Raw genomic sequence first — 72,089 nt, 5'->3', positions numbered from 1 at the left:
GCCGTATTTTACCCACCTCTCGGCCATAATGCATCAACACTTGCTAGTTTCCCCACTTCATTCGCGAAGAGTTCGCGGCCTATCCATTTCTTCTGTTGAAACATTTAACAAAATGGCTAAAAGCCGTACTTTGACGACGGAAGATATTTGAGCACAACTCAAAGACATATAAAGAGTTAGTCTGTTACATCTGATAGAGAAAGCGGATGCGGAGATCAAAATTTTTCCACCAATCACCGCTGACGATACCCATTCCGATGCGAGGAATGTGAGCTGTAACTTATTCTACATCTACATGGTGCCCTGCACGCCACCGTTGGGGTTTGTAGCCGGAGGAGATTCAACAACAGGCATTCAACATAAAAAAATACGTTTTTCTTAATTTTTAGTCATGCGTGTAAGTTAAATATTTTTGATAATGTAAATCATGATGGCTACACAAAGACTGAATGGATACACACATCACGATTTTTCTAAGTTAGATACGTGCATACTTCACTACCAATAATGCTGCTGGTAATAAAAAGGAAAGATAAACTAAGATGAGATGAAACAGTGGCAACATAATAAGTTACCAAGAATGGAAAAGAAAAACACTTTCGTTGGCGGGGAAAATAAAATTTTAAATCGTTCGGTTTTAAACTTGCACTATCTTATCTTACTGTCATAATCCCTTCTATCACTGTAATGACTGGGGCTAATTATACATGGCTGCGTAGGTTTTCGCGGCGGTGGTTTGAAGTACTCTGCATTGTCGGGTTTCACCGCGTCGTTGTTTGATTCAGACAACAGTTTCGCCGAAGTCAACTTCGGCGAAACTGTTGTCTGAATCAAACAACGACGCGGTGAAACCCGACAATGCAGAGTACTGCTAATTATACATTTTTAGCATAATTTCTTGACGGAATTGCATTGAATTCATACATGAAAGAGATATAATCTGTAATTTAAACTTGAGTGATTCCCAGCCTAGTTCTTCTAAAAATCTTAATATACTCCTCAGTTTATCATGATAACGTTTTACAAATCTTGCTCCTCTATGCTGCACGTGTTCTGATGTGGAAATCAATCCACCTTCATGGGGGTCTTAATAATGGATTGAAATTAAACTTCAATATTCTCATCAAATTTCCCCAAAACTCTTCTACCAAATCCTAATGCTTAGCTAGCGTATCCACACATTTCCTGAATGTTTCACCCAGGAGAGGCTGTAAGTACGGGTAATGCCTATAATTTAATTGGGTATAAACTCTCTAAATCGCTATTTTTGACGAAGTAGACGTTCTGAAGGAAACTACTTCTTTTCCAAAAATCCATCACTGCACACTAAGAATTTAATGTCTCTTCCCTGGGTAGCAACAAAGTTGTTCAGCATTAAGGTTATCTGCTATTGTTACTTTATCATCAGGACTACGGATTTCTCTGTAAACCACCGCGTCGTCATAAAATAACCGTATCTTACTAATAACTGCGGAAACAATTTCGTTAATATAAAGAAGGGCTTAAAAAAGGTACTATTGATTTATCTCCGGGGAACACATGTAATGACTTCAACTGCATTGGAGCTATCGCCATCTATGGCTACCCTTTGTACGCAATCGTTCAAAGAGTCTTTAATCCAGCTCAGAATATTGTTACATATGCATCTAGATTTTGTAGCATCTTGCAATAGATGCTTGGTCGAAAACTTGTTTAAGGTCCAGAAAAACGAAATACTGGGACGTTCTCCCGGACCCCGTATCTCCCGGACACAAATTATCATGATCAAAAAGCATAAGTTTTGTTTCGGAGGATCTACTCTTATGAAAACCGAGCTGGTTTTTCATCAATAACTCTTGGCTATCGAGATGTTTCACCATGGAACTAGCAATCATGTGTTCCATGACCCAACGTGATAGGGATGTGAGGGAGGTTGGTTTGTAATCACTCGGTTCCGCCTTGCCGCTGCTTTTAAATATAGGTGCTAGATTAAATATTTCCAATCATTGAGGACCTTGTGACATAATAAGGACTTCTTAAATGTGATTTATAGGTACGGCACAACTTCCGATTCTAGTTCCTAGAATATGTTGGCTGGCATTTAATCGGGCACAGAAGATTTGTATTTAGGCTAACGTTTTTCAGCAAATATTCTATTCCACTATATGAAATTTCAATTTTGGACATCGGTTGGGCAAAAAGAACTGGAAAGCTTTCGGAGACACTCGTTGAAAAATGCTTTGAAAGAAGGAATTCAATAAGTTGACCTTTTCTAAAATGCTGGTTACTCTTTCATCTCCGTCGTTTTTGAGTGAGTAAACTGTTATCTTATTTCCGAAACCTCCCAGTCTCCGCATTAAAATACCTTTAAATTTTCTTTTAAATGTTGTAGCATTTTGTTTCATTTTTGACTTCGCAAGATTCTGTAAATTCTCAAAACTTAAAAATCGACGGAGAACTCTAAAACTCCTTCATTCATGAGGCGGCAAAGGGAAATCTTCCCTTAATATATGGATTTCGCTTCCCTTGAGGGCTTGCCAAAAGTGTTAGAGTAGATCGAATTCTCACCTATCAAACCAATAAGTATTCCGATTGATTACTGAGGTGATTTGACTTGGCAGGGATATCGAGAAGAGAAAGGTGGACATTTCAGCGGGAAGTACAGAATATATATATATATATATATATATATATATATATATATATATATATATATATATACATATACGAGGGTCATCCGGAAAGTAGTACCCGTTCGTGCCGCATGAAGTGCTGACGACGCGAGTAGCCGCTGGACGAGGTCAGATAGCTTCAGTGGCTTGTCTGCCTTCTCTGAGCCAAGTTGCGTGACGCTAGCATTGCCTGTGTTGTTTCTGTGATTGTTTACAATGTTTAAAAGAATTGAGAACGCCGCCAGTTGTGAAGTGAGGGCAGTGATTAAATTCCTCAATGCAAGAAACGTTCGCCCATGTGATATTCATCGCCAATTAAAGGAGGTGTATGGAGACAATGTAATGGACGAGTCGTCTGTTCGGCGGTGGTGTCGCAACTTCAACATGGGGAGGGGGAACACACACGACGATGAGCGTTCGGAGAGACCGTCTGTCATTACAGACCAACTGGTGAGCTCAGTTGACGAATTCGTGAGGAACGATCGGCGCGTCACAATTGATGACATCTGTGAGCATTTTCCCAATGTTTCTCGAACAATTGTTCATGAAATTGTTAAACACCATCTGCATTATGCAAAAATTTGTGCAGGATGGGTCCCTCGCGTATCTCAATGAGCTGGCGGCGAAGGACTATGCAGCAGGAATACAGAAACTTGTCACACGTTATGACAAATGCCTTAATTTGCTTGGAGATTATGTTGAGAAGTAGTTTAAAGTATCCTCTTTCAAATAAAATTTTTTATGTTTGTTAATATTTACTTTTGTGTCTTTATTTCACGAACGGGTACTACTTTCCGGATGACCCTCGTGTGTGTGTGTGTGTATATATATATATATATATATATATATATATATATATATATATATATATATATATATATATATATATATATATATATATATATATTTATTTATTTATTTATTTATTTATATCTTCACCTATGGCTTTTAACTAAAAATTCTAATTCCTCATTGCGACCACAGACGCACAGTTATGGTACAAACGAAACATACGATACATGGGATAGATAATTCTTGAAACATATTTCCTTATATCCCCTGCATCGTTAACCCCATCCTATTTCATAAATATTGGTTTCCTTGTACATAGGACGTTTGCTTTTTGACTACAAAGCACTCGTAATTAAGCTCTAGTTGTTCATTGTTTTCCTGAGTAACACAAGAATTGAGGCTTTTCTTATTTTTTACCCCCTCAGGACGTGCTTGGTTGTCCATATGTCCAACTCTTGGGATTCCGACAGGACACTCATGGCTTCTCATCAGGTGTCTCAGGGGTCGAAACACCAGATTTGGCATGGCCCCCATACCCAAGAAGGGGCTCGAACCCGCGGCCTCGGGTTAATGCCCATCGGAATAACCCAGCAATCTTATTCACAGGGAAAAGATAATATATTTACCAATATTTGAATTGCTGGAAGCGACAGTAGCTTTATGTATGACGCATGCTTTGGATTTATCAATAAATGGGATCAATAACGGAGGTATCCGCCTGAGTGACCTTGAATTTTGATAACTTTGCTTTCGATTTATCTATCCAAGAATATTTCTGACAAGGACGGTCAGCTGTTAGTTCTAGATATTGCGCTGCGCAGCGTGAATATTTCATTGAAACATTTGAAGCTAAGTATAATTGATTTTCGCATAAATTAAATATTACACTCAATGAATTCTTTCACAAATGTAATATTAATCTCAATAAATATAATGTAATAAATGCTGTTATAGAAGGATTGCAATAGTTTACTTTGATCTACTTTTTTTAAGTTTAAGCAAACATTGGTCAGGTTAGAATGAGTCGGTGCTTATTTACTAGAAATTTTGTTAATTCAAGTGTATGATTGAGAGCAATCAGGAATTCTGAGTGCTTGCATGTTTTCTATTTGCGCCAATATCGTGGCAAATTATGTGTGGACCAATTTAGAAGGAAGTCTGCCCACACAAGGATGCTTTTTTTATTGAGAATTCTTGCCAAATAAAGAAGAACTACGTTATTTGTTGGATTGATTGGCGGATTGGGTGAGTGTGGAGCTCAATTATTACTAAGCCCATGGGTGTGAGAAAGTCACACACTACTCTAAGCAACGACATTAGTGGAAAACATAATTATTCTATAAATTTCAATCACTCATTAAATATTGCCATGAATTTATGTGATGGCTTTTTCGCTTAAATTCATGCCTAATAATAGGTGAGTTTTGGGAGACATCCGCATAGCAACAGCGAAAAATTATCCATCTGGTGTCATATCAACATCAAAAATAAGTGATGCCGACGCGGTTTATAGCTGGAATTCTTTCCAATGGCCTTCTGGATTGGAATGTCTCCCTCCGCATCCTCAAGTCCATGATGCAATTGTCCCTGATTACTGAATTTCACTTAGCGTTAACTCGAAGGTAGTCCCGGAAGTGGAAGTGGGTAATTTGGTTCGGCCTAGGAAATGTTGTTTTGGGGAATGAGCTTTAAGGACCATCATACCTGTAGTTCAGCAAACAACAAACGATTCAGTGAACTTCATGGGAAAAGTCCACGTTTTCCGCGATAGTGGTGCAAAATATCCTTAGAATATATTCTCCCGCTTTGAAACTTACTTAGTATGAAATCTCCGTGAAGTTGGGTTTCAATGACGTGTTTTGAGTCTCCCTCCGAAGTATTGTGATATGATGTAATAATGATGAGGATTCGATACCACCTTATAACATTCTTGCCCCGAGCAGAATTCGAACCGTGACCTTTGACTTGAATTTCCATTATCCATCCAAACCAATCCGCATCCTAAAGGTCGCTCGAATTACGAAGCAAAATATCTTTTATGGTGAAACGATTTTCTCAGCGGGAGTATTTTTTCGAGACAGCATTTATAGTCCAAGCCGGGAGGAGTTCTGAGGAATGATTACCTCCCGAGGTTAGAATTTTAAGACCAGTGCAGTAGAGAGATTGGATAGTTGAATAGCATAGCTCCAGCATATTGAGTGCCTATTCAAGTACTTGTTCGAAAATTCCGTTGCCATTAGAATCCCAAATACAATTGAAAAGTCATTTCGGAGCGATTGGCGATCGGCTTTCATCAGACTTGAGGCTGCAAAGCACACGCCAGAGCATCAGGCTGGGAAGGTACTTGCGCTGCTGAAACGGTGAGGATATATTTAGTACGGAATTATTGCAGCATTTCGCACGCTGAAAAACATATTACCGTTTCACTTCTCGAAATGGTTAATGGACAAGAATAAATTTGGCTGTTTTTCACGTCCGTGGCAGGTGTCAGTCAACTTCGGAATTGGTTCGAAAGGTATCCATTACGTAAGATTGCCTTTGGGTTGTAGGATAGGAATTTTTTCCACCTCGCCAGACCAAAACTGCTCCCTCAGGAGGTAAACTTGGTGGAAATAGAAGAGAGGGAAGAATAATGGGGCCGAGGACAGTTCGACGAAAATAAAGCATGAAATCCGCTGACCACATTGTCACCGCGTGGTCACTTAGGCGTCCACGCACGCACACGCGTGCACACGCATCACCCCACCGGAGGCTCCTCTTCCGATTCCGCCGGTGGTCATCGCTTGCCGCCCCCCGTCGCCCTCGGTTTGGTACGCATTTACGAGTCGTGGACCTCCGCAAATCCCTGCGGCATCGGCGGTTGGGTCGAGGGGTATCGCCCGTGATCACCATGTTTTCGGAGTCGGCTCATCGCTGTATTTAATTCCGTGATATCAGATGAAGGCAGGATTCTCAGATTTGTTTGAATTATACATAATTCACGGATTAATTCTTGAATCTGTAAGATAAATCCTCAGGGATTATTCATGGCTTCAACTCACCAAGGTTGTAGTGTTTATGTTTTCCTGTGTACTTTTGGGAGTAAAAAATATTATTGATATTTTAGTGGGATACATGGAATACATTTGTGAAAAAATTGTTTGTTGGTTTTTTCATCTTTGAAATTCTCATAAGCATGCCCCGTATAACTACCTGTATATATGAGAGAGCTTCGTATGTTGTGACACACAATTATCTAGCGCAAATTTGCCTATTGTTTTTTCTTACATCTATTTATAATTTATTTTTTTTTGTGAATATGCATTCTAATGCCTATTAAATTCATTTGTATCTTCTCAGATCACCGATCCAGTAGTGGAAGAGCACCCTAATTGCTACACACCGGAGGTCTCTTCTGTTGTATGTATAACCTACGGAATTTATTCTTAAATAATAAATGAATAAATCATGGAATCAAAACGTAGGATTCATTGCCGGAAATCGGACAGTCCAGCTATTATCCGTTCATCAATGTACCGGTTATTTTGTGCAATAATTTATAGATAATATAAAAACCTGATCGCTCAATCCATGAGCGTGTTTAGACAAAGAGCATTTTTCGGAAAATAGGAACGTGGGAAAACAATTATTTCTAAAAGCATTACTTGTAATGCATTCGTGATCAATTTCATTCAACGCTTATATAAGGTTAATTAATATTAACGGTTGCAATATTTTTTGGCGTTCATTTTGTGCTTCATAGTTACGGCATCCGTCGTGGGTGCCGTAACTATAGAATACGACACCCAACCGTATTACGTCGTCACACGTTAACGCGTTTTTCCCCAGATAATGTTGCTTCCCATTGACTGCGTTCTCTGTCCATTTAGCGCAGTCAAATATGAAATAATGAATATTGGAGGCACTATTAGGAAGAAAATTTAAAAAAATATTCTGATGTACCGTCTCCAGCTCTGATATTTTTTCTGAGATAAAGAGTTATCTACAAAATAAAAATTAAGGAGTTTCGTCATAGGATCAAACCAAAGTAGACAGCTCCGAATTTGATTTTACATGGATGGGTGGAGGTCAGCTCGTACTAAGCCCTGATGTGGCGTGTGAAATTCGCACATTAATATGTTATTAAGTGGAGTCAAAAATTGACATTTATTGAGTTGAATGTGTCCAAAGTCACCGAGGATCAAACTTGATGCCATTGGTCGGTAGCCGATTGCTTAACCCATTATGCATCATGCCTAATTTTTATAGCTTGACAAAGATTATTTATTATTTGAATACCGATGCCAAAATAATAAACACCTGCCAATTGACCATGGTAGCATGAATTCAAGACATATAGACGGATTAAGTAGTAGATTGGGAAATATTTTGGTCGGGATATTGGAATGGATTTTAATTGATGGTTTCCGGAGTAACTTTATGGAATCGATTCATATTTGAAATGAAAAATAGTAATTATTTAAAGATTCCACTGAAAACATTTTATCACGTGACGACCCGGTTTTCGACGTTCAACGTACCTGAAGATGACGTTGAACATCGAAACCCGGGTCGTCTCGTGATAAAAAAGTTTCAGTGGAATCACAAAGTTACAATTTTTTATTTCCGGAATGGATTTTGTTGAACTGCGGCCGATTCTTTCATCCTGCCCTGAAATGGCCTTTCAATGGCTTGGGATTTGATTAGTTGTCTATGAGCTAGCGTGCATTCAAGTGTACGCATGGCCTAATATTTCTGCATATATTGCCTGTGTCGTAACACCCACCACCCCACGCTCTTACGGGAGGTTACAGGGTGTTGTGCGTATGTAGAACATAGGACGAGAGTTTAGCGTAGACTTTCTTCAGGGGAATAAAATATTTTTTTTTAATGTTTTAAGACGCATCAGATTATGCATTTGCAGTATTCGGAAAGATAATAATAAATGTATCCGTAATACTGAATGTTTCATTCCCATTTCCAAAACACATAAATTGTTAGGCAGCATAAATATGACCACATAAAATTGCCGGGGCATAAAAATAGGAAATTGCACAACGCTAGCTCAGAACACATTTTGAAAAAGTATTTTTAATTTCGTGTCTGACGTAATGGAGAAATTCCACACCAATTGAAACTCGATTGTAAGAAACCACGATGTGATCGCATCGGCTTCCAGAAGTCAAGAAAAGATGTACTCAAACTTTAAGAACAGTTTTAAAATAATGGCAAAAACCTAATGAAGATTTCGGAAGGTAAACTCTAAAAATGTTGAGCAACAACATTAATGACTATGCGCACAGACACACGTATTTTTAAAAGTAAATATGTAGAAAATGACCGAAAATCATTTTTGTCTCCCGTCAGGGACATACAGGAGAAGTAGTATAAGAAAAGCGTCCAACTGCACACCGTGCCAAGGAAAACAATGGAGAAGTTATAGAAACCGTAAAAAAGGTCAATATACTAAATAAATTCCTTCAGCTCGTCTACGTAAACATATTGGAGCACAAAACGAAGCCTCCCATACACCTGAAGGCCTCATGACCGGTATTGCGTGTGCTGGGCTATGTGCGAAAAATGTCATTATTCTGGTTTGTACTACGGTGAAAAGAATTCTATCAATCCCAGGCACATTATACCGTGGATCTATGACTGGTCTCCCCTCGAAAATATAATTTTAACTCGATCGGACGGACCAACACGGCGATGGCTTAAGTCTTGTGCGAACTCAAGATATTAAGTGGGACACGTATAGATAGAGCGTCAGCTGCAGAATTCGGGCGCGTGAGGTTTCGAGTTTGCGAAGGAGGTGGGGGTGGGGTAGGGAGGGAGAGAGACCCTCGGAGGTTTAGTTGAAGCTGGGGATTCCTGCGCTCGGCGTCACCTGTGAGCGGCGCCTGTAGCCCCCGATCCATTTCCACATCCAGGCACGCACACCAGTCTGTCGCACAATAAATAGCAAAACCTTGGTCCAAGTTCACTCCCTCCACGGCCACTTTCACTGCCAAGCGAGGTTGGGGTGGTGGGGGGGAGGGAAAGAGGTGAAGGGGGGAGGGGCGTGTTACGAAACCCAGAGCACGAGGCCATCTCGGCCATGCATGCCATCGGCGAGGAGACGTAAGTCTCCTCCTCTCGGCGGGCTTCGAGCGCTCGGTCGCAGAGGCCGCCGCTCCGAATAGCACCGCCATCTGAGAGGGAGAGAGAGTGCGCGCGCGAGCGCCTGCTCGTGTGCTGTGTGTGCCCAATGGCGCGGCGTTTTTAATGGCCGTCCGTCCGCTGTTGTCGATCAAGTCGATGCGTACGGTATTTTCGTTCGTAGTCCGTTGGTTGGATTTTTTTTACGCCCGTGGTGGAGCAATCCCAAGGATAAGTCTGACGGGAAAAGCATCATTCTAAATTTGCAAAAAATGACACTTTTGAAAGACGTGATTCAGTCCGATAATGAGGCGTTTTTTTTTTCCTTGATGAAATTATTCAAGAATGTTACTTCGACGAGGCCTACTTTCTCAACGTTAATTTAGAAGCTCGGTTTGTGATTAATCATAGTTTCGGCAAATCCTCGTCGTTTTAAATACGGGTGGCGAACGACTTCTATGGAGAGGTACTGTTTTCGACGTGAAACTCTTAAGATTTAGCCGTTCAACACATTGTAATTTGACTCACAGCGGTTTAGAAATTATTTTCAACCTTAAGATTTCAGTGTTATAAATATTTCATATAGGCTAGATGAATCGCTCTGGTATTTTCGGGGGAGTTTATTTTTTTCTTTCTACTCGAGGCATTCGTGAGCGAGCTGCAGGCAAATCGAGCACATAGGAGCGACTATAATAATCAAACCGACGTTCGCAGTCAGCTCAGTCGGAGCTCGGGCCTCGCCAGAGATGCAGCAATTCCCGTTTGCCCATCGCTGAAAAAAATGCACCAGACATCATGACGAAAGATTTCGCGAAAGTGAAATCTTATCCCGTCGCATTCCTGGCGAGATAATTTGAAAGATGCCTCAATGGCGTGATTCAACTCGGGGAAGGAATGCGGAGAGGAGTGAAAACGGTACTTCAAGCGTGGTCAGCGGCGCTGGTAATTATCTTCACCGCCCGTCTCCTCCTCTCCTCGCACACCCCCCCTCCTCCCCCCAAACTCCTCCCCCTTCATCCCGAGCTTCTTCCACAACGTTATTCGCTCGCCGGATCAACGCTAATCTCGACGCAACATCACTTTTCAACACCCAGTTTATCAATTTAGGAATGCCTCACTTTCCAAAACACGGAGCGGGAATCCGTAGCACGACTAGACGTCTTCGTGGGCGCGAGCCATTTCGCGGCGTTCTCCTGACCCTCCCTCGGATTATGCCGCCTCGGCGTCGCACATTGTCGCTCTTTTTTTTCATTTCTAAGGATGAGGAAACTGCGACGCGATGGCAGAGTCGCGTTCCGAGCGTCCTTCCCCAGCGGGGGTGCCCGGCTCACGCACAACCGAGCCTCCGAGACTCGAATGGGGCCTCGCGAGGAGGCAATCGCGTCGTCGACCCCGTTCGCCGAGACGGTATGCGAGCAGCCTGCACGCACGCACGCGAGCGGACCACGCCCCACGCCTCCCCCCCGTACCTCCATGATGCTTGCCTCGCGCAGGACATCCTCCTCCACGGCGCCCCTCCGCTCCAGCATCTTCACCCTAGGGGTGTGCGTGGTGACAGAAACGCATTAGTGTCCTGACGTCCCAAAAGAGATTATTTATATCCGATGAAGATTTCGGGGGATCTTGTCGCTGAAATGAAGAAATTCATTTCGATTGTGCCCGATATTTTTTACCCTGGGTTTGGACGTGTATGATCACAGGGTCAATGACGATAAGCGAGAAAATTGCAATATAGAAAATTATTTTGCGTACTTGCACCCATTTTGCGTTAATATAGCGTCATTATCGTACGGACCCAGGCGAATCAGAGAAGAAGGGGCCCGCATAATAATATGCATTAAATGTACAGTTGATTTATTGATTGGCGTTATTTATTAATTGTATGATTTTTTTCCGAATTTCATATCCAGCGAATTTTTCGGAAGCGAGGGGGATTCGAAATCTGCTTGATTGACTGTGCTGGACTCAATCCGCGATTGTTGGCCCAAAGATTGAATGTTTAGCCTGCAGTTGAATATCTCATTCAGACTACGAGGACGTGAGGCGACAAGCCGTCATACTTTTTTTATACGTAGCGTACGCTTCATCTGCCGTTTTTCGTGTTCAACCTTGTTATTATAGGTGTTTCAGTGCTTTTAAAAAAAAATCATTCCATGCGATTCGATCAAAAAACCGAAACGATTACTCATGCGTTCGCCAAAAAAATGGAATGAGTTTCAGAAGCGCTCTATTCTGTTTGGTCGCTGGTTCCCAATTTCAACGTATTTGTGATATTCTCGTATTGCATGTTCATTTCAAACTGTAAATATATAAAGTGAGAGATGCGCACGTTTTCCGCAATCGTAATGAAGTGGAGGGAAGGAACACCTCTTCCGGATAATGAACAAAAATATTGTGATTGCTACGCAGAGAGCGTTTCCCTTCGTTCGCAATATACTTTCTCGTCGGTTCTCGCGGGCAGCGGAATGTAATCATTATATTTTTTTTGTTCGAGTGGTTTTCACAGTGAGCAACCGAAAAAAAGAAAACATTTGGCGGCGTGAATCGTATTTGTGGTCATAGGTCGGTATTACCCGGAATTCAATGCTTCCCCCCCCCAGAATAAATGTTTAGAATTTGACGGACGGGCTTAAATCAGTCGGATTAAATGGCAGAGTTTCGAGGCGTCAAGTCCATCGTTGTACGAACTCTGCTTCGGGCATTGATGTTGTGGAAGCTATTCATCCATGACGAAGGTTTACTTGTGGAGACGGAACATTAGGAGTGTTCATAGTGAAAAAAAAACAAAACATTGGATTCGGCATATACCGTGTAAGCAAGAGTTTTAATGACTGAGATCATTTCGCACAATAACATTCAAATAATTCATCCTTTTTATCCCAGAATTTTAACGTATTATGAGATACAAGCATTTTGAATTTTCCTGCTAATAATCTGCTCACCCCACCCAGCTTTTTAGATCATGCACCTTCAAATTTTGTTTCAATAAAACCTCCCATTTTATTTCAAACTACTTCTAAATGCCTCAACTCAGTCACCTGTTGTTTATCTGTGGAATGTTTACAGTATTTTAACAAATATGAGTGATGCAACAAATATTTATTTTTAAGAAGCATTAACATTTTTGTGTGATTTTGAAATTAATCTTACTCTCGCAGCATATCTAGAACGTAGTTAAGAGTTATTTCCATCGGAGAAGTGTGTGATCTAATCATTCAGTCCATATGGCGAAAGTGTTTGAATGCATAGAGCGCAGGGTAAACTGTTGGCTCGTATTTCGAAATATTGCATGAATAAAACTTCAGTTTGGCCGGTTTAAGATGACAGTTGGAATGGCGTATCGCTTGAATGAGGAAACCGCGGTCCACCAGCTTTTAAAAGAACTATCCTTTCATAAGTTCTTTTCAACATCGGGCCTCTTTAAAATTGAAGGGAAGAACCAATCATTGATTTAAAACTCTAAGCTATGTGGTAGTTTCCTTTGAACACTTGAACGTTAAAATAATAAACAACGATTTGTTGTTAAAGAGAAGAGCTGCAAAACTGTTCGTTGTAATTTCTGTGTGAAGCCATATTAGAACTAAATAAAAACTTTTGTTTAGCAATTGACAGCGGCCTTAACGTGACGCAGAGCCAATGTATCTTTCCTAAAGTTTTAAATAGCATCTTCCCTATCACAGGTCACTGGGCTCAGCGCCATACGATATGTCGCTTGTCCCATGATCACAAGAAGCACTCACTTTGATGGCGGCCCCGTGGCGAGCGCCCCACGCACCTAGTTCCATTTCTTTTTGGCTCAAAGAATGGCACCTTGTGTGTTATATTTTGACAAGCTTCCAATGAAAACAAGAAGATATGTCAGGTTATGATTTTATTCTGAACCACGTTTCAAACTTTGGTAAATATATATGCTACTGAGTGACGAGTTATAACTGTAACAATAATCAAGGCTGATATTTCATAAAGGATTGCTTTTATGAACTATTCTATGACCGAAAGACTCCAGGTAAAAATTTTAAATGAGATATTATCGTCATGAAAAGTGACTTTATCGATATGCCATGCCGTACCTAACCCTGGCGGAATTTCAGGCTGGGAATTGTCTTAGATTGCCTCCTGTTTTTGTATTCCTCTCATTCTTTACCGATTCAACTCAGTGTACCATTGACTGTATATAGTACATACATGAAAATTTGATTAAAACCATTATGCACAAATCATACATTAAATCGTCAAAGAGTTCATTTTCAGCCCATCCGTCGGACAAGGTTATCTCTGGACGAGGTTAATTATCCGTTATTTTGGTGAAAGCTAGCATTTGATTGTGCAATTTTAAAACACTGCTCGAGAAAATGCAGAATAATACCCCTGAAGAAAGAGTCTTAAATGTTGTTTGAGAAAATAGCATGGTGTTTTTTTCATTTACACTGACAAATTCAAATCTTTTGGCCACGATGAATTTAAAAAAACATATAAGCGTCTTTGTCTATGATAAAATGTTTTGAGTTGACCTATTTGTGAATAGGTGGGATGCATGAAGGAATTCAGTTGAAAGAGGAAGTTAATTTTGCTAAATGGACAAATTAAGAATTTTTTCCCAGAAACAACCAACTTTGAATGAGTTCTTTGAGTCCACTGTACTCCACACGTGTATCATCTAACAATCTTCAATTATTATTTATTTTGAACTGGCGGATGGAGTCGTCTTTAATTAAAGACGTAACTATCAATGCATTAATTGATTGGCGACGTCACCCAAATCTTCAAATCCTTTATATTCAATCGGCGGTCCGATCGGACGGAGTTAGTTTTAATTAGTGGCGCACGCATGCGATGTTTTTGGGAATGATGAATCAAATCCGATGGCGTTCGGTGACGATGCATACTTTCTGACCAAATCTAATTATTTCCATGGGCCAATCGATGGGAGCACGTGTCCACAGCGACAAACACCGTCCCCAACATAAGGCCGTGGACGCGGGAAATTGGAGTGGGCATTGAAAGCATGGGAAGGGGGTTCGGAATGCATTTACCACCACCACTCACACTCGCAGCAACCGCATCATAATTTCGACGCCAAAATAAATTCGTCGGCTTATATCTCCCGGCGGCGGCCGAGGGGGGAGGGGAGGGGGCAGTGAATAAAAGAAGAGCGCGGCCGGATCGCAGCGCCTCACCTTGGGAAATATGTCGAAAGGATTCCGGAGCCGGAGTGTTGGAAGCGAGCCGTTTGCCCACGACGACGTCCCCCCCCCCCCCGACATCCTTGCCAGCGGCCCGGGATGCACCGGCTCCCGTGACACGGACGGAGAAGGCAACCATCCAAGTTACCGAAACGACGGCGTAATCGCGCGCGGTCCGACCCGAGGGGGGAGGGCTCGTGGGTCTCAACCCCCCCTCCTCTTCCCTCGCATGAAACACTTCGCATTCCGCCCAGCACCCACCCCGAGCCCCTCTCCGGACCCCACCTCGTACCCCCAGGTTCCAAGTTGCCAAAACAGTTAGGAAATGTTGAGTGAAAGGAGACGGGAGTTGCGACGGGGCGGACGGGGAGGGGTTTGGGGGGGGAGGGGGCAGGGCGACAAGTCGGCTTGGCGGTAAAATACTCACAGGGAAATATTTGTCATATTGACGCTTGAAAAAACACGGTGACGACATGTATGAGTATTAACATCACTTTTTTTTACTACTCAGTTCCAATCAAGTTCCTCTTTTGCGTCCTGAGATCATTGTACTCAATATTCAGATCCATCGGAAAGTGCTCTGAGAAAACAGCGAGCCAAGAAGGAACGCTCCCGAGCCAGCGAGCGACCTTAAAAAGAGTGCTCAGGCGAGGGAAAGAGCGAACAGTCGCCGACGATGGACGACGTCTTCTATAACTCCATCGATAAACGATTCGATCGTTATTCATGATCATACGTGAATCATTAACGATGCGCGTAATGCATATTGACTCATGCTTATTCTTCCATTTTATTATTCTGTGGTAGAGTAGGGCTTAAGAATAGTACCCAAGAAATAATGAAAGCATTTAAATAGTCTTCGTCTGATCTCCCCTTCTGGTTTCATTCACTTCCTTCGGGGCGGTCCTCCGATGCTTTCGGAAGTCGTCTTCTTCACTTTCCACTTTTCAATCTTCTCGTTTTACATTTTTCGCACCGTCATACATTTTCGGAAAGGACTGAAGGGTAACTTAGTGAATGTGCCTCGGTGATCGGTTGAGATGATGGTTCCCACGTGGGATTAATTCCGTCCAGTAAGATTATTACTTTGACCCCTCCCACGGAGAAATATTTTGTAGAAATTCAATCGTGTGTCCTCCTTTAAAGTAGCAACAGTTCCTGCTCCTGATTTGACTCGATTGTTGTGCGGTACCATTCCGAGCGTGAATCTACTTTCATTTGTTACCCAGGAAATCACAGCACGCTTGTTTCCACTCGGGATTCGAAATCGTACCTTTGAGCCTGGAATCACGCTTTCCACACAAGTATTAGAGATCGCCTTGCCTATACACCGCCAGCTTAAGCATATTGCATACGCAAGTGTGACCACAAAACGAGAAGGCGCGGAGTCACAAGGGCAGATCCGTTGGATTCCTGTGGCTTGGTCGCCATAATGTTGCTGAATAAGTCGTCGTCGTGTTCATTATTAATGCTGTTAGTCGGGACTTTATGGTATTTAGATCATTCTGAATTGCCAGTTTGCTCCTTGAGATGTCTGATATTATTGTTCATTGTTGTAAGGCAAAGGGGAGCAAAGGGTGAAAGTGGAGCTCTTTCAACATGGTGTCCATGACGTACCAAGATCGAATTTTGCATACGACTACAATTTACTAGAGGGGTTCATAATGTTCATCATTTCATGCGTCTGCGAAATTTTTCTTCGTCTTTCTGACACAGCTTTACCGCAAATAAACCAATAAAAGAGTGCTTTGAGCCACTTCCGAAGGCCGCTGGCTCTAATTTCGTTTGCGTTGCATCAACGGTATCATAGAACGAGTTTTTATCGAACTCGGAGTACGTAAGAACCTTTTGGTGGGTTACATCTTAATTGTTACGCATAAGCAATGTTTATTTTTAAAAAACTATTTAATTAAAATTTATAATTTAAAAAAAATAGTCAGCGGAGCAGAGTTGGACAAACTGTGTATCCGTGAATTAGAAATAGATTTCCGCTTTAGTCGCTCGATATGCTAAAATTATTTAGCACGGTCGAACCTCAGTAGCTAACTCCAAGACAAACAGCATTCATGCTTATTGAGGAATACGAGCCTGCGACCTTTGGGTTGGCAGGCAAGTGCGTTGCAAGCCTAGATATTTACTCTCGATTAACCCCCCAGGAATTCCCTCTATTTTTCCAGGATATTAATGTCTGCGGTGGCAAGCGATTACCGAATGACAGGATCTCGAGATGCGAAGAGAACAACCGAGACTAGACTTTAAGAAAGGTTCAGAACAATCGAGTTTAACATGGACACAAAAGGAATTATTACGGCCCCATTCTATTTAGGTATATCAGACCAAAAATACGTACAAGAAAAGGGAAATAGACTCCAGCACAGATAGATATAAACACTCGATCTTTCCCCGGACAATCTGGATCATTGTAGGAAGAAATCAAAGTCACCGTAGAAATAGTAAAGACGCTCGCTTTACAACTCGGGACAAGATTGCATCCGAGATTGAATCCCCCGGTACAGTTGCGTAGACATAAGGTATATTCGTAAGTGCATGTGTATGTTAGCTGATAGTATATGTATGTATTTGCATGCGTGTATGGTAAGTTAAAAAAAATTTCGTATGAATATCGCATTCCCCTCTGTGGGTGTAGATCTGCATAAATTTGTCGGTTTCGTATGTGGTTTTATCCTCCTTTACGCGTGGTGACCTAGCACCCCCGCCAAATGCCCTTACGGTGGCTTGCGAGTTATTATGTAGATGTAGATCTCGGTTGTCGAAAAATTCCAGTTTGCACGCCATCGCAGCGGAAGTGGCACGTCTTCCGAGAGCCCTCAGTTCAATCAGTTCCCTTCGCGTGCGCAAATTCGTTGAGTTCCCCGAGTACGACCATCGGGTACAGTCGGCCATTGAGACCGCCAAACGGGTGTAGGGGTAGTGGAGATTCGATGGGCCCCCAGTGGAGGGGTGGATGGTGGTAAGTGGGAGGATGTAAGCGCCCGGCCCCAGTGACGAGAGCGCGGCCGACGATCTGGAAATAGATTATTCTTAGTCGGTGTGGCGACGGCGTGCGAAAGGGGAGGAAGCTCTCTTCGGGCTTCGGCGGGTTGCCAGGTTGGCGGGGGGGGGGTTATGAAGGGTGAAGGGGGACGCGGAATCCCCCGGTCTTCATCCCGCCCCATCCCTCCCGCCTAGGCCCGAAAGCGCCCACGTGGTGTCGTGTCCCCAAGCGGCGGACGCCCAGTTGGGAGCGAGAGGGCCCGTCAGCTCCCGGCTTTGGGCCGCGGCTTCGCCGACTGGACGCGGATGCGGCTTAATCGACTTGAGGACCTCCCTGCATTGCACCCGACCCATTTCGTCCGACAGAATGGTGTTGTGAAATAGATGGGGAGCTCTCGGTGTTTTTATTAGCGTATTAAAAATTGCACGCCTAATTTCGGGCGAACACGTCGCGAGCTAACCTTAACCGAACTTCGAAAATCCGACGGCGGTGTTTCTCCGCTCGGGAACGGTTTCCGTGGGTGTCCGACGGAGAAGGGAAAGTGAAGCCCCCGGGTGTAACATTCGACCCGTGGGGATCCCTTAAAGTGAAAAACCGAATTCTTTCCTCGGAGATTGCGAGCGTATAACCTTGACCCTAGATATTGCCCTTCTTGTTACGAAGAGAATCCTCCTCTTCCAAACCAAACTGTTCATCACCTATAAATTATCTTTTGCTTTCCTGTTTTCCTATATCTATTGGTGATCCTAAGTACCAACTTGGTTGCGTTCAACATCAAACTTACTGTTTTATAGCCCTTACATGCGGCTGCCTTACCCTTTTTATGGAATGGGAACTAAAACTTACCCGATGAAATCTCTCTAATAATGGCACGAGTCAGCCCACTAGCCCTCTTCCCTCCACTTTTTCCTATGCCCATAAGTAGTTTCGCGGGATACAATCCATCCCCATGGCTATATTTGATTTCAATCCCCTTAATGCCCTTTCAATTGTGCATTCAAGTCTGGATGGGACTAAGCTATCTCCATCTACGTCATATTCTCTTTCATTATCTAAACTTTCTCATCTAATATCTTTACCATATTGATTCTCGATTGCATTCTCTTCATTTCTCCTGCATTTTCTCTGGTTCATTCAATATCCTTGCTGTAGTGTTAATGGTGTTCAAAGTTTGCATTAGGTTCTTTTATTTCCTTCTCATGTCTATCTTTCTAGTCATCTAATCTGTAATCTACGTTTTCCTTGTCAATTTCCTATTTACTCTCCCTATAATTTTGTTTGTGAGTTTCGATAACCTTTTCTTGATATGTTCCCATTTCTCTTCTGCGGACATCACCCTGTTCTAACTCATAGATTGTTCTGTTTACTCCTGATTTTTCTTTCTTTTCGTTTAATTATTTTGCATCCCATTCCCCCATTGGTGTTCCATTATCCTCTTGAACCTGACCTTAAACTTCATCGATACGAAATTATCATCTGAACCCACATCCGCTCTTGGAAAACTGCAAATTAACAACGATGTTCCTCAAACTGTGCCTAACCTCAATTAGTCTGGTTCCCTGTAAGTCTCAAAACATTTCCTCGTAGGCTTACGTATATTTTGGCGTGTATAGCATGTGCTCGTTATTATTTAACTCTCCTGGTTCCTGCAGAACTCTTTGACTATCTCCTCGCGCCAATTCCTTGTTAGTTTAATTCTAGTTTAGTTTTATTTAATATTCCGCGAGCCACCACTAGGGTGTGTGAGGCTACCCCTGATCCAAAACACCTTTCCTTCCGACCGCGGTCAGACAAACGTTGACTGATGTTTGTTTCTAAACCGAAGTCCCCTACCTAGCTCCTATCTCTCCCTTGAATATTGAATATTTCCTTCTAAGTACATCCGCTAAAATTTTCTGTAGCTCATCGTATAATTCTTCCTCACGATTACTTGTTTGAATGCAGACCTGAACAATGAGAAAGTTCGTTTGTACAGATTTTACTTATACTATAAGTAATGTCCCACTCGCCTGCTCCATAATATTCTTGTCCCTGTCTTTTTATGATGAAAACAAATTTGCGTTTTCCACAGATTTATTTGAAACGTACAAAGCGTTTCAGTACATCGACCTATCTTCAGGTACAAGACAAGAGTCAAATTGTGATACATCATAGTTATACCTGTTTGAGGAAGGGGGATGGAAGAAAAGAGTGAGGAGTAAGGTAGAAGGGGACAAAGAGGGGAAATATGGAAAACCCAAAGAAACAGAGAAACTAAAAAAATGGAGAGGTAAAAAAGTGGGGAAGATAAGCACTTGTGGTCATTATTTGAGAGGACGGTGGCAGGTAGCTGGTATTCTGGCGGTAGGAAGGAGGGAATAACTCCACACATTTGTTTTTACGTTACAAATAAATCTGTGAAAAAGTGTAAATTTATTTTTCTCATAATGACGAACTTCCACTACATCTCGCCTGAATCTGTTGAATATATTCCCTATCTTTTTTTTAATAGTATTGCCATCCCTTTCTATCTGTCTTCCCACCCATTGTATACACATAACACCGAAATTATCGACCCAGTGATCCGCGCTATTTTCTACTATCTTTTTATTAGTGAAGGTTATATTATATATTCTTATATTCTTATTATTATCTTATATTTTATATATCTTATATTTTTAAATACATCACCCCGGAGGATTTTTCCATTTTTCCCAATGCTTGTGCTTGATGTATTCAGGCGGTGTCCAAAGAAACGGCAGTTTATGTTTTACGCTTTCGTTTGCAGCTATGCGCTCTTTAAGCAATTTTAAATCACTCATTATCATCACAGATCATTGCATACAAAGAAGGAATCCAGTAATGAACCACGTATCTAATCTAAATTACGGATGCTGCATCAATAGTATCTGGCTGGCTGCTGCATCGCGGGTAGTTTAACTCTTCAGCTTGGAGCAAAAAATGGGAATTGGAATCAAGCAGTAAAAAATATACAAAAGTGATATTTGAAGAAAATGCAATGCTAAACACTAATATTCATCTAAAATAGGAACGATTATTGAAAGTAACTTGAAAGAAATGTGGTAAGTACCTCAGTGTTACTCTTGTGGTGACCTATGAGGGAGCTCACACGTTAGCAAGGTATTTCGGGTTGAGTGATAGTCAAGGAAACGGATACAATTACGTAAAGAAAGTAATTGTCACGAAATTCCTTGATAGACAAGGCTCGGAGTCGCTCCAGGACCGAATGGAGTACGCGATGCTAGAAATTTTAGAAAAGCAAAGATATATTTGAGTTTTCTCTCTTTCCTCGTACAATTGGGCCTTGCCGCAAGAAGTAGGTTAAGTAGATAAATGCTCAAATATTTATTTGCAGTCTGAAGTTCAAATACAAAAAGCCATGACATCGATCAAGTTGTCATGATGAAGGGTGGTGTCCTAACGCCTTGTGCCACCATCCTCAAGGCGATTCGTCAGTTAAACGTTACTGTCAATGGAAAAATGTCTTCATTAACGCTCTATGACGAGATACCAAGTTGGCGAATACGGATGATACCGTGAACCGTGAAAGGCAGACTTAGTCAACTAGGAGATATTATTTCAGTCCATGGCCCCTTAATGAAAATTAGACTTTGTTGTCAGGAATTTCCGAAACGCAGGCGAAGTAAGATATATTGCTGCAACACAGAGATAAGTGGACAACAATGTATGGAAAGAAATAATCTGATAATGGGATTGAAAAAATATCCCAATAATCATCAGATAAACAAGAATATAACTATCACTGTCCATACGAGAGATGAGAGGGAAACCGTTCACATGCGTAAATGGTGATGTGGAAGAATGAAGTCGACCTGTCTGTCGTTTGATAGAGCGCTTCGATCTACTCCCGCTCGCATCATCACAGAGTTCAGAATCACATGAATCTCTCCGACGATGAATCTTAACTCCCGGTGGGAAAAGAGTGTAGGGCATTGCTAACCATAAAACTGGTTAGGGAATTTTCTGCTTCCGATAAGGCCATGAAAAAAGCAACTGACTCCTGGTGAACATTGAGCGATTGCCACGCTTAGAAATATTACTCGATATTACGAGCCTCTGTGGATATTTCACGCCCATATAATTTCCAAACACATAACTCGACATTTCCAAATATTTCACTTGTTTCCTGTTTGTAGTTACTTCCAATAGAAAATAAGGCTTAGACGACGAGAAAATATCGTTATCTTTTCGTTAATTGAAAAGTTATGTTTCGTTGTCAGAGCCTAATAAAACATTTATTTTGCCGTCAAATAATGTGCTTTTTCAATTTTGTAAGTAGACGTGTAAAGGAAATTATTTCGAAGAATAATATCTTTTGGACCACGGGTACTCGAGTGACGGGAGTCAAAATTATTGATTGGGCAGAAACGGATCCCAATTGGTTTGATTCGTTATAAATCGTTAATTTTGTCAAATGGAAATGAAATTTTAGGCATCATGTATAATGAATTTAAAGCTCATTTGAATGACATGCTTGTAAAAATACTAAAAATCAGTTCTACTTCTTTTGGACCGGAAACTGGAAAAGTTCTTGGATCGGATCTTAATCCATTGTAGTCGTTTCCAATTGTTTGCATGCTTTTAATTTGTGGAATTTGTGTGCCCGATGTAGCCAGGGTCTTAGGCGGGCTGACCAAGCGCTGTCCGCCGAGAGCCGGCCGCCTCTTTCTTCCCACCCCCGCCATCTCACCAAGAGGCAGCATTAACCAAAGGGGAAGGGGTCGGAAATATCCCCCTGGCGGCTGAATTGGCCTAAGCGCCAAAGCCGCCAGTGGTTGCCGTCCGGTTACAAATAGGTCACCCTGGTGGTGTGAGACGTGTTTGGTTAGCGGGGTTGAAAAATTAGTCATGAGACGTCGTGAACTGCTATCGTTTGGAGCATTGTGTGTCTCAGAGGTGTTAGGAACGGAAGTGACGAAAATATCCAAAAATAACCTATGAACAATAGAGTGGGAAAGCATTCTTGATTGATAGATGTATTGTTTTATGTATCAGTTACTCCTGCATGAATGATATGTAGGTGGAAGCTCAAAGGCTGAAATTTATCGGAAATTGGGCTGGTGCGGTGGCAAATGTGCTGACTTTGCACCCCGGGGGCCCGGGTTTGACCCTCGGAGATGGTATGATTTTTCCGAGGTGTTGGGTTGCTATGTGGAGAGCACTTAGATTCCAAATGGAATAGACCGTCCGTCGGATGGGACGTGAAATTGTGGTCCTCTTGGCATATTTCGTTAAGCGCGACACCGGGTTTCTCTCCAACATTCCTCTAATCCCTAACAGCCTACCCTTACGGAATTTCCCACACCAATTCCAAATGGAAAAACTTAATTTTCATTAAGTTTTTTCCATTTGGAATTGGTGACCTTCAGAATATTACAGTTATTAAAGAATTGTGTACATGCTGCATTCTTTCTTAAATTTTGCCAAATTAAGATAAATTATATTTTTATTTAATAACGCATTATGCAAGTTATGTTCACACAAACATGTTCCATTTAATCTCGAAATTATGTTTAATCAAATAAATGAAGCTATATTATTAAATTATTTTATGACGCATAATGAAAGTTAAATTCATGCAAATATTTTTCATTTAAATCTCGAAACAATGTTTAATTTAATAAAAGATATGTTTATCCATGAATCTGACGAGGCTTCATGGATAAACATGTCCTTTATGAGATTATATTGAGCCGATAACTAAAATAATTGATGCATGCTGGTACTATTTCCATGTGAACACGACTAACCGGATTTAATTTGCAAATTTCAATCTTCAGTTTTCGAATTATTTATTAAAAATATCAAATGAATTATGAATAGTTAACTCCTTGGCAGAAAAAATGTTCGGAAAGCTATATAGATAAATAGCCTTCGTTATACCCGAACATTTCGTTTCTCCCTTCACAATATAATAAACGTTTAAGATTCGATTCCATAAAAAGAAAGAACTTTCTGAACTATTGTGTGTTCTTCTCTGCATTTTATTTATTACGGTCGTCATTCATCATTAGTAGTAGTAGTTTTTTATGGGAGGCAACCGACAGCGGAGGTCATTTGCGCCATTAGGGTTGGTTGGGAAAGGAAGGGTGGAGAGAAACCCGGCGTCGGTATTAGCCTACTTTTGTCGAAAGGCACCAAGGGGTCCGCAGTTTAACGTCCCATTCGATGGACGTCGTACTTACTCAAAGTGCTCTCCATAAAGCACCTCAAGTAGGGATCGGAATACCACTGAAAAATATTTGTTGTCTCCAGGATGTGATCCCGGGCCCTCTCCATGGCAAGCCTGTACGTTAGCCACCGCAACATCCCGACACTCATCATTAGTATAATGTTTCATGTGTTGACTACCTTTGGTCATTCTTCCTGCATTCACCCGAAGAAAATTTCGGATTTGAGCAAGGGGCAATATTGGCGAGGAACCCAGCTTCAAAATTAGCTTCTTCCAAAAGATGAGTCAATTGTTTTTCATTTCATCCGACGAACTATGTTTTCTTTAGCTGATAACGCACAGTTCAAATAGTGACTGGTGGGTATTCTGCCATCTTCGTGGATAGAACCCTGGCTTGGGATGATAGGGTAATTGAAATATTCATTACCCAATTCCATTCTTTTATTCAAGGTCATATACAACATTAGTTTTTCAAAGCTTACCACTTTCATATCAAGGATTACAACAGGTGAGAGCTGAAGTATTTAGGACGTTTTATTTTTATTTTAAATTGTATCTTCACATAGTATGTCTCACTGCTCCTAATAATCCAGAAGGTGTAACGAAATTTTATAATTTTGCTATTAGGTCCACCCGCGATGTTGCATATGGTGAGGTATGACATTGGGACCACGCAATGCGAAACCGGCGCTCCACTGAGCTACCACTGAGCCGTTGGAGAGTGTAGCGTGGCGAGTTACGAAAATGATTAATTGGGTTGCTTTCCCTTTTCAAATGCGTCGCCCCGGAAAACGAGCATACTAAAATGACTACGAGTGGGTCATATACATAGTGCTTGTCCTTGCATGCCCACAATTCTCGAGGTATAAATAATTTCACGGTTCATTTTCTAAATCGAAAACTCATTTTGAGTGTGCCTACGTCAGCTTCTGCCGTTATTATGGCTAAACAAGACTTTAATGCGTATTTGAGCGTTTGTCCTGTCCAGTCTTTAAACCTTGCCGTTTCTTAAGTCTATAACTTACGTATTTTCTGAGATGAGATGACATGACAAACAACTGATGCTAACGCGAGGGATTAATTATTGTCGTGAACCGCAACTTGTTTTATTTAATTGGAAAAGCATCAGTCGTAAGTATTTAATCGACTATTTAAGGAATCTTTTCTGTGTAAATAAGAAAAATATCTTTTGTCATATCGTTGAAAATGTTCCGCTTGCACAGTAATAGCGAATACACTGCAGGGAGAATATGATGTACATACGGGTATTTGTGAACATTATGACTGACTTCTTGTACGTTGGCCTTTCACGACTGCATCAGCCAAATCTTGATTTTATCTTAAAATCAACAGAGTTGAAAGAATAGTAGGATGATTTTAATTATTTTTTAAGCGCTAAGAAATTAATCGGCGGACGCGATGCTTTAGAAAACAATTATGAAAGCTCCTTCAATCGAAACTCGGGCAAGAAGAGTAAATCAAAAATGGGTTTCTCTGCATACTCTAAATATGCTTAGGTGGAATCAATAAAAACTTAAAATATTCCTCAACTTTATTTTATTGTAATACTTATCGAAATTCCAATTAGGACACCTTCTGTGTCCGTGGGAATAACCAGTGATGACAAGCAAAATATAATTCCCCGCGTCAATAGATTCCGATGAAGCTTACCTTGTGAGCCGTTGTCTTTTTGTATTCAATGCGCAAAATAGCGAAATCTTTCCTTATCAATGGGCACCGTTGTTATCTCAAAGATAACCTTCCTTGATCATTTTCCTTTTCGACATGAATCGGAATACGATGAAGATAACCCTCTGGCTACAATATCCCCCACGACTGAATCATGTGCTCTTTAACCATCGAGTTACTGTCGATCTCGAGTTTAACTCCACGGATACCTGAGCTTTAGGCTTTTCTTGCTTTTGTGAAATAGGTTTCAGTGGTGGAGAAGTGGGCGAAGGTTCCACGCAAAGGTCAACGCATCAAACTCCGTCGGTTTTCTGGCCAGAAGAGTGGTCGTTTCATTTCTTTCAGTTTGGCACGGGGGCGGAAGTAGCGGTGTCATCGTCCCAGTGCCATGTCCTATAATTGACGTCACTAGCAGCAGCGCGCGGCGGAGACGCTGCTCGGCGAGTTCGCCACACCGCGTCGGGGAGGTTATAATTGGCCCCGCTCGCCAACGGGTGGCGGGTAGCCCCATTCAGCAACGGAGGGGGGGGGTTGCCTCCCGCGGGAACACCACGTTTAGGGTCTTAATGCAGTCGGCTGGGTGGGGGAGGGGGGGCAGTGGGCTCGGGTGTGGAAGAGGGGGTGGAGTCACGGGGATGCGGAATGTCTTGAGGTGGCCTTTGTGGCAGAAAAAAAGAATGCAAGCTCAAGGCACGGAATGGCATTTATTCGTGCCTGGGCATGAAAAAAAAGACCTTCGGCGTACTCTCTGGATTCAAATCACTCTTCTCCCTAATTTACACAGTTGGAACAGGCATACTACAACTGCAGGCATGATCACTAAATATAAGAAAAGCCGATTACACCAAGTACTTTTAGAATTGAACGTGCAAATATTTCCCTGGAGTCATTGAAAAAAAATGAAAAGGAACACAGTCACAAGTCTTCAAAAAGTCCTCGAGAACCACAAGTTTAATTAAAAATATGAAAGTAGCTGTAGTTGAAGAATAAAAATGCATATAGTCCTCTGATGTGATGAGTGTTAGTGGTACAGGTCCCGCGCGATCTATTAATCGGAGGGACCGAGGTTAGAACGTGTGCTTTTCAAGGAAACTACAGTTACTACACAGAAAGTAACTGGGGTCTTTATTATGATGCGTGAATTTCACGCGCCGTGGTTGAATGGTACCAAGCCCTACGGCGTACCGTACCGTGTAGCCGTGCACGCGGCGAGTTTACTGAGCAAACAAACCAAAGGGTCGATTCAACCATTGTCCTTGTTGTAGCCTTTTGGCTGGATGTGCGGGAATTAATCCCTTATTTTCCTTTTACATGTTGGTTGTTGCATGACCCTTTTTCCCGTTTGCGGTCAAGCCATTCGAGTCCATCAGAGCCCTCTTTGTGGAGTTGATTTATATTTTGTCTGTGTCACATCCATTGAATCCATTTCCCCGGGGGATAATGTCACCGAAACAATTCGGATGCACACGAGTTCGGATACAGATTTTTTTTTATTAATGATATTCAACAAAAGAGATATTAATTTAACCATTTGTTCTCGAATTTAAATCGCTACAGTCATATGAATGTTGATATTTAGTGTAACTTTGAACAGATACAAGAAAAGGAAAAAAAGGAACGAGGAAAGACATGGTGAAGAGAAGATTATGGAAGATATTAATAAAGGAAGGCTTCAAGAATTCCATAATATTAGAATGATATGAGCCAGGGAGACAGTCGAGGTCGCAATGCTTTCTTTTTAAGTTATTTTTTTTATTATTTAAGAATTCATCGTTGCAATTAGGCAATTGTCGTGGTGGCAACGGCCAAGTCTGGTCATGGCTACTCTTAAAATAAACATACATACATGCAAGTGCACATACAAGAAGAATAGATAGGAGACAAAATACACTTATATATAATGACACTTCAAGATTACCAACCGCACCTTTACCAACACCCATGGGCTAGTTCACACCATACATACTACGCACCTTCCATCGCCACACTCCGTCCATAATCACGCACTCTTCAATTTCATATACTGTTTGAAGTCACGCACCGTTAATACTTTTGCAATACAATTTATCACGCCATCTACATCACATACAGAACAATATTTTGATCAATAGATTAGAAATCACTGACCAATATAGTTTTTCACCCAGTGGCTCCTATAATCTTTTTCTTAAAACTCCTAAAACTGGATGGAAAGGGCTCAAACAAACCTCCAGGCAGCTGGTTCCAATCAACAATAGTTTTGTCTAAAATAGAGTATTTTTTCTTATTTGTTTAATATTCCACGACTTAAATCATGGGTAAAGTGTTCCATATTTCGGAAGATTCCTTCTCGCAAAAGTGATCCCCATGGAGGCAGTCATAACTCTGAGTTGCTGTCTTAGTTTTAAACTTCATTGTAAAACATTTGCGTCTATATGCATAAATTAATTTATTAATTAGTTACACATTTTTTTTCCGAATAAATCGCCTATCGGCCATTAGTTATCCATGCATATATTTGACCAGCTATGACGATACGGTGAAATCCCTTGTTTCTTTTTCCAATTCGTTTGTCCTCTACCATTCTGGCAAATTTGAACTGGAATACGGAATGGAGCAATATCGACTGACAATGCATGGCCATTGTTTTCTCAGGAATAAATGTATCGGGTGATGATATACGATTAATTCTTCTGTCTAGTCGACCTCTGTGAATTATTTCCTCGGCTTGCTCCCACGTATGTGCAAGTGCGGGACACGTCGTGGGGCCCGCACCACCCAAGGTGCGCACCACCGGGAATGATGACCGGGTGCAGGGATTGGCCACGGGATGACTCAAAACCCTGCCTTCTCCCCGCGAATTTATCACTCCACTAGCTTGAATCCATAATAATTTCTTAGGATGTCAATTCACGTCCATTGGGTTCATATGGTAGGTGTTTTGGCTAATGTTGGCTAATTTGCAAATTTGGTGGGTGGCAACAAGGCTGCTTTCTGTGGCGTAACTCTCTCCTAGAGCGGCATCCAGGAGTGCCCGTAGGATATTTCGTGCCACGGGAGTCGAACCTGCCTTCCGCTCAAAATACGACAGATGAGTACGTTCGCGGCAAGGCACGGAGAGCGACGTACAATAATTGGGTGAAGTCGGCGCGGGCCGCTGACCGCAGGGCAGTCTAGTGACCAGTAGGGGCGAGTGCTTGGGCGCAGTGCTGCGCGAGGAAGCATACGGAGAGACAAGGAGGCTCACGTCGCGTAGGACTAAAAGAGGATGCTAAGGTTATTGTATGCAAAGTGTCCCGAAAAGTGTTACTCCTCCCTTGCCCCAAAACTGTCCCATTCAGTTGGAAAATACTTCCCGTTCGGAAAAATTTCACAGCTTACCATTTCCAATTTTGCTGGAAGCACTTTACCACCAGGTGGTAAATTTTGTTATACGTGTGTTTTTTTTTATTTTGACATCTGATCTTTAAATAACAAAATTGCGTTCTTGCCCTTTGACATCTAGCGTATTTTACGTACGAGAAATTGAGCCCTGCACGTAAAGTGAAACTTAAATGTTGCAACCGTGGGTAATTTCGACGAAGCACGAAGCTGACGTAAGTGAGCGAGTGCACGCTTCATTGGGGACATTTTCAAGTTATCCTGATGAAGTGATGTCATTAGCACGTTCAACTTATTTTTCCGATATCATTCGGTTGCCAAAGGGTGAAATGTCCCCACAGTCAACCTTCCCCGACATCTCATCGACCGACTCGTCCCGATTGCATCAAAGCCGGTCTCTTTGGGGACAAGGGGCTGCCGGCGCCCTCCGTCACGTGCGACGTGTATCTCGGGCGACGCAAATGAACCACTTCCCCCTTCCCCCACCACCTCTCTGGACCTGGCCTCCTGAAACTCCTCGGAGGAGCGTTTGCTCAACACCTCGCTGTGCCCAAGGGTATTTCTTCTCTACAGACCACAGCCGGTGCTAGGTCACCTGCAAATTATTCGCGTTTACCCATCGACCGACTAAACTAGGACTAAATTTTAATTTAGTCCTAGTTTATTTATTTTAATTTAGCCCCGCATTTTAATAAATATGAAAAATCCAGTTCATACTGTGATGCTGAAACTTCGTACGGCTAGGGATTGAATGCGAGGGTAATCTCAGAAGTACTCGACCCAACAAAGAAAACAAAAAAATTTGGAAAAAATTTATATATTTTTCAACATAATCTCCTTTCAGCTCTATGCACTTTTCCCACCGATGCTCAATAAGTTTAATACCCTTTTTATAATAAAAACCGTCTTGCTCCTCAAAATAGCCATTAACTGCCGGCATTACTTCTTCACGGTTGGAAATCCTTGCCCTTCGAGCCATTTTTTTAAGTTTGCGTACAGAAATAATCCGAGGGGGCTAAATCTGGTGAATAGGATGCATGAGGTAGTAATTCAAACTTTCATTCATGAATTTTGGCCATGGCAATAACGGATTTGTGAGCTGGTAAACAATGGTCTTGATGAAACAACACTTTCTTCTTAGCCAAATGCGGCTGCTTTTGCTTGATTTCTTCGCCATAACGTTGTAATAAGTTTGCATAATACTCGCCGTTGATAGTTTTTCTTTTTTGAGGATAGTTTATGAAAATTAGCCCACGCGTATCCCAAAAAACCGATGCCATGACCTTGCCTGCAGATGATAAGGTTTTCGCCTTCTTTGGAGAAGGTTCTCCCTTTTGAATTCATTGTTTTGATTGTTCTTTTGTCTCGGGTATGAATTAATGAACCCATGTTTCATCTATGGTTATGAAATGGCCTAAAAATTCTCCTTTGTTGCCGTAAAACTATGCTAAACATTCAATTGAAACATCTTCACGACACTGGTTTTGCTCGAGTGTGAGCAAATGCAGTACCCATTTTGCACACAGATTTCTCATGTCCAAATTTTCAGTCAATATGCAATTTTCCGCACTTTTTGAAATGTCTACTATGTCTGCTAGCTCGCGCACTTTGAATCGACGATCATCCAGTATCACTTTGTGGATTTTCTTCACCGTTTCTGGAGTCGTCACCTTACTTGGTCGACCAATGCGATGCTCGTCTTGGCAGCTCATGCGGCCTCGTTTAAACTCTGCTACCCAATATTTTACTGCTGTAAACAAAGGAGCGGACTCACCCAGAGTAGAATCCAGTTCAGCTTTAATTTTGGTTGGGCTGAGGCCTTTCAAATAAAAAAATTGCATCACATGACGATGACCAATTTTCTCCATTTTCACAAATTCACTGAGAAAGTTCACTATTGATGGCTGTCAACCAAATACTAAACAACAAGGCGACTTTAAACTTAAAACATATGCTTTATAGATTCCATAATTTCTAATGCAGTGATATTTTTCAAACAGCTACCATCATCTCTAGGTCAGGCCGGGTACTTCTAGGACCACCCTCGTTTATGGCGAAAATACCCACCTTGCGTGTACTACGGGTGTATGGGATCCACCAGAGGTAGGATTCGTAATATTGGGACTAAATTGACTGCAACGTAGAGGAGTTAGGGTTGTGAAAAGTCGTTATAAACAAGGTGAGCATTGCCACGACACTACTGGAAGAATTAGGATGGGAGTCCCTAGATGACCTTTTTGACGGTTGAAATGTAGGTTAAATTTACTGCGTAAATTTGAGGCAGGTTACTTATCTTAGGATGTTAAAGACATATTACAGGTCCCGAATTGCCATGGTTGATCAGATCACACACATAAAACCAGGGAGATGGAGAGGAGAACGAACAGAGTTAAAATGCCTTTATTTCCTCGGTCCATTAGAGATCAAAATAAATATGGTCGCAGGGGCGAAGGAGATAATTGGCATTGGCAGTGTACATATTTTTCCAATATTCTGCCTGTTTTTTCATTTAATAATGAAAATTTAACCTTTTTGGCGGTTCTACCGCATGATTTGAATATACGTATCCTGTTATTGAATATAGTTGCGTGTAATTACGTTATTTTTTGCGAATAAATTTGTTTCAGCGCATGATTAAACTAATATTTGTGTAGAGGTGTCATGATTTGGCTTGTACATGCATGGCTGGTTACCTAACAATCCCCACCACACGCCCTCGTGGCGGCTTGTATTATGTAGTAATAGAATGATTTTTCAAACCCAACGCGCCACCAATTAAAAGCGGCGGAGACACGATATTGATATGAATATGTATACTACCTTGATCAAAAAGTTCCCGGAATAACCACCGTGTGGCGCTCCCATCGTTCCGATTTGAGTTCTGTTTTTTTGTTAAATTGGTACATCTGTTGTTGATATTCCCTTTAAATCTTAGTGTCATAACTTGACATTTGCAAAAGTTACGGTCGGTTTTCGGTATGTCCATCAGTGCTTCCTGCGATTTTTCCATTACTTCCTCTCGGCTGCTAAAACGCGTTCCCCGTAATGGTTTTTTAACTCGATTGAACAGAAAGAAGTCACAGGGAGCCAAATCAGGTGAATTCGGTGGCTGTTGGATGGTATTTGTTGCATTTTTCGTCAAAAAATTACGAATAATGATAGCACTGTGCGACGGTGCGTTATCATGGTGCAAAATCCACGAGTTTTCTGCCCACATTTCTGGTCTCTTTCGGCGAATTGCTTCACGCAAACGTCTCATAACGCCCAAATAATACTCTTTGTTTACTGTCTGGCCTTCTGGCAAAAATTCATGATGCACTACACCGTTGTAATCCATGAAAACCGTCAGCATTGCCTTCTTTTTTGACTGAAAACGACGTGGTTTTTTTGGTCTCGGCTCATTTGGTGAACGCCATTCACTTGCCTGATGTCTGGATTGCGTGTCGTACTCATAAACCCACGTCTCGTCTCCAGTAATGATCCTTTTGATGAATGTGGGATCGGATTCAGCCTCGCAAATCATGTCTTTTGCGACGTCAACACGGTCTCTTTTTTGCATGAAATTGAGGTACTTTGCTGCTACACGACGGAAACCCAAATCATTAACCACAATGTCTTGGGCGGATCCATAGGCAATGTTCAAGTCCTCCGCTATTTCTCTGATGGTTAATTTGCGGTTATTGACCAACATTTCTTTTACTTTATCAATTTTTTCACCGACTTTCGATGTCGATGGTCTGCCACTGCGTTCATCATCTTCGATTGACTCACGACCACTTCTGAACCGCTCGTGCCACTGGTAAACGACCGTTTTTTTTAGAGAATCGTTGCCGAAACACTTTTCCAACATTTCCAACGTCCGTGCGCCACTAAATCCGTTTTTTACGCAAAATTTAATACAAGTTCGTTGTTGCAAATTTAAATCCATTTCTGCAATTGTAAAAAATCGCCAACACACACAGAGATAGATGTACTCTTGGCTACGTAACTTTTGCAAATGTCAAGTTATGACACTAAGATTTAAAGGGAATATCAACAACAGATGTACCAATTTAACAAAAAAAACAGAACTCAAATCGGAACGATGGGAGCGCCACACGGTGGTTATTCCGGGAACTTTTTGTTCAAGGTAGTATATGCATACTTACATATGTATATTCTTATATTTCTTATATATAGTATCACTATTCCCTCAACGCAAAACCAATTGCTTGAATAGTTGTGTAAAAACTAGTGGAATATCGGATGCATGAGGCTTTTCAGGAATTAATCGTTTTATTATCACTGTCTAAAAATTTGAAACGATTATTTTTTATTCTTAATTATCAAGGTCTATTATGAAGTCAAATGGACAACTTAAGTAATTAAGTGGAAGAAATGCAAAGCCACTTCTACTAACTTGGCTTTAAATTTGGCTTAATTTTATACGAATCAATGCTTAAACGACAGTAAGACGATGGCGAAGCATTTTCAAACGTTGTCGTTCAGGTAGGGTGGAGTCAGTGTAGGGTTTTGATTAGAAACTTTGAATGATCAATCGATTAAAGATTGCTTCATATTAATCAGTATATTCGCCCCCATTCATAGATTTCCGTTCGCTCGTGAAGTGATTTCCATCGAGGGATGTCATGTAGAGTAGACATCGCAGCAAAAGGCGGAGGGAGAGCTACATTGCCTGTGCACCGTGACGTCTCTTACGCGATCACCTCAGCATCCATGGCTAATCTTGGCACTCGCACGGCATTCGCATTGGGTTCAAGCGCCAAGGGACATCCGTGGGCACTAAGAACGTCAACAGGAGGCTTTTAGTCGTGGACGCGTGTTTTTTTCGTGAACGCCTTTTACTGTGGTTGGTTCGAGTCTCAAGTTGAATTTTTGGAAATTTTCTATTCAATTTTGGAGTCAAAGTGGTAAAATTGCCTCCCGAATAAAATTGTGAATAAACATAACTTATTTAATGTTAGATGTAATCGTATTCATCAAGTAAGTTGGTTCGCTAGGTTAGAGTACATCCCCCTCGTAATTAGGCGTGTCAGGCCAATTGAAAGTTTAAAATTCGATGACTGACCTAACTATACATACATAGATGGTACCCTGCTAGGCATCGCTTGGGTTTGTGGCAGGGGGAGATTAATGTTTACACAAAACACCCCCCTTTAACCTGGTCAGACAACGTTATTCTGATCCATTATCATTCGTGGGAAAAAATGACGTCTTAAATCTATTTGTTCTGCACAAAATCTCTCTAATTTCATTTGCATGACCTCTCCTATCAGAGGAAAATGGGACTAATAATGCATTTTCAAAATTATCGCTGGAGAGACTTTCATCCAAATAATGCAAGAGGTGCAGTCTGTAATTTAAGCTTAAATACAGACCCTGCTGATGATGAGGGTAGACAAAGAAACTTAGCACTTCCATATAAAGATTTAATACTTCGCTTGACCATGGTTTCGATGCTGCGCATCACCATCAGGTGACTGCATGAGACATTATTCAACTTATATCGCCTGGATCTAAGAGAGGAGGAAGGAAGGGGGAGTAAGGTAGTTGAGTACTGGTGCAGCAACCTATTAGTGGGCTATGGGAGGAAGGAGGTATTCGATGGTTTCTGGCTTATTTTAATGGAAGCTCATGTTCATTAAATGAAGAACACAATGTATCCTTCCGCTGTGTTTCCACACAGTGGAACCAAACGTAACATTGAACACTGAACATCCTTCCAATGTGGTTTTCCACTGTTCTTCCAAATAAAAACACGTTTGAAGTATTAAATCTTTATATGTAAGTGGAAATTTTCTTTTACTACCCTAAACATGAAGAAATTCCACAAAGCCTAAAACTGTTATGTAGACCCTGCTGATGGTAAAGATATTACGTCAATTGTGGTTTACATTGGAGTTTTTGACTTTTTTAAGCATCTAGATAAACAATGGCAAATTTTTTCAATTTTTTTTTTCCTAGCATTCCAAAAATACGAATTCGTAAACAAATGATGAAGACTCAAGTGCTGAGAGTTAAGAGATTCTTCCGGGCGGTATTAAGGCCCGTACCGTGAGTCGTTCCTAAGAAGCTAGTCTTCACTAAGGCGTTGGTTAGAAAGGAGGAAGGATTTCTGCACATGTGGCGTAAGGCTTTCTTTTTAGAGGGGGCATACTAAAAGGAAGCCGTCGTCCCCTGAGCACCGTTGACTCCGCTGTGATAGCCGAATTACACCGGCTATGAAGTAAACTTCGCAGCTTAAAGCGCAAACAGATTAAAAAAAGTCACAAACAAACAGTCGAGGGGTATCTCCTGATCAAACTTTTTGTAGAGAATATTAGCACGCTGGAAAATTAAAAAAAACAGACTTTTGTTAAGGGAAGTTTTTTCCGCTCTCGGTACGAAATAGGCGGCAAGCGAAGTCGACCTTAGATAGAGAGGCGCCTCGCGGCCCCGGCCCAAAGTGCATCCAAAGGAGAGATCGGTGGGGGAGGTGGCATTTGGTCCCCGGCTTGTGCACGAAGCATGAACCGGGGGAGCGCCTCGCTCATCTTCGGCGCCAGCCGTCGAGCGGACGGAGAAACGTGGCGCGTGTGGGCGCCACGCCTGCCGCGTGTGACTCACGTGAGGCTGGCGTCGGAAGAGGGCCACGGAGAGGGGGGATCTCGTCGTCCGCAGTCTGTGAGTGACGGACGGAGTGAAGGAATCGATTAGAAAGAGAAAAAGAGGGTGACGGAGAGAGAGAGAGAAGGTAAGAGGGAAATAGGGAGAGAGAGAGAGAGCAGCCGGGATCGGAGCGCTGATAAGTTAGGCCGTTCGAGGGCAAGTGGTGATTGCGTTTGCTCATTCTCGGAGCGTGTGTGGTGCGTGTGTGAGTTCGTTCGCTCGTTCGTTCGCATGCGTGGGGGTGCACGTGTTCAATAAAAATGTTAATTAAGGAGCTCGTATAAACCCTAAATAATTATGCAAAGCTACGGTCACATTTACGAATGGATTAGGTTTTGCGAGGCTCCTCCAATCACAACCAATCAACAATCCTGGACAAATTAAGTTCCTTCGCTGAGAGAGTGGTATATTCGTACATTTTGAGCCATATCATTACTTCACACTCCGCCATCTCTTACAAGTATGTACTTACTTCTTTCCCTACTGCTGATAATAAGAATATCTTAGACGATTTTCTTTCTCTGATATCCTGCATACGTCTATTGTAGGTCCTCTCAGTTCGTCACGCCCTTTGTCCGGCGGAATGCTGCCGAAAGCCAAGGATAAAATGTCGGGCTGTATAGGTGGGGGGAGGGGCAGTCACGATCGCTTCCCGAGCGTCAGCTGTAAGGCAGGCGGAAGCCGTGATGGGGAGGACCTTTGAACCGCTAATCGAACCGCGGGAATTATCTACAGCCATTGTATTCCTCGAGGCATTGAGAAACGAGGCATAGAAGGGACCCTGTTAATTTGTGAATGCCAGTGGTGAAGTATCTCACGATTGACTAAATATTGACTTCGGTTATGGAATAATCAGCGAGGTTGCGGCACGCGCGTTTGACGCTGCGCCGTCGTGACGCAGGGAATACGACGTGGGATGTTTGTCAGCCAGGAGCGTCTTCACGCCTTGGCTTTTCGTTCATCCAGTGTATCGGAATGAAACGTGACGTCCCGCTGAAAAGTGAGGCGGCTCCGTGATGAGGTAGATGTTACCGCTGGAATATTTTACGCGTGCACGAAAATTCATTCACTTTCAATGGCATCAGGCATGCAAAACAAATTCGGTATTTTGTGAGGAAATGGGGTCATGCGGTGATCGATGGCTCTTGGCATTCAACTTTGTCTATAATAATCTCATTTCATTGCAATGGCTGGCGGTGGGTAGAGCAGAGCGGTTACTTGTCGAGTTTTGAAGTGTCAATTAGTGAGACGAAATATTTTGACTGATTTTAACCCAAAATCGGTTTTAATAGTTATGAGATGAAATTATTTCATTAATCCCTTTATTAATATTAAAATCTCAAAGGTCTCATAATCACATTCAGGCATATCGTGCGGGCTCGTAGCCAGTATTCTGAATGAGACGAAATTATGATCACTAATTTGACGTAATTTTAATCATATGCATAGCATATCATTTTTATAAGTATTTGATAAGTATTTGAGGCCAAAAAAGATGTATAACAGAGAAGATAAACACGAATTTTCATCTGGATAAACACGAATGGGGGCGACGTGGTTTTTGCGATTTTAATTATCTGCTAAATTCACCTTATAGCCATTTAGTTTTTTTTATTGAGCCTTCGAGTCTGTGGTTTTTCTTTAATGAAGAGAAAGTCATTAACGGCAAAAAAGGAAAAAGAATCCCGCTCTTTCGGAGGCAGCCATTTGATGAGCCTTGTTCATCAATTGAGCTGAAAATAAATCTCCGATAAACGCGGTGTGGCTTTATTCTACTCTTGCGAAACTTTCTGTGCCCAATATTGTCCAAAAACCCGTGGAAAAATTTGTTTGCATCACTGAGCAATTATGAGTTTTTAACTTTTTAACGCATGATGTGCAGGAACAAATATTTTCTAAATAATGAGTTTGAGCGTCGATCATTTTGCATTTTTTTTGCGTCATCAATGATGACGCAGAGCTAACTCGTATTTGATTATGTGTTTCCAAGCATTAATCGTTAAATGTGTCCGTTTGATGAATCATTTGGTCATCAACGTCATTTGGCCATTTTATTTTAGTTTTGCCGCGAGATTCATCGGCAAAAGGTATTTTTCGATTTGTTTATACATTAAAGTTTCAAAATGCGAAATGGAGAGACATTTCCTCACTGCCGATTCGCCCGTAGGAGAATAGGGAAGGAAATTTACTATTTTATCGGAAGACATACCGAAAGTAAAAGAGAGTGCTTTTTGTAGATTCAATTGCATGGCTGAACCCTGATTTCTTTTCCTTGTATTATTAATTGAATACCACCACAACAGTCTTTTGATGACATTTTCATCATGTATACTTCTATGCATCGCTTCCCTTTAGTCAGCTCGTGCTTAGAATAAGCGGCAATTATCTGGGATCCATGGGAGAAAACATTATGAAAGGATCTGGATGCAATTCTATTCTTAGATACGCCCCCTAAGTTTTTTAATTGTTGCTACGAGGCTAGTAAGCGTCAATGGTATTTAATGGTATACTGCAGGATTTGGGCTGGTAGCCTTCAATTTCACCAAGGGAGCAGGCAAGACTTACGACTTTTAGTAATATGAAAGGCTCCTAAGTTTTGTTGGAACAGAGGGAATTATAATGCTCCAAATAATATTGGCAGATTTCAAAACCGGAATAATATAAGAGTGATAGACGCCGTTTCAGACAGATTTAAGTACTTCGTAATGAAATCGAACTCCAGAGACCGAAATTAACTAATTGAGCACTGGAATTTCATGATTTTATCAATCTCAACAGTTATTGCATGATGCTTATAGGGATGTTCGTCCACTAATAATGCTACATGTGTACTGGTGCCCTAACACCCCCGTTACACACCCCTGCGGCGACCTGAGTGGAATTAAATATAGACAGGAATAGATCCCGAAAACTCCTATTTCGAGACCTAATAATGCCTGCCTCTCTATTTTTCTGAGATGGCAAGTGAATACCATTTAACTTTCAAGGTCTCTTTTTGACTTCATAGCTAATCGTCGTCCGCTTCGGGAAGAACTAAATAGTCGGAAGCGAATGCTTGAGAAGCGCTACCCGACGGGCATTCCTCACGCCTATAACCACTAAATTCACTTGTTTGCCGGTGAAACCACGGTGCCTCTCCGTGGGAACGATCTTTGGTGATTACGGAGTATCACTGCAAGTCATTGCAGATTGCCTTCTCATAAAACCGGCGGGCTTCTTTTTTTATTACCGGGTGTAAAAATATCGAGGCCGTCGCACCAAGGCCTTGGCTGCGGAATCATTGGATCCTTCATCCCGCCCCACGTGCCAGTCTTCTTAGAGCTTCTGCGGTCACGTGACCAATAGGGCGGCGTTTATTTTCCGAAATTCTGTGATACACTTGGAGTTCGTACGCCAAAAAAAAAGATCGATTCGGTGGAAAAACACGTACGTTTAATTCTGCCAACTCATCAAATCTCCTTAGCTATGCAGCATGAATCAAATCGCAGCTGGAATAAGATATGTTTATTTGTGGGGTTGAAATCGCCGACTATAGGGGAAATTCACTCATTTTAGAATCCTCTGGGGTGGAAATTTTGTTCGTGTCGGCGTATGCGTATCGACGCCCTCATGCGGAGATACTGGAGCGGTTGTTCTTGGCTGCGCGCAGACGGCGCCGAGAGGATTGCATCCCGGCCCATGTCCGACAACCGCCCACCGCCAGCTCCACCCAACCACCCCCTACCCACTCACCCACCCACCCTCCCCCCAGTCAATACGCACCAGTGTCATTTGGCACCTTCAGCGCGAACACTTGCTGTTCAGGTCTTTATTGTTCTACCCTCTTACAAATAAATTGTATATTTTCACTAAAGGATTTTATTTCATTTGTTATTTGATCAAATATTGACTCTTTATGTGCGAGATTTGGTCTGTCGACACGGTGTTTGAACCTCTTGTCCTGCGTGCAGGCACGAAAACAACTTTTCCATTAGTTCATGATTCGTGGGAGGTGATAAGTCTTGATGTGTGCTATGTCGAAGTTTCGAAGTGATTCTGACATTCAGTAGCCCTTTCGGTCTGGAATGCAACGAGATCCAGTTTTAAAAATTGCCGGCTTTAAGAGCGGTACCCTGAGTTCATTTTTTTAAATTACTCTTGAGGAAGAACCATGATGTTCACGATGTTTCTAGGGGTGGCGCTGCTAAGAAACTACTTAGACTATGGAACATGACAAAAGTTCGTCGAGTTGAAGAAGTTCGTGCGATTGAATGTGTGGAAGGACTTAACAAGGAGTGGAGAAATACATGTCCAGAGACATGAGAATGGTCTTTCTACGCTGGCTATAAACCCACTACTTAAAAGATTCATGGGTATGAAAATAATTTAAAGTAAATTCTAGACGTGTAAAGTAAATGAGCTCTTGAAAACCTTGAAGAAGAGAACAGGAATGCTAAGAAAATGTAAGACCGAAAGTCATGGAGAGAAGATGGTTAGTATTTTTTTGGTCCAGCATGGATTTTGTTCATGTAAAGTGGGTAATGCTTCCGCTCAAATGAAGAGGGGGTCATTCAATAAAGCAATCCAGAGAAAGAAGTGGAAGAAACGGGAAGGAAAGTTTATTAGAGACTAGAAGGAAAAATGAAAAACGGACGCAAAGAAGGTCAAAATATTCCTGCCTTCATTTCTTCCTTTTGGCCCTTCGGATCATGCGAGAAAAAAAAACTAATAGCTAAGAATTAACAGGTTTTAAATGGCCGTTCATATTATATGAAGCTCATGGAATATTATAATGTGAAGTCACATGTAAATTAGAGGTCATTCCCTACTCTCCTAGTGTCTGTGAATTGTTGCAAGAAATCTTGGCCAGATTTCTTGCAATAATTCGCAGCACAGAAACAGCGTATTTATTGCAAAATATGGCACATCAAACACTAAACTTCAAATGAGAAGATATATTTGTCCATTATCAAGGTTGCTGGTTTTAAACCATGTTAAATTGCAGCCACCAAAATACCAATTATTATTTCTGTGGCAACGGAAAGGAAATCTCTGTACGCTGTGTAGTTAAAAATTAACCAACCATGTTATCACACAAATTATATCATTCTCTAAATGGCTACAGTAAAAGTTAGTAGTTGGAGTTTGCGAACCCTCTTTGCTTGCAAACTTCAACCAAACTTCTTTAATATTGACGCAAGCCGTCGAAATCCTGGTTGCTTAGCTTTCCAATTCACAATGGGAATTTGGAGTAACTAATTCTATTATCTTAGATACAATAAATCTTCGGAGGTCTAGTATATGAAATATTTACGATGTAAATTTATGGAAAAAAACGATCTAAAACACGCACGCGCCAGTATCTCTATTAAGGAGTCGGTATACGCAGACATAAATGAGATGTTCGATCTATAAAAGTACTTTCCCTTGCGTAGGTTTTCTCCGCCCGCCAAGCGCATCTCTTATTCCAGCGTCATATTCACCCATGGAGAGCGACTATGGCGGGCCGTGCAGGAACCAGAATGAAACATGCGTATTCTCACCGAACCGATTATTTTTAGCGTAAAAATTTCAATTTTTCCCAAACTTAAGGGAAGTAAGTGACACCCACCGTAGAGGTGGGAGGTGGCCCAGGCATCCCAGTGGGTTCATTGCCAGAAAGGACCGGAATGTGGAGAATAAATCCAAATTTAAATGTACCTAACCTAAATCATTGTACGCAAGACGTTGGTGGATATTTAAGGGAACGTTCAATCTGGAGGGTGACTTCCTGAACTATCTATCTCACGCCGACAACATCCCCTAATATCACTTTGAAAATTGATAGTGAGCGGGTGAGCTTGCCCTATTGCAGGAAAGCTGGTCGCAATGCCTCGGGACAGTGAGGCAGAACTAGTGACACTTAGGTGTCCCGACGGTTAGTGCAATGCGTTATAAATAAAGCAAATGCATCAGTCAACACATGATGGCATGCCAACGGCTTCTTCGATCTCGAACCTTTACTCTGGTCTCTTGTATTGGCTGTATTGCGGTGAAAATTTTGGTGACGACGGTGACGAACTCATTTGACTGATACTGGCTAAATCTCTACAGTAATCCTCACGTGGAGCTCGATCTAACTGCAAGTATTTACACGAAGCATGTATGATATAATATTTAACTTTTAAATAATATTAACGGTAACTATGCACAATAGGCATTATTAATTGTAACATTTACACTTGTATTCTTTACGACTTCAAACGTTGAGAGGACGACATGGAAAATACAATTTTTTATGATTGAAAATTGGTCTTTTTTCCCTAAAAATTGATATCTAAAATTCGCAGATTTGCTAGAAATCTCAATTCCATTTCCTCATATTTATTAAAAGGCATTTGGCATGATATTAACTCATTTTTACTCATTCATACCTTTTGTCTAGATAGTCATTTTATTATTCATCATTAACTTTGTCTCGACTTTAAAGCTTCCTTCCTTCGGTTTTAGCCAAATATTCCAAAAACGTAACCACGGTTGACAGCTGTTCTTTGTTTTTTGTTAACGCGATTCCACATCCTTTTTCACCACAGGAAAATTCCGTTAATAATTTTGCTGCTGATGTAGTCTATATTGTCTTAATTCTACTCTAACTGGTATGTAGACTGACTCTATTTTACTTGATTGACAAACCTTTACCCAAATTTACAGTTGCAATGTACATCTGTCGCCACGCGTAAATTTTTTCCATAGAAATATCCTTGTTATGCAAAATAAGAGAGAAAGGGATAAACTGTGAGCCAACCGTCGTAGAGTTTAGTCGTCAAAAAGGACCTCCACGAGCCGAAGACCAGATAACGTGAGGGTTTCCCGGGTGTTAACTTCACGCTACTCAGCTAGGGTTCCTCGTAACCCGTCCTGCATCCGTTGGAATTAACGCTGAATATGACTATGAGCAGCAAAGAACAGCGCCCCGAGCCAATACCGGTCGCCCATTTAGCCGGCGGTCGGAACCACAGCCTCCGCAGAGAAGGTCTCCGTTCGTGTTGCTCCATGCTGCTTTTCCAATGAACACCCATCAATTTATAGGGTAAATACCATTAGATAGTAGTAATGGAGAGCACCAATTCTCTTTTCAATCTCTAATCAAACGCTCAATAGTGTCAGCACATAAGTCCACGCGACATAATTGTGGTTTCAGGTATGCGGTGAGAAAGGATCCGGATTATATCGAAACCACAAGAGTACGTTAAACTCTGTAGCGGCTTTCACTGCCTTTTAATATAATTCCTATGGGAGCATAAGGAATTGGGAGCTTACACGCTTGGATCAATTAAGCGACTTACTCGGTACTCCAAATTGATTATGAACTCCTCAGCAGATATTTTGAAGGTTTTAAAATTAGGAGTTATATTCGTGCCACGATGAATTTTTTATGTCTCTTATGGACTCTTCATTCTATTGGGTAGCTCCTCCTTCGTACTCGGGAGAAAATTTGCTCGGATTCGACCGCACTTCCGTAAATATGCTCGCCCGATGCGAGAGTAGGGGCGCGTACTACGGGAGAGCCAGACACCTTCGCGCCGAGTGCTTTGGTATGCCACCCGCATTTCTTGCAAGTAATTTTAAAACTTGCAATGCTTTTGTGTGAGAAAAACGAAGTGACTTTCGACCAGTTTTTGGAATATTTGAAGATTACGAGCCTTCCCAGCTCGTGGGAATCTCAGATCCCCCTTCCATCCCCTGCCGACAGCAATATTTCGGCGAATGCCTTGAAGTGTTCCAACCAGTTCGTACTGGAAATGTTTGAAAACTTCTAGAGTAAATAGCACCTTAGCTTTGCGTGCCATATTTCATATTTTTCTCTTGAGCGGAGGTTTGATAACTGCGTTCAGCAAAAATCGTAATCGATTACAGCCTATGTCACGAGAATGAGGAAAATCTCACACCATTTAAGAGAGACAGTGACAACCCGTACTACACTGATGCCTGGGGATCGGGATGGTGCGGTGTCTGAAGTACTGGTTTCCAACCGAAAGGCCCCAAGGTCGAATCCTGGAGACGGCAGATATTTTTAGAGGTATCCCGATCCAGCAGATATCCCTTCTTGGGGTGCTTTGTGGAGAGTACTTTGAGTGAGTGCGCCGTCCGTCGGATAGGACGTTAAACTGCGGACCCATTGGCGCCTTTCGTTAAGAGTTGGCTAATGTCAACGCCGGGTTGCTCTTCACCATCCATCCTTTCCTGTTCGCCCCTAATGGTGCAAATGACCTTAGCTGTCGATCGCCTTCCCTAAAAACTACTACTATGAAGAGAAAATAGTTAAGAGAAGCTATTATTACGCAATGGTGTTCAAATGGAAAAAAGAGTTCATCCACTCTCATACTCGTTGTTCACTCGCACCATACGCAAACAAAAATTTCGTCCCTGGCGGTTCAATATGAATAAATAAACTGTGCAACTAGAATTTTATGTATTGATCAAGCGCAACAACTATTGCATCATATATGTATATGAAAATGCATGTTGAAGAGAGTAACGTATCAGCTAACACGTATTCAAGTCTACGAGTAACATTTCTGTATGCATGGCTCGTGCTCTAACATCCCCCACCATACCCCTACACCCGCGGCTCGCAGGGGTAGTGTGTAATCGTAGATGTAGATACGTGTCGCCCAATACCCGTGAGGGAGATTCGGCCGATCAATAGACATTGAAAGAGTTATTTATTGTGATACTTCAACTGCTCCTATATTGTTTGAATGTTTTCTATCTTATTTCGCAAAGTTAAAAAGAATGAGCAAAATACGAAAATAAATACTGGATTTGACGTGGGCAAATGAGTGTATAGACAAAACTTGAATCGGGTGTCTGCCGTAGAAACGAAATTGGGTCCGAAGAAACCAGTGCAATCCGATCTTGAGTGTATCGAGATTTCAAAATGGAATTGCACTCCGGAGCCGGATGGTGAGACGGATCTGGGGCATTACAGAACGACCGCCCACTCCTGGGCGACACCTGGGCTCACATCCACGCCGGAGCCAAGGTGCCACGAAGTTCCCCGGGGGGACCCGCCAGCCAGGACAGGACGGAGACGAAGCAGCCTCTCATTCAGACACCCTTTTCCGCTAAATAGTTCCCAGTAGGCAATGATGCAGCGGACATGTCAGAATAGGGCATGATCCCATGGCCCGAACCCGACGCATTTTCTTCCTCATATATGTGTATCTCTTGATCTACACCATACCCCGCCGCAAGGTCGCGTTGCAGAGGGTATTACGGCACCAGTCATACACGCAGAAACATTAGTCCATCCATCTTAAGCAATTCTAATGAACATACATGTCCATTTACATAATACAATAAATGTTTCGCTTGACCAATTCATAAAATTTTAGTATCTAATTTAATTTATTTATTCAGGCTCCTGAGTTCGATTTTGTCACAGTTGCGTATCGTACGAAGGAAGGATGAATTCCCGAATCCATCTGTGGCGGCATCTATGTGTCTTATGTTATCCCGGTGGTCGAATCTGCCAATATAATTGGCTGCATTAATAATTGTCTTTTTATTGCATACTGCATCATTAACTATGTCGCTTAAAAAATCTCGAGTGTCCTCTCCTTACAATTCAATGATTTCAGAGCGTAAAAAAAACATTCTCCTTGACCGGGATTCGAACCCGGTAATTGCAGATTGTAAGAGGATGCCCCAATAGCTTAACTGGCTAAAGCACTCGGTCGGATGTCGAGGCATCCGGGTTCGAATCCCGGTCAATGGGAATGATTTTTACACTCTGAAATTTTTGCATTGTGATGCACACTTATCGGATGAGTCTGTCAAAAAAATTTATTGTCGCGGCATCTCCCGAAGGTTCTCGGAATGTATCATCTTTTTTTTAATATCCTCTGGCTTGTCTGATCTCTTCGGGAATCAAGAAGCTTCAGCATACCATTGCGTACCCTTTATCTCTTCTCATAGCAATGTTTAGCAAACCCGACGGATTTTCTCGGATACTTATCCAATTCCTTAAATAACGCTTTCTCCTATTCGTCCCAATTATTGCTGCGTATTCCATATGCGACCTAACTAAAGCCACGTAACATTTCTCTCTTACTTTTCCCTTTCATTTTCCTGTAACCCGTCTGAATAAATCTAGCTTATTTGAGGTTAATAGGCATATTCTTGTAATGAGTGTACCCTATGAAAAGTACAATGTAAGTGTAACACTCAAGTAATTAATCTGTCCTGAAATGCTTAACTCGACCCCATCTATTATTTAAATTATGTATTGTTTATCGTTTCTTTTATTTCAAGCATTCGGCGCTGTACAATTTTTTATATTTAATTTTAACGCCCGTTGTTAATTCCACTCCGAAACCTGATCTAAATCGTCCGAGTGTAGTAGCAAGCACTCTGCCGGTATCTTTAATTCTTTGCAAATCTGTGCGTCGTTTGCAAATGATATAAGATTGCGGCTAACGTGAAAGCTTAAGTTGTTAACGTATAAAAACAAGAGAAAAAGACCCTTAAAAAATCCCCATCGGCACTTCTGAATTTGCGTCTGCTTGCAATGAATTCGAATCGGCGACGGCTACTTTCGTTTACCGTTAGATATGTGCAGTCCTTAACCAAGCTGTTTTTCACGTGACTCCATTATGTCTTAGCTCGCGTTTGTATTTGCTTTTACACACCAAACTCCGGTTGATGGATTATGTTTGAAGGTTATAGTATATACCAGATCCGAGAGTTCAATCGAGATAAAATGGCGCTGAATTTAAAATGAGCTTCATGCACATCAAGTATATTTCGTGAAGTCCAGCATAAAAAAGTAGTAGTATCTCTTTGACGTAATCGAGTACCTTTGTACTTAGCTGCACCTTCATACGATCTATTTACGTCATGTTTTCATCCAGACTGCGGGTACCATCATTAATGTATTTATTATGCGGGGCTATGTTGAGAGCTGAACATTTATATTATTTTCTATGATTCACATCTTATAAATGGGGATATACTCAGGTGAACTCAGCCATAAAACATTTTTGGTTTATTCATTGGCCATACGACGGCACCGTACAACTAACGCAGCGTAAAATGGGCCAACGTCAATTTCCACTTTGAAAACTGGTTTATGCATTACATTGCGGAGTCATGTACAGGCGGACTGTGTGCGTGAGGAATGTAATCCAATCGCTGAAATCTCCGAGGGTTATAGTCAAGCAGCCCCTAGCGTAGATAATTTTCATTCCTCTTTTATGAAGCCCTGGGTCGAATAGGACCGCAGCTATGGTGAAACATTAACCTCCCAGTTCTTAAAAACTCCTTCAATGTAAATAAGTTCCTTCCGCGTATCCACAACAGACTGCGGCATCTGACTATGCGGACTGCTGAACGGAATTATTCAAGAATTCATTTTTCCCTTAATGCGATGTTTTTACGACCTAAACTCAAGCGGAGAACGGGAGCCTGTCTCCAGCCTTTCAATGATAGCTGGTGTCCATTACTCATATCCTGTCACAAGCCCTTCCTGAGTATCACTTGGATGTAGAAGCATGGATGGCATCTGTGCCTAATCTGGTGGCCGGTTAATAATAACAGCGGCTGAAAGGAACAATACCTGGAAAATCCCTAATGAAATTAGAATTGCACGGTGCATCTAATTGCACTCTATCTCTCCCTCCCCTCCCTTTGGAAAAATGTGAGTCCAGTTCCAATTACTCGCGCCAACTCAGCTATCTCTGCGGTTATATCGATTTTAACAGAGGAAAGCGTCTCAAAAGAGGAAGAGGCTCGAAAGAAAAAATAATTAGGCCGCAGGTGAGAAAATGTTTCTCCTCTCATAAAGATATATTTTAACCTCAGCGGTAAGAAAAGTTTTTTAGCATAATTAAAGATTTCAAATAATTGTGAATCCGTATACTCGTACTTTAAACGAATTCTCATTTTGTTCGTCCTTAATTTTTCTTACTTGGTTCACACTTTAAACCGTGAAGACTAAATTTTGAAATTACGTAGTAGAAATGATTTGGTTTCTTAATGTTCCTGAGTGCATAGATGGTTATAGGAGGGTGATACACACACTCACATAAACACACACACACACACACACACATATATATATATATATATATATATATATATATATATATATATATATATATATATATATATATAACGATTGTACGGAAAAACTCATACGAGCGGCACAATAATGGCCTGACACAACATAACACAAATAGAAAAGAATAGACACATATAAAAGAACAATTTACCGTGTAAGTGTTCTTTTATATGTGTCTATTCTTTTCTATTTGTGTTATGTTGTGTCAGCCCATTATATATATATATATATATATATATATATATATATATATATATATATATATATATATATATATATATATATATATATATATATATATAATGTTATACATTTTTTTATATATATATATAATGTTATACATTTATATATATATATAATGTATAGCAAGTTTACACTAGCGAACAAAAACACAGAAACACGCAAAATGGAGAAGAGTTCCTTCCTTCTCTTCCGTGAGAAAAGTGGCTTGACAACCGAAAATTCGAAACCGTGTTAATTCCTCTTCTTTTTTGTGTTTCTATGTTTTTATTCGCTGGTGCTAACTTGATTTACATTATTATTTATATTCGTGAGACGTTCACGTAAGTATGTATGTGTATACATATATACGCATACATACATATATATATTTATTTATACATATACATAAATTTATAGTATAATTTAATGAAGTTGCTGCATAAGTTGGACCCACGGTAGCCATATCAAAGTATTTTGGTCAGCGAAAATTTTCATTTGACCGAGAAAATTTCACAGTATCAGAATAACTCGTCGAATGATAAGTTTTACGAGCTTTCGGTTTGTTAAAAATTGAAGTGCAGCTGTATATATTAACCTACTTAGCACTTCCTCGTTTGTTTTCTCTCTTATACTTCATCTTCTCCATCCCTCTCCCCACCCATATCCCAAAAGCCTCCAATCTACGCCTATCGTCTTGCTTCAGCGACCATGTTTCCACTCCGTATAAAATCTCGCCTCAAATAAAACTTTGAACGAGCCTTTTCTTGGCATCCTACCTCAACGTCCCTATCATCAATACCCTCCTCCTTGTGAAAGTCTCCAGCCTTCCAATCTTTTTATCATGTCCCTTCGACTTAGGCCATTTCAGTCCAGACGCTTCCGAGAAAGGTAAACTGCTCTACCTGCTCTTGATTAGGAACTCCTATTTTAGTATGTAACTCAGCGTTCCTCTTTCTCACAAACCTCAAACCTATTTTTCTGTTTACCTTGATTCTCATCCCATACCTAATCACACTGAATAATCATGCAGCATTGATGGCATAGGTCTGAGAATGAGTCCTGTCAACTGCGGGATTCAGCCCGCTGGGCCGTGTACAGTGCTCGGTAGGAAGAGAGGCAAGGATTATGAGGCCATTGAGGTTGTCGATTTTGATTTTCTTCCCTTAAAACGTATTCAATCTCCATCTAGTAAATAATTTTCACTTTCACAAAAGTGCTGCTTATGCTACTCGACTAAGCGTTCAGTGCACTCTGTGGCCGTAAATTCTCGTGGATGCCTTCGTGTTCATTAATTAGCATTTAAATCGTCTTGCCGATAAGATATTTCCCATGTAATATTATTTCAGTGCAGCACACAGGAGTCTTGATGCCAAAGGATTTTGTCATGCTTTCAAGGTTCAAGTTATATTCGACGTAATTCGTCTCGCCGAAGTTTATCTAAAGAGGGGCGTTTACCCCTTGTCTTCTCCCAGTCGGGTAAGGTTTCCTCCCCCCTGCCCGATATCCTCCCACCCACGGAAGTATCAGCAAAAAAGTCTATGTCCCCCGAGCGCTGTAGATGACCAGAAGAGAAGTTTGAGGCTTCCCAAGAAATCTTTCCAGTCGTCGTCGTGGGTGTTACCGGGGACTTAACGTTCGTGGGTGAAATTTTAGTACGTGTCCGGGATCGTTTACAGTCTCAGCATTTCCTTCACTGAGCCATCGTGGCGATTCTATTTTAGCATATTTTTTTCAGAATTTTAGATTCAGTGAAAAATCGAATGTTTCAGAGAATATTCAGAATGCTGTGAGTGGGCTGGGTAAGTACGAGAGTGAAAGGAACGCAATAAAGAAAGGTTTTTTCCTGTGGGAATGCGATTAAGTATCATAATAAATCCAAGCATTGCCTACGAAATGTACATGGCATGTATAAAAACGTATGGGGGGAAATTTTCGGAAAAATAGGTTTATTTCAGATATTGCTACACTGCTCCAAAATTTTTCAAAGTATATTCCTTGAGCGTCGACACACTTTTGCCAGCTGCTTTTTCAGGACCCGAAGGCTCCTAGGTAGACGTATTCAGGAATGTCGTTAAGGGTACGCTTGGAAGTTTCTTTGACGGCCCCATGGTGGTGTCCTTTGAGGGATGATTCCACTCTTGGGAATAGGAAATTGTCTGCTGGTGCCAAGTCGGGATCGAAGGGGGTTCGGGAATCGCCGGCATACCGTTGCAGAAGGTCTTCGTAAGTAGACACACTGCTTTTGTTCGTCCGTCATGACCTTCGGGACGAGTTTAGCGCATATCTTTTTCATCGCCAAATTTTCAGTGATAATGGTGTGCACTGTAATTTTATCAATGCCAATACGATCTGCAATCATAAGAATACATTAACCGACTCTCTGAATGCAGCTCTTCATGCACACATTGCACGTGTGCGTCAAGAAAAAATTGTTACCGATACATTTTATACAAACCTTGCATCGTAGTCATCGCCTATGACGCCGATTAGTCTACGTGTCATTTAATCTCCTGGAGTACGTCATGGTAAATAAAGCGCTCTCTGCATCGCCGCATCAGACTACCGTGACAAATCATACGGACTGCTTAACCGATCGATTCAAGAATTACTTAGTAATGTTCGCGACTTAAACACAAACGGAGAATCGCTGTAGCCTATTAACACGTATCTTTCCTAGCTTCTTCCGTAACTATTCAATGATAGCTTGTGTCTATTACTCATAACCTGTCAACCGCACCTGCTTGGTTACCGCAGCCCTTGGGTTAAAATGAACTGTTTTCGGTCCTTTGACAATATAAGCTAACCTCCTATTACCTCAAGTGAATAATATTTGGGTATTGGTGTGGGTTGTCCAAAATATAAAATGGGGACTTCACGTTCAAGGAATTTTATAAGGTGATCCTGAAAGAATTGGTGGAAATATTTGGTGTTGTATCAGGATCAAGAATGAAATATTACTTCTGCTTTTTATACATGATATTGTTCAAATAATATTCATAAAAATTGAACCATTCCTAATATTTGATGAGTGCTCAATACTTACTACACCGGTAACGCTAAATTTACGGCGTTGGTTGAAATAATGAAAATTTTAAAGTAACATTATTGCTTTTCTATTTTCTTGAAATTTGTTACATATTACTGGCATGCATAAAATCTTTGTTTTCCATATAAAATATATGTCCATGTATTCAAGGTCAAACTTTTTATTGTTTAGGATGTACTACATGCATTTTTACTCACAGTTGTAGCCCCAGAAAGTATGTACATTTTGGCCACCTTCTGGACGCGGGTTGTAATATTCTTGGTGAGCACTGAGAAATATTTTCAGAGATGGTCGAGTTCACAGAATGATAATTACATTTAAATGGCAGATGTGCGTCTATGAATAAATAACCGTTTACGGTTATATGCAAAGGATAATTCAAACGTCATTTGCATGAACGTAATGTCTCAAATTAGACTTATGCTCCCAAGGCAATATATTACAAACAATTTGGCGGCATTCCTTTCCCGAAAAACCATGGTAAATGGTGGTAATCAAGCGTATCTGTCGCATACGGAAGTTGGATTCAGTGTTAGGCTTATTTAATAAATGTAGTCTCTGTATATTTTTTTTAATCAGGCGCCCATAACTCTGTAATGACTGATCATATAGTATATCTTTCGCGAATGGTTCAGTCTTCTTCGGTGGCTATCTTACTGGCTTCCCACCCAGAGGGCCCGGGTTCAAATCCCGGCGACGTGGAATATTTTTCAGTGGTACCTCGATCCCTACTTGTGGTGCTTTGTGGAGGGCACTTTGAATGAGCACGCCGTCCGTCGCATGGGACGTTAAACTGCGGACCCCTTGGCGCCTTTCGTAAAGAGTGGGCTAATGCCAACGCCGAGTTTCTCTCCATCCTTTCCTGTCCATCCCTAATGGCGCAAATGACCTCAGCTGTCGGTCGCCTCCCCTAAATACTACTACTTCAGTCTTCTTGATGCCGAAAGCACCAGCTTACAGTCATTCAAAACTCCTACAGCCATTCAAAACTCGTAGACTGGCGATAATTTGCACCCAGTTCTCCATTACTCCCGATGAGAGTACGGCAATCTTGCACTGAAGCACTTTGGGTGCATTCAAATGCCACTCATCAAATATTATCTTCGCGTTTTCTACTGGGGTTGTGAAGGAGTGAGGGAAGAGAGGAATTGTGTCCCATTGGAGCACGGATTTGGCGAAAACATTCCACATGACAAGACGGTGGCCGTGACATTAATGATGGTGATATTTGGCGAGTCCCGGTTCACCTCGAGGAACCAGTGCTGAATAAGCACAAAGTGTGGAAGCATCGCTGCCTCAAATTCTCAGACGAAATTTATTTCATCTCGTTCGGGACATCAACGAGTCCGAATTATGATTGCGGAAATGCGTTAAAAGCCACCGGTAAAAAAACAAGATAGGCATGTTTTATTTGGGCTGAGGAATCAAGGCTTAAAAAAATTCGCCGAACTAAGAGTTATTGTTTCTTTTAATGCTTAGGACGACTGTATTTATTTGGAGGGCCAATATTGCCGCATCACTTGCAGAATATTTTTTTTTTGGGGCAACTTCAATTGAATCCGATGGCGGCATGGCGATGGCGATAGAGTTATTGTTTCTTTTAATGCTTAGGACGACTGTATTTATTTGGAGGGCCAATATTGCCGCATCACTTGCAGAATATTTTTTTGGGGGGCAACTTCAATTGAATCCGATGGCGACTGATAAGTTCGTATTTTCGTTTGGAAGCTGAACTTTTCGTCAGCTGGGGTGGGTGTATTTATTAGTCACTCGCCGCCCATGCATTCTTTTCAAGGCGTGATCGTCCATTTAAAAGCAGCGAGCCTCACGGAATGAAACTATATGACCTTGCAGATGAATGAGATAGCGGCAACTCCCCGGTCTTTACTGAATTACAATCAGGCATTCCATAGCATTTATGATACGTTCCCGTGATTCAGGAACGTGAGGTATTGCAGTTAAATTACGCATTTCTTTGAGTACTTATTCCATATCGGTGTACCCGAACTAAAATTCATTGGTGAGCCAACGTTAAGTGAAACCCGTAATCTACTAATTGATGTGAAAGTTAATCTTTTCACAAGGCTGTATCATAGGCAAGGCAGCCGAGTTGTATTCCAGACTTTTGAGAGGCAAAACATAAGGCCGAGCCGTGCGTATCACCAAAAATCCACGGTGCAGCAGTTATAACTTCAGCGCTGCGTTGTGTTGTCATTTATGTATTCCTTTGATTGCCACGTCACAGAATTCGATTGAACACATCACATGAGGTTATCCAGATATTTTTAACTTTGCACTTGGTAACTTACGGTATGTATTAATATTATGAGTTTGTGGCGATGGTCATCTCTGCTGCCCGGTACCTTGATAAACCACCCGCTTCCATTCATATGAAATATAGTGGAGATATTTTCATTTTTATTTTGTTTTACGTATAAACTTCAACATATTAAACGTTTTTGCAGAAAAAAATAATTTTTACGCCTTTTTAAATATTTAAATCCATTCTATGGCAATTACAGCCCTCATTACAATCATCTGTTCAGAGTGTAACGTGTCATTCGAATTGTGCATGTTGTAGCGTTGACCAGAAAATTATTATGAATGCCAACTGAACCTTTTTGATTTGATATGTTCGTGATCTTAAGTTTAGGGAGAACCGAAATTTTATATTCCTCTTTTTATGTTCCATGTTAACTGTAAAAATAAAGTTTCATGGAATGATTCATCGCGTGTATCTTGTAGATGTTTAAATGCTAAAGGTATTGGACCTGTCAGTAATAATGAGGTTTAATACGTTTAACGCAGTGAAAGAAAGTAGTTGCTGGGAATGTTAAACTAATATCCATTGCAATTGAATTCAGTGAAATAATAATTTTCTCCACTAGGTGATTATTTATATATTCAGCGTTGCATGAAGCAGATTGGAAGTAAATTACATTAACATCGTCCACCGCAAGAAGTTGACTGGACGGAGTTGAAACAGTTTTGTAGTTCAAAACCTCACTTAATAGTCCTTAAATTAAAAGCTTCGAAACTTTCTCAAATCTATGGCGCACACGCACATACACACAACATGCTTGATCAAGTCTCCTGGCTTCTCTGGGACATAAATGCCCTTGAATTCGCAGACAGCACATATTTCCTTTCGAGAAATCTAGATTTAGCATTCAACCTTGAATCCTCGAACATTAAGTGTATAATATATCACGAGGGGACTCAGGCCTTCAATTTTCAGGCAAATGATTTGACCTCAATAAACCAAATACCCTCAAAATATGTATCATAAAACCATTCCAACATTTAGCCAAGAGTTCACCTCTCTTTAAGCAAACCCCGTTGCTGGTCAACGGAATCTGAGCGATTATAGAGGATAAATTAAAAATCCTCAAAGGGCATGCGAGTAACTTTTGAAGAAATTCCAACGGTGCCTTTTTTTGAGAATTTTTCCATGTGGCAACAAAACGGGATCTGAGAAATATATGATTTGCACAGCTTTAAGTAAAAATATTATTCCTTTTTTATAACGAACGTAACCAATTCTTTATATTGCTGAATAAATTACTATCGTGAACAGCAAAATGAATGAGATCATATGGCTTAAGTTATATGGAAAAATGAGAGTAACCTCCGAGAGCCAGAAGGATTTACATCAGTCGTGTAAACGGAGAATGAGTAGAGGAGGATCTATTCAGAGAATTGATTTTCAGGGAAATTAAAGACGGGCCGGGGAGCATCTTAGCGAGAGAGAGAGAGGTATTCATCATGGTCGCAGGATCAATCCCCCTCCCTTAGATTTATTTTAGATGGAAATTACCACCTCGGAAGCACGCCATCCGGTTTATCTGCAACTCTACATCAAATTCTATGAAACAAATACAACTGGGAGAACCTGCAACCAAATCAATTAACTTTTTTTAAAGGGAGAATCAGTGGTGATCTCATGACTGAACGAAGGGAACGAAAACTCGTATGGTTTGTAAATATTTATTTTATATTATTTTCGTTTTGCGAAAATTTAAAACATTTTTTGTCTACGAATGCCTAGAATAGATGACATCACAAAAAAGAAAGCACAATGACACACGTGATGCCATAGCCGCTATGAGAATACGAATCGAATGAGTATCAAAAGGTTGTATTTATTTGTACGCTTCATGTCTAAATATAAATCCGAACCCGATGAAATACCTGCTCGTATATTTAAGGAACTAGCGTCAGAAATTGCAATGTATTTTGAAATCATATTTAAGAAGTCGCTAACAGATCGCAAGGTTCCTAGAGATTGGGAAACGTAACCCCAATATTTAAAAACGGAGACAAGGAGGAACCGAGCAATTACAGACCTATTCCCCTCACATCCATTTGGGGCAAGGTCATGGAAAATATAGTTGCCAGTTCGATCGTGAGACACCTCGATGGTCAGGAGTTATCAATGAAAAATCTGCACGGTTTCCGAAAGGATAGATCCTGCGCGACACAACTTGCGGTTTCTGTTCATGATCTCTTTAGTTTGGGAGAGAGCACTGCTCCAGTGGACGCGGTTTTTTCAGATTTTAAAAAGGGTTTCGACATAGTACCTCATAGTAAACCACTCACATTGCTAAAAGCACATGGCATGAATAAAAATATCCAAGGCTGGATTGAAGACTTTTTGAATGGTCGGGTACTAAGAGTAGTCATAGATGGAGTTTGCTCAAATCCAGTAGAAGTTACCTCAGGTGTTCCTCAGGGAAGTATTATGGGACCTCTTTTATTCCTACTTTACGATAACGACATTGGCTTCGTGGTCACTAGTAAGATACGTTTATTTGCCGACGATGTAGTGGTTTACAGAGGTATCCGTAATCATGAGAAAACAGCAGTTGTATCAGATGACCTTAATACTATACAACGCTGGTTCAAATCTTGACAATTAGAATTAAACTTAAAAAAGCGCGTAGTGATGATTTTTTTGGAAAAAGAGCAATTTCTTCTCGAACGCCTACTGCACTGGGAACACCGAAATGGAATGTGCCGACTCAAATGCGCCACCCTCACTCAACGACCTCTCCTGAGTGAAACAAATTGAGGTAATATGTGGACAAGCCAACAAAAAATTAGGATTTATTAGAAGAGTGAAGAATGATGATGAAAAGGTCAGAGAGAAATGTTATCTTTCGCTGATCAGGTCTCATTTAGAATATTCTACTAGTATATGGGATCCTCACAAAGTTGGATTAATTGCCGAATTGGATCGCGTGCTGAGTAGAGGATCTAAATTTGTAAAACGTTGTTATGATAAGCTTACTAGCGTATCCAAAATATTAGAGGAGCTAGGTTGGGAATCACTCAGGGAGCGAAGGTTAAATTTAAGATTATACCTGTTGCATAAATTTGAAGGATGTTTCTTCAGCAACGATGTTGAAAATGTGTTATTACCCCCATGGTATTACGGTAGGAGAGACCATGTTAGTATAATTCGAGAGATTAAATGTGGAACAGATAGATTTAAGGTGTCATTTTTTCCGCGAACGATAAGGGATTAGAATAATATTGTCCGACCGCGATAGGGGTAAAAATATTCGGGTCAAAATAGGTCTAGTGTGTATTCACCCCCTGCCACACACCCAAGCGGTGGCTTGCAGGATACTAAAAAATACAACAAATGCAAATACAAATTAATTCAGTTCTTTCATTTCCCTCACTCTCGTGTGCCAATTCTTTGGCCATTTCACCGAGACAATCAGTCTCCACCTTCCCGCTCACCAGAACCCCGCCCCCCGTTCTTCCTGTAATCATCAAGGGTATATATTTGCCGTTATGCATGTAATTTTCAACTGATGATGGCTCAAAGTTTTGAAACCTGAGTCGTTTGAATAAAAATAGTTTAGTTAAAATCACAACTGTCAATTATAATTTCTGTCCAGTATGGGAATTTTCCACAAAGCCTGATACTGTACGGTTCGTCCACGCTGCTTATATCAGTTACACCATATAGGGAAACAACATAACAAACGTAGAATCGGTAAAATATTTGGGTTTTACGATAATTAAGGATATGTCCTGGAAGAAACACATTCGCGAAATTTGCGGAGTAGCAAATAAAATCTTAGGATTCATGTAATGGATACTTGGGGAATTTAATGCGATGGTCAAAGAGCATTGTTATTTAACATTAGTTAGGCCCCACTTAAGAGTACAAATGCTGCGGGTGTATGGGATCCTCACGAGATATGATTAATTTTGGAACTAGATCGAGTCCAGCGTAGAGCAACTAGGTTTGTTTTTATGAATACGGTAGCAGTGTTAGGACACTATTGGAGGAATTAGGATGGGAGCCACTATTTGACCGTAGGTTAATACACAGGTTCCATTTACAGCGTAAATTTGAGACAGGTTACTTATCTAAGGATATTAAAGACATATTACAGGTCCCGACTTGCCATGGTAGATATGATCACACGCGTAAAGTCAGGGAGATAGATAGTAGAACGGATAGCATAAAAATGCTTTTCCTTCTATCATGTTTATATATATATATATATATATATATATATATATATATATATATATATATATATATATATATATATATATAAACATGATTATTCTTTCACCTTCTTTCGTGTGATTAACTTTGTTCCGGTGAATGATTGAACTGACACTTGTATAGAGATGGAATGAGTGTGATTCTGCATACATGGCTGGTGACTTAACACCCCCAGCCACACGCCCTTGCGGCGGCTTGCGGGGTAAATTATATAGATATACTAGTAGATACATGCAGGGGATTTGTGATAAAATACGATTAAGCTCGTTCGGCATCTCGCTTGCACCTCTCGACATTGCAGAAGCGAGACACTCGATATTTACTTTACATGTTAACAATGGGATTAATCATAACTATTCCAACTACTATACAAATTCTTCGATGAAATAATAAATATTATATATAAGCAGCTATAGCTGTATAAATTTAATGAATTCAAAATAGGTAGTACTGGCCATCTGGGGTTACAAATGACATTCAGTATTGAACGCTAACCCATGGAGTTCCAACCGTCACGTATAAGTCTCGGGTGATGTTTCACCATAATTTGGGGAAAAAAAGCTGCGTCTTTTATGCCGTCAAACGCGGTAATTGATTTTAGCCGCCTTTCCAGGAAGGGATCGTCAAGCAACCGAGCTGTTAACCCCTCGTCATGGACACTCAATTCAACTTCGCCTCCTTTCAGGTGGCGGCTTTTGACATCTTCCGATGATTCCTTTACTTTGGCTCTGCTGAACTATATGTTTCTGCATTTGAGCCAACCGGGAAAATTGTCTTTCATTACTTGCCACGGTATGTTCGAGGGCGTCCTTCGCGGTGGAGGTTGGGCGGGGGGTGCGTAGGGGGCGAAGCGGAGCAAGGGTACGCGGGTAGGGGCGGTCAGGGCACAACAGAGTCTCCGGTGGTGGGGGAAAGGGCCGTCCCAAGAGGAAGAGGAGGGTGGATGCGTGGATTGGAGGGGGTCTATGCTTCCGTGGCGTTGGAGTCGCGAGGGCTGTCTAGAGAGGGAGGGAGGGGTTCGCCGGTCCCCAGGAAGAGTCAGTCGCCTATCAACAGGACGAGGAAGAGGTCCATACTGCACGTAGCTCGCCGCCAGATTGCGGTGATTGCTGCCGTACCCGTGCTTCGCCCTGCTCGCGAACACTACCGATTTTTTCTCTCCGTTTAACGTGAGTAATCCTTGGTTAATTTCTGCCATCAGTTAGTTCGTTTAGTGGATTTTTTTCTGCCGTTACCTTGTTGGTTATTCCGAAGCACTTCGTACCTGAAAAATTGGCACTTGTTGTCATCGGGTGTTTATCTCCTGGGCTGGCGTGTGTGCTACAGTGCTCAAGTTAGGTTAGCAGGATGACAACAGAACGGAGGGAAGTAATTGTGAGAAAGTTGAAGAAAGATCTTTTGTGGTGTGTGTGGTCGAGAATTCTATTTCTGGGAGGCTTACCGTGCAGATAGTGTTATCATGGGAATTGCATATTTTTTTAAAGTCTTTTTGTTTTATCGCAGAAGGTTTTCCCCCTCGTATGAGAGAATACCTATTAACAATATTAAGTCGCCCTTCTTTCAGAAGAGCTTCCATCATCGTCGCTTGGCAATCTATAGGAAGTGGAAATTTTCTCGTTCGGAGGTGAGAATCGAGGCCCGCGCTGGTGTATATAGTCATCCATTTCCTCTCTCGTCTCCACTCCGCTTATCACCACCCTTAGCAAATCTTTTTTGCGGGGAAACATAATTTTGTTCCTTAGTCACGTGTGCAAGATTTTGAGGAAAAACTCTGGATAATTTCAAGAATTCGTGTGGAATACATACAATCTCTCGAGGCTCCTTAAATTTTTTTTAATCCACAATATAAAAATTTCTGAACATCCTCCAAGCGATCGGTGTAGTGAGTCAGGGAAGTTGAGCGACGTCACATTGGATTTTACATTTTTCTTAAATAACGTTGATAACAATTACGTTTTCTCCCGCGTTCCAGCACCCTTTGTAAGTTGGGCATAGAAAATCTCTCGTGCTTTTTCGCCTTTTCGTATTTTGAAGAAATCATGGTTTTCAAAGGAAAAGCTCCCGGGCATCCCCTTCCGCCTGCGTCGAGTGGGCTAGGAGAAATCTGGCGGCGTTGAATTGGCATTTGACGGCGGTAGTGTGGAGTGCTCAGTCGTTCAGCCCCTGCTGGCGCTGCACGAGTGGAAATGTTGTAGAGTACACACACGAGACGCCTGATCCGAACCCCCCCCCCCGCCCCCCAGGGGCTCACTCCCCCGTGTGTTCCGTCTGAATTTTGATCTCCCACCGATATGGTGGGTCGAGTTGCTTCGGGGAGGGGTTGGGGTTTTCTCCGCGAGGGTTCGAATGGCGAGAGGAGTATAATAATATTTGTTTAGAAGTCTCTCTCTCCTAGTGTACACATCTTGTGCGTGCCAAACGTAATATGATTTCGTCGCTATCGCATATCGTCATTTCATAAAATTGTATCATTTTCATATTGTTTTTTTGTCGTAACCAGCTGGTTTTTATGTATCTTGAGACACATTTTTCCTACTCTTATTCAATGTAATAAATATTTTCACTTTCGTATAAGGATGCACCTTTTGAAAGGATGGCGTACCTTGATCAGTAAAATGCATATATTGTTTTATAAGGCTTCTATATCGCCTTGTTGTAATGTATTCCTGTATAAGATTGCAGTGAAATTACTGGGCAATTACTTGGTCACCATTCTTGGTTTTTGGATTTTCCTCGGGTGTCGACTTATTGATAGAGGGTTTGTTTTTCATCTAAACTTATTTTCGTACGAAGCGGCACTCAGCTTAGGATTCCATTAAAGTGTCTTGTGAAGTTTTTAAATCGTATCCTGTCATCATTACTGTAGAGACGTACTTTAACTTGAAATGTATGGCGTAATTGGCGTGCGTAATTGACAGTGCCTCACTGCCTAGCAGACGCATTTCCGTATATTTTTAGACACATGGCCTAATGCATACAATTCGCCTTCAACTTCAAGAGTGGGCGTCCTTCTGTCTTCTTAGAAATAAAACGGAAAATTAAAACTTCGAAACGTAAGCCCAGACCAGGTCGTGGCAAGTCTCGCAAGTCAGTCAAAATAGTCTAAAGTTGGCCATTAATTCGGCACCGCTTGGGAAAGGTAGGAGGGGAAGAATTTGACGTGAATTTCTTTGGTAAATGCGGAGTACTTTTGGTTGAGTCGCAGTGGGTGGAAAAAGGTCTATTCAAAAATGAATGTAACCAAGTGGAGGAATTCAAGTAGCCTGAATGTTTTCAATTGATCCTCGTGTTTTGTTTCGCATCTCTGTGCCGCTTTTTTGCCCCAGTTGCGTTTGACCCTGACGTGATCGCGAGGTGTCGAAAACCGCGCAAATGTGTAAATTTAAATCCTGAAAAGGGACTCAAGCTCTTCAAATCTTTAGTCAAATCAGTACTATTATTACTGTATTGCACGTATTTTAACATTCAAAATTTCCCAAGTCTTTACCAATAATTCGCATGAGCGCAATGAAATAATATTCCAGTATTAAGTATTCCTTGTTTTTGCCATATTTCTTTGAAATTCATCGTATTACACAAGTAAACTTATTCTCTGAATTATGGCCCCTGCTAATTCATTCAAATTTAGCGAAGCTTTATTTGTTGATATTGAATGGGTTAATCAAAAAATGCACCCAAAATTTCATGCCGTTGATAGTAACCAGACTATTAATTAATCGCCCCCATGTTAATGAGTAACATAGATCCTCGATCCTGCAAGCGTGGGTTGTAGTCGTTTTAATAATGATAGGCATTATTAATGTAAAAGTATATTTGTTGTCTTGTGCATTTTTTTTAACTAAGCATTATCTGGAACGTCTTTGGAAATAATTAGGAAATTTGTTAGTATCCCACTCCTAAAATATTTATTGGCCGAAACTCGAACTTCCCACCCGGATATCAGAGCAAGTTGGAGTGTGGGCGTACAATGTTAATCCTTGTAGTGGAATCGGAAGAATAAATTTTCTTACCTCTCGCACCCCCGCTCCCCCTCTCCCCCTCCCCTCTCCCCCTCCCTCTCCCCCTCTCCCCCTCTCCCCCCTCTCCCCCCTCTCCCCCTCTCCCCCTCTCCCCCTCTCCCCCCACTCCCCCCTCTCCCCCCTCTCCCCCCTCTCCCCCTCCCCCCCTCCCCCCCTCTCCCCCTCACCCCCCCTCCCCCCCCTCCCCCCCCTCTCCCCCTCCCCTCCCCCCTCCCCCCCCTCTCCCCCTCTCCCCCCCTCCCCCCCTCACCCCCTCTCCCCCCTCTCCCCCCTCCCCCTCCCCCCCTCCCCCCTCCCCCCTCCCCCCCTCCCCCCTCTCCCCCTCTCCCCCTCCCCCTCTCCCCCTCTCCCCACTCCCCCCTCCCCCCCCTCCCCCCTCTCCCCCTCTCCCCCCCCTCTCCCCCTCTCCCCCCCTCTCCCCCTCTCCCCCTCTCCCCCTCTCCCTCTCCCCCCTCCCTTACTCTCCCCCCCTCCCCCTCTCCCTCTCCCCCTCCCCATCCCCCTCCCTTACTCTCCCCCCCAACTTGTAGTAATGTTGATATTCACGGAATTCATCCTTAATTCCCCTCGTGTTTCGTGCTGTGTACGTAAGAAATGGTACAATGCGAGCCACCGGTAGGGTGTGTAGTAGGGGGTGATTACACAAGACTACTTTGGAGACACAATACGTTTCCACCCCAGCACGAGCTGACAAAGTTATTCCCAATGCAAGTTCATAATTTCTTCAGCTGAGAAGCAGGCTCGTAATGAATATGGCAAAACGCATTTGACTGTCAATAGCAAATAAAGAAAATCAGGAACTCGCACGTTAGACTAGGATATAATGATCGTTGGTGAGAAAAGGGAAAATCAGTCTTAATTTCATGTTTATTTTTGCGATGTTTTAGGAACTTTATGTTTAATTCTGTGCTTCATTTTATTTCTATCGCGGTTTTCCAGTTTACTTTCCTTGGTTCACGGCAAGAACTTGCCCGGGGCAGCCGTCTGCCCTTTTCTTTAGCATTTTTGGTTTGCTGCTCAGTTGAGGGTTGAAGAACACCGCTAAAACTCTTTCTTGCAGTGACGTATGATGCAGGGAAGTGTCACATAGCATGCGTCAGAGTTACTTTCAAAATAAGGTATTCACAACTAAATTTTTGGCGACATTTTGGCCTCGGCTGATGGCCTCCATAGCTCGCGGGTTCTTCCCATTCGTCTGCCCTTTGTCGCTCGTTCAATTAGTCAAAAATGAGTTCTGGAAAACGGGCGGGCGTGTAAACACTAGACGCCCACAAAGTTAACGGTTGGGTTGGCTATTTCTGGCAATAATTTGGGAAATTTGCCGCTTTTGGAGAATCATAAAAAAGTGCCCAAACTCTCCTTAATAGTACCTTACCCTTTTACCTCTGTTAAATCCCAATGGCGTTCGTACCTCATCGTGATTAATAAAATCATAGCCCGCTGTTTCAAACGCGATGGAAAATGTTCCATAAAAATAAGATTCATTACTCGTGTGCGGTTTCCTTGCGACCAGAAGAAAAGTTCTACGTTATCGCAAATTACCGCAATTTAAAACTACATGAAGAACTTAAAGAACGAAGTTTCTTTACGTTTAGCTAAAAAAAAAGGTCAACCAATCCCTCTATTATTAGATCAACTTAGACCGTGCTAAATATTTTCGCGGTAAGACCCTATTGACCATGATTGAGTCGAAAACGTCCTCTTTAGGAGCCGTTAGTTTTATATCCAAATAACTGCCACTTGCACCAATTTTCTTCTGAAAATGCTTAATATAACTGCCATTGTGTAGCGGATGCGTGTTGTTTCGAAAACCGCGTTGACAGTAGCTTGTTTGTGAACTCAAATTACGTATACCTCATTCACCGATCGTTTTCAGATTACTTTACATTCACAGCTCCGCAATCAAGACAATTTGTCGAAAGATAACGGCACAAAAACTATTAAGGTGCTTGGGAATTAATAAGAAATGCCTCTACGCACTAGACTCCCTTGCTTCAGGTGATCCGTATTCAATAATGGCTTGAACAGGCTCGAGAGTAATGGTATTGATCCTGGGTAGTCTGAAGATATTCTTCAGGAATATAGCATTCTGTATTTGCGGGGAAAAGTGAGGAATGGGCATGAGGGTCTTGCCGTCTCAGTACCTCTATGGGTGCATAGAGTGTGAAATCATGCATTCAGGGAAGGAGGGTGAGGGGGAGTTCTGTCTCTCTCTACTCGTGCCACAAATTGGGTTCCTTCTGGTGCGGAGAATCGTACCACTTAGATTCAGGACGTGCTCGTCCGAAAGTACGACCCGGAATTTGAAGCCGGAACCCTCGAATCTGTAATTCAAGCGTCAGAAGTGGGTGGTCATGCGTTGCTGGTGTGTTGCCGGGCAGTTCACATTTCGGACCATCTTCTGGTCGGTTAGCCTCCTTGTTTCGCGTGCTTCTTGGTCGCTTAGGTCGTGTTTTTCGTGGAAAGTGAGAGAGTGGTGACCGTATCGATTTAGCTGGTGGATATGGAGAAGGGGGCTCGTGGGGAGGGGGCTTTGTCTCCCCCCCCCCCGGAGGGTCGCCTCTCTCCTCGGCCGGGGCGAGTAGACCGCGCACTGCTTGCGTGGCACGGCCGCTGACGTCGAATGGACCAGCGGCTCGCCTGCCCGCGCACTCCGGAGGGCGAACTGTTGGATGGATGGCTGAGCTGGACGTCTCTGCCTTTTCATCCGCACCCCCTCCTCCCCCCGGACCCTCCTCTTAATTAACTCTTGTTGCCACAACCCCCCCCCCCCCCCGCCCCTCCTCCCGCGTGGACGACCACACCCGAGAGTGCCGCCTTGCGAAGCGGGTCCACGGACACCAGGGTGGGAAGTGGCGACCGCTCTCATTGGTCCGCGTCGCCGGTGACTTCGGAGATGGTTGGCGGCGGGCGCGTCAGGAGCTGACCAAGGAGGCTGCTACGTCCCCTTCCCTCGCGGTTGCCGGGCGGCCTCGGGACTCCTCCCATTGCTTTGCCCGAGTAGCCGAGAGAACCGACGGGAGCTCGCAGGACGTTAAATGAGATTCGAAGACTGTCGCCCCCAATAGGCCCTCCCGTCCTTTCCAATGTCGGAGCACTCAGCAGCTCTTGGGCTCACTGAATATTTTATTTTAGGTTCTTATTTTATTTTTGAAATGCAGAGTTTAATTCCTTAGAAAAGTACCCGGAGTGAACCAGCCGCCTGGTTCTTAGAGAGGCTGTATTCGATTTGTGTCGAGACTCCACGGTGAAATACTCGGAAAATATAAAAAAATTGAAATGCATAAACCTAGAAATTATAATATATTCAGATTTTATTTCCTGCCATAGGTTGCTTAATTTGAATAACAAGCTGTATTCTTCAGGGTTAGGGTAGGTTTTCCGTGGAATCTAGCATGACACACTTGTGCTCGTAAACCCTAACTAACATGACGACAAAATCTTAAATACCTAATATTCTATGTATTACAATAAATCATTATTTAGCCCTGCGTATACCATAAAAAATCCTCATTGCTTTCCTCAGTGTACCTCGCTCACTACCCATTTTTTCCACCCTTAATTTCAGTTATGAATTTTTTGAGCAAGAAATCGAACTACGAGGGTCATCCGGAAAGTAGTACCCGTTCGTGAAATAAAGACACAAAAGTAAATATTAACAAACATAAAAAATTTTATTTGAAAGAGGATACTTTAAACTACTTCTCAACATAATCTCCAAGCAAATTAAGGCATTTGTCATGACGTGTGACAAGTTTCTGTATTCCTGCTGCATAGTCCTTCGCCGCCAGCTCATTGAGATACGCGAGGGACCCATCTTGCACAAATTTTTGCATAATGCAGATGGTGTTTAACAATTTCATGAACAATTGTTCGAGAAACATTGGGAAAATGCTCACAGATGTCATCAATTGTGACGCGCCGATCGTTCCTCACGAATTCGTCAACTGAGCTCACCAGTTGGTCTGTAATGACAGACGGTCTCTCCGAACGCTCATCGTCGTGTGTGTTCCCCCTCCCCATGTTGAAGTTGCGACACCACCGCCGAACAGACGACTCGTCCATTACATTGTCTCCATACACCTCCTTTAATTGGCGATGAATATCACATGGGCGAACGTTTCTTGCATTGAGGAATTTAATCACTGCCCTCACTTCACAACTGGCGGCGTTCTCAATTTTTTTAAACATTGTAAACAATCACAGAAACAACACAGGCAATGCTAGCGTCACGCAACTTGGCTCAGAGAAGGCAGACAAGCCACTGAAGCTATCTGACCTCGTCCAGCGGCTACTCGCGTCGTCAGCACTTCATGCGGCACGAACGGGTACTACTTTCCGGATGACCCTCGTACTATGATTCTAGTTTTCATTGTTACTTCTTTTTCTGCCTAATTGAGAAGCTACGCGGTAACCCGTTAGGTAACTCTGTGAAAGGGCCCTCGGGTTTAGAGCACATTAATTTCCGTTGACGCTCCCAACCAAGCCGATGCTTTGTGGTTATTTTGGGACTGGGACTTTTTGTTAAAATAAACGGAGCTGTGAAGTAATTGGCACTCATTACCCCGAACAACTTAAATTTCTCTAGCGTAGGCGCTTGCTATCGGGTTAGGAGTGAGTAACGCGCTCGCCTGCTGACCCAAAGTTCGCGGGTTCGAATTCCACCTCAGTGAGGGTCACGTATACCCTGAGGGTTTGCTGTGTGTTATGTACCTGATGAGCCAGCTTTGGCTTATCCGAATTTCAAGGTTAGATGCGCCAGTGGATCTGGGGAGCAAAAATTCTCCATGACCTGTCGGGATAAATCATGAGTTGCTTTGTGTACTAAGCGCTATTATATGCTCTCAAAATATCACTTTTAAAGAGCCGTATCGTCGTCCTACCTCGTCGCTGTTTAGTATATTGTTTTTCTTATACTCTAATTCGGAGAGTCTCATGGAAAGGTCTTTCAAGGCGTCAAATGTGTGTTGGGTACCCGGCGTAAAGGGGAATTATTCAGAATTTCATGCGAGAGCCGTAATTAGGGCGGGACGTCGCCCTGGGAGCAACATGAAAAAGGGAGGCGGCGTAAATACTGCCAATTACGGCAAGGGTGATTACTTGGAATCGGAAATAATTTTATTTTCTTGATCCTATTAAATCTTCTGTTATCAAAGTCGGGAATAGTCGTGTCATTATCATCATCATCAGTGGTCGCTCAATCCTAAGATTGGTTGACTGCAGCTCTCCATTCTACCCTATCTGATGCTAATTGGCTTACCTTCTGGTATTTTTTTTGCAATATACTTTCTTCTTTATTTTCCCTTGTATCCATCCCTTGGCCTTCCTCTGGGGACTTTTCCTTTTATTATATTATTCACGAATCCATTTTGCCTCAAGGTGTGGCCAATCCATCTAGTTCTTCTATTATCTATGGTGTTCCTTAAGGTCCGTTTTTCGTCTATTCTTCTGTATATATCTTCTTTTCTTATTTTATCCGTTCATTTGATCTTCCTTCAGCACCAGGTTTCGAAGGCTTCGTCTTTTCTGGTCTACTTTTCCGATTGTCCATGCTTCTGATCTATAGAGTACCACGCTCCATACGAATGTTTTCACGTATTGTTTCCTCGTCTGTAGTTTGACCTTCTTTGAACACAGCAGATGCCTTTTCATTGTGAATTCTCTCTTAGCTTGAGCTATTCTTCGCTTGATGTCTTTAGTATTTGTTCCTTCCCATGTGATGGTAATTCCGAGATAGGTGAAGGAATCCACTTGCTCTAATTTTTGTCCTTCCAGTGTGACTTCTGTATTCCACTTTTCTCTTCCACATACTAGGATTTATTCTTGTTTATGTTCCTGTTGTATCTTTGTAGAACTTGATCCAATATATTTAGTGACCTTGGTCGATCCTCCTGGTTTTCTGCTATCATTGCAATATCGTCGGCGAAGCGTAGCATTTTTATCTCTCCTACATTGATCCTAATTGCGTTTATTCCGATGCCTTGTGCTTCTCTTATTGCCTCCTTCAGGAACATGTTGAACATTGTCGCGTATTCTAACATAAGTTATCAAAGCATTATCCTTTGATTAGAAACAGCCCATTTCATGGCTCGTCGAGGGACTGCCTTTTTGTGGTTTCCCGCTCAAAAAATTGGTGTGTGCCAGGTTACGTCGTGTACTAAAATCTCCGATCACCAGTTCGATGGTGGGGTCATGTGTCGATTACTCTTGTATCTGGTATTCAATAAGGTGGTCACGAAAATGGAAGGAGCCATTCGTGCGGAAATGTTCAGTTTTATCTTTGGGCAGCAGCGCTGGCGTGCGAGTACTGGCGGTGCGTAGGTGCTGTATCGCCCGTGCGGAAGGGAGAATGGAGGTTGGGGCGGGGGTCACAGCGGGAGGGGCGGTACGTATATCATTTCTGGCCAGATCCGTTAAATTATACCTCCCCCATCGAACTACCACGTCTAAAGTTGATCATTCAGAGGAAGTAAAAGTCGTAACAAAGTTGCCGTAGGTGAACCTGCGGAAGGATCATTACAGTTACCTATACTCATTATATTGCATTGGTGAAGTGCTCTCTCTCTCGTTTCCTTGCACTATCCTTGCACTTGGTATAGTGTCCTAATCACGAGTCTTCAATCAAATTTCAATGAGACCGTTATGTTTATCATTTGAAATCATAGCGGCGCGTCCGTTGCAGGCTTTCTTCAAAGTTCTCTCAGCGCGGTGAGGATTTGCAAGGCTTGGAAGAAATCTGGTGACGGTGTATTAGCTTAGTCTTCACGGGCAATCCCGCCCTATTCAATATTTCTTCTCCAAAGGATTATGAGAAACAAATTTGTACTTTTAAACAGACTTATTGTAACCTACAAAATGTTTCAGTTCATCGAATCATCTTCTGGTGCAAGGCCTGAAGATGGTTCAATGAACTGAAACGCGTTGTACGTTGCAATAATTATGTGGAAAAGAGCAAATTTGTTTCTCATAATAACGAACTTCGGCAACATCTCGCGTGAATCTCTTGAATATACCTGTATTCCAAAGGATTCCCCAAGTTCATCATAATGCTTTCATTGCGCGTGTCCAAGTCGACATATGGAAATTATGGGAGAAGTTAGCGTTTGGAGTTGTTTCATTTTGATTTAGTAATAAGCATGGCAGTCGTTACAGTTATTATTATTTGGAGATGGGTGCATTGCGTTTTCTGTTAAAGGCAATGATAATGAAGAGCTTCAGAAATGAGTCTTCGGGGAGGAGGGAAGTAGGAGTGTACGAGACCTAATGCGGATATGGCGGAGGAACTATTTAAAATCGATCCTGTAATAAAAATGTGTGCAAATATATATTTCTGAAATCGGACCTGAATGTCTGAAGTTGCGGATAAGTAGGGACAGAAAGCGACCATTTGAAAAAATGTTCGGGTTTGCGCTTCATTGGTGAAACAAGTTACTCTACCCTACAACTAATTGCAACCTGATGGAAAGATTCGATCACTTTATCGTCCCAGGGATATTTTTTCAGGTTTGGGTGTTTGGCTTCGGTTCTCTTTAGGCAAGGACTTTCCATTTTGGCTGAAGGTGTCCACTTAAAAAAGAAACAAGTTTCAGTAAATTTAATTACCATGGCATCTGTGGGCCAAATTCCTGTAAAAAAATCAAGTTTAATGTCATAGTCATAAAAAGTATGAAGAGGAAGTTAATAACCTTTATTTACTGGTATTCTACGCATTACTCCTGGTATTCTACGCTTAAGTGAACTCGTTGCCGTAGCCTCGCGACAGTTGACGTGTGCCTGGTTTGTCAAATGACTGCTTTGGCGTCGTGGTCAAAAGGACCCGCACGGTTGCCACGTCAACGCGATTGTCGTGAGTAAAGTGCAGAGGCGCTTTTATTCGGACCGTATTTCCCGCAACCAAATTTTCAAGCCCGCTAAAGTCATTCTTAAGCATACATGCGTGGGAAATTCATTCAGAAGCAATGGGCGAACTTATGACTTGATGATGATGAGTGCAGTGGCTCGGACTCGGGAAATATAACTTTGCTTAGACACTACTACTACTACTCTTTTCTCTAAGTTGAGACTGACGTGAAACATTATTATCTGGCTCAGTTTACAGCTATTCTGAAACTCTTTCTCTCTCTCGTTTCCGTTTCCTCTTCCCTAATTGCCTTTCATGCAGAAAAATATAGTGATTGAAATATATCAAAGATTCATCACGCTCTCTTTCAAAGAGTTTTTAATGCAATCATCTCCACAAGTACTGTTTGTGTTACCACCATGTAAACCAGAGTATCATTTTGTGAATGAAGGGATTCCTTTGGTGCCACTTGAGTGGCAATTTTATTGGTTTATTAGAAATTTTGAAAATTGAGTCTTCACGGGGTATAACGGGGTATCACGGGGTAACTGAGCACTTAGAAAAAGTTCGTTCAATTAATTACGAGTCGTAAATTTACTAAATGTGTATAGCACTGATATTAACTTCGTTCGTGGTAATTGAGTCGTTGAAATTGTCAGGTATTGTCGAAATGAAATTATCTGCTCTTTTATTTTGAGTTCGGGACTCCAATCTTGAAATTACGCTGACGACGCCAGCTGACTCCTTCAAATATTTTCTATGAATTTGAAGTGTAACCCCACACTATGTTTGAAATGTATCTAATGCATGACACTGAAGAAATTTCATTCGTGTGAACATTTCACTTTTGATATGAAGACAACGTTGAAGCTATGGACATGTGTATATAATATTCTGATTAATAATAACTACAAGTTTCCGCTGGATAGTGATTTATTAAACGACCGGTTTTGATGTACTAAATCTTTTGGTGATGCGATAGATGATGTAGGGCATCGAAACCGGTCGTTTAATGAATAGTTATCTGGTGGTAAAGTGTTATCATTTGGTGAGTATCATGCACGAACTCCTAATATTACCCCTGACAAAACGTAATTAATTATACTGATTCTTTCATGTGTACGATCAAGGTATTCAAGTGTCGGTCACATTAACTGAAAACAACATGCGTAACTTAGTCTTGAACTACACACCAGTAAGGAAATGGTAACTATTATGAGCCAATTTTCATCTGAAAATAAAATACTGTCACATTTGGAAGGCATTTGTAAATAATGGCATTAATAGCAATTAGATTTTCCAGAAAACGTTGAGAGATATTCATAATTAAAAACAATATATGTGGTATTTTTAATTAAACACGTACGTAGCATTGAAAAATGAGGCAAACGTACTCATTTATGGTAACGCTCATTATCTTAATTTAATATAGAAGGCCTTAGTTCCCATTGTGGTCATCATAAATGTCATTCATATGTTTCATGTGAGCAGAATTATATTTTCTTCCTGTGAAATTATGCTAAAAATAATATTTTTTTAAAATGTGCTAAGAATGATCCCATTACTCGGATTGGAATAAAAACACCCACATTACAATGCTATTTTAGTTCTACGCCTGTAATTTTCTGTGCAAAGTATCAAACTTAAGAATGTCGTATGAAATTTTAATTAAGCATCTTGAATTGTCACATTCCAATTTAGGAACCCACTCTCTTTCAGCATAGCATGTCTTTTTGTAATAAGACAAAGGTGTTGGACTTAAGTATTTTGGAGAAATGTTTTTCGATTGGCAACAATTCATACGCCTTCCTTCCTCATACTTGAAGCAACCGTACATATCATCAGTTTACCACCTCTGAGATGAACGATTGCTTTGGCTGTAGTTCAAAAGCATGAACGAGATGAATCAGTCGCAGGAATGGCAAAAAACAGTAGATACAGTATAAATGAGCTGAAGGATCGTTTATAAATTGTTTTCAAGATTGCAGGATTAAAAAAATATGGCCTCGCTTTCTCTCACAGGAATAGTTTTAAATAAAAATGCCCCGATATTTAAAAAAAATAGCATTCAACTAAATAATCTGCTGCATGTTTATAGGTACATATGTGCCTAGATTTTTCCAAGGACTATTTATCGTATTTAACTATATTCTAAGCAATAAAACGATATAAATTGCACTATTTGGCGAAATTCGAATTACAGGGGCATGCAGGAATTTTTCTCGGGTTTCCAACCGGGTCAGGTTTCGGAGTACCGACATTTCGATGGCTGACTCTGCCATCGTCTTCAGGGTTGAAGCAAGGTTCACTTCAACCCTGAAGACGATGGCAGAGTCAGCCATCGAAATGTCGGTACTCCGAAACCTGACCCGGTTGGAAACCCGAGAAAAATTCCTGAATACTATTCGCCGGGAAAGCCTGAGATCCTTCATTACAGGGGCATGTCTTTTTTTCAATCCGTGCTTTCAAGATGATGCCTCTAAAGCGTTGGTCTGCGGTAAGGAATCGTTGCATGTTAAGGATACACAGCACATACAAAGAATTTAACATAAGCGAGGCATTAGGTGTGTACCATTCGCCATGTAGAATACCTTGATCAGCATGAAAGACCGTTTTCATAATAGAAAGGCAGAGGCAGGTGAAATCAGCTTCATAGGATACATTAATACACGATACATCCTGGAAAACCCTTTCGTCAAATGCGACAGGATTTTTTACTT

The sequence above is a fragment of the Hetaerina americana genome, unplaced genomic scaffold (genome assembly GCF_022747635.1).
Source record: "Hetaerina americana unplaced genomic scaffold, ioHetAmer1.1.p SCAF_13, whole genome shotgun sequence".
Lineage (NCBI taxonomy): Eukaryota > Metazoa > Arthropoda > Insecta > Odonata > Calopterygidae > Hetaerina > Hetaerina americana.
Note: the sequence above shows the minus strand (reverse complement) of the source record.